The sequence below is a fragment of the Hemibagrus wyckioides genome, linkage group LG15 (assembly GCF_019097595.1).
Source record: "Hemibagrus wyckioides isolate EC202008001 linkage group LG15, SWU_Hwy_1.0, whole genome shotgun sequence".
Taxonomy (NCBI): domain Eukaryota; kingdom Metazoa; phylum Chordata; class Actinopteri; order Siluriformes; family Bagridae; genus Hemibagrus; species Hemibagrus wyckioides.
Window position 1 is genome coordinate 2,755,944 of NC_080724.1, and position 66,557 is coordinate 2,822,500.

Genomic DNA, 66,557 nt, shown 5'->3' on the forward strand with positions numbered 1-66,557 from the left:
CACAAGGGAAAGCACTAATTATTTGACTCTAGAAAGGCAGCCACTGTGTGCGCTGTAGCAGAATAACTGAACGTCATCTAAATGGTCTTGAACATATTTCAATTCAATAGGTTTAATATAATACAGTGGATAAAATCTGGATATATATATTATTTTTCTTCCCAGTAGTACACTGAGCCACAGAGTCAGTTGTCATGATCTGATGCAGTGCAGGAAATGAAAACAGAAAATCTATATTCGGTTCATGTATTTGTTCAGAAACTGAAGCAGTCTTTGACACCAGTTGCCTAGAGGAACAATCCTTTATTAACAGCTTGTTATGCATGTTTGGTCTGAGGTCACTGAGGACATATTGAGTGTCACATAGCCCTCTGAACATTATCCTAAAACATAGTTTATGCAAATGGATCTATCTGCTTGGTTTTGGTTTTGCTAATGAATTTCACACATGAAACTTCACAACATTCATTTCTAGTAGTTTACAGCACGCTGGTTAGCAACACGTGATTGCACTGCAATTATCTCAGTGTGAAAAAGAAAAAACAACAACAACATATAAACAAAAGCACAGATTTGTAAAGGAAATACAATTCTTACGGTACAAATACGACTAGCCAACGATGTCATTGGTTAAAAAAAACGCTGCATCATCTTTCATTGAATGAACTCACTTTCATAAACATTATTTTGATTTGTTCACACTTTGACAAAGTGACACACTTTCACAAGACACACATGCACACACATTTATGAACCATGCTCTCATATCCTGCTGATACTATTCCTTCGTTTTTTCCTCTAATCTAGCAGTCTGTCAATATGAGCAAGAAACAATCTTTTTAGGGAACAATATCAGCTCTCTCACAGTGTCAATCTCTTAGCTCGTGCTTTGTATCTCGTCCGTATCGCGTCTCTCAGCTTGCCTCGTTCCTTCAACACACTTCCTCTAACATAAAACACACCCGCCATAGCCCATGTGTCGACTTTTTAATAATAGCTCCCTTCTTTACCACACAGATCTCTTTTGTCCATTACTGGAAAAAATCCATATTATTTTTGTTTAATATGTTTAATGATTAGGGCCTTTCTGTGTGGAGTTTGCATGTTCTTGCATGATTAATGCCTGTGTGGATTTCTTCCGGTTTCCTCCCACAGTCCAAAAACATGTACATTAGGTTGATTGGTAATTCTAAATTGCCTGTTAGTGAGTGTGTGTGGTTGTCGGTCTATATGTGTGGCCCTGTGATGGACTGGTGACCTGTCCAGGGTGTACCCCTGCCTTTTGCCTAATGTGTGCTGGGAAAGGCTCCAGCAGACCCCCGTGACCCTAATTAGGAATAAAGAGGGTATAGACAATGAATGTTTGATAATTATGCTGCAGCCGAGTCTTCGTGTTGTTTTCCTCTGCTCTCTGCAGCATTCCCTGTGCACAGGACAGATTCAATAAAGGTGGTCAAAATTTGATGTCCACATTAAACTACCTGCCACTTACCTCAGGGACTTTAAGTATTCACTGAACCGCTGAAGAATATCTTTATTGTCCTTTTGTTTTTTGTTTTTTTGGCTGTCACAAAGCAGCAGTGGCTTTAGCCACGCACAATTGCCTGGAATTGAGTCAGCTGAAATACGGCTGCAGTAAAGTCACTAGAACTGGAGGATTTCTCTTTGCTCTCAGTCTAAACCGCACTGCTGCATTCTGATAAAAAAAGGAATTTTTAAGTCTTCTTTAAGTGTGCTTTGCTAATCGGGGGGGGGGGGGGGGGATTCCTAACAGGTCATTTTTTTATTTTCTCACAGTGACTCCACGCTCCACACAGGGGTCAGTGCAAATTTCAGTTCTCTTTTTCAAACTTCAATATAGATCATACATAAATCTTTCAGAAAATATGATATGGGAGGAAAAAAAATAAATATAAACATTTTAAACATACAGCACCAAATGATCCTCTCTACCTTTCTTATCTGTACACTGTCTTAGAATTCAGACATCGAAGTGGATTTTGCATTCAAACTGTACAGATATTTTACAGTTACACACTATACTGTACAGTGCACAGTATATACAGTATTTGCACGATTTTGTTTTTTTTAGTTTAGCAGAAAACTCACGTATTCATCTTTATCAGGTTTGTATGCTTAGTTCTGCAACAATGCTGCTAGCCAACAATCTCGGCTCTTTCTTCTAGCCGCTGAGGCTCACATGTTGAGAATCAAACCTATAGGAAGTGACCTCAATTCGTGACGGTCTGTTGCTGTTGATCAGTAGACAGTCTCTTTGATGACATTGGTAGAGAAAGTGTGGTTACTGCAGATGCTGATCGAGTGCCTGGTGAGCATGCGTGTTTGCTTCTTCCGTCGACACGGCAGGCAGAAATTGTGCAGCGTGGAGAAGAAGATCTGGCGGTAGTTGGTCGAGACCAGGTTGTACAGGACAGGGTTGATTGCAGAGCTGACGTAGAACAGGACGTTGGTGACCATGTAGAAATAGTGGTAGAAATCATAGAGGGTGCTAAGACACAAAGGATAGAAGAGACATTATTAATATGGTGGCAGGAAAAAAAGTGTGTTTTCTGTATACATTTGTCATAAAATGTTATGTGATCTTCATCTAAGTGGAGAGTATTGACAAATATAATGTGCCTAAATAATAACACACAAAAAAATTCTGACCTTTCATGTCTTTATGGAGAACATCCATGAAAACCTCATAGTGCTAGTGGAAAAAGTATGGGAATCCTTGACCCCAAAAAAGCTAATTGGTGTCGACTAGAGCTACTTTGACTGATAAAAACCACTCAAACTTTTTGAGTTCGCTCCGCAGAAGAAGAATACGCTTATGTGAGCCGTGCCTCGCCAAAAAGAGCTTTCTGGAAAGGGTTACAAAGTGATTTCAACGACTTTAGAAGTTCACCAGTCTATAGTTAGGCAAACGATTTACAAATGGAGACACTTTGGCTACTCTACCATGAAGTGGGCACCCAGTCAAATTGACCCCAAGAGCACAACGAAACAAACAATCCTGAGTGACAGCCAAAGATTTGAAGGCATCATTGAAACTGGCTAACATCTGTGTTCATGAGTCTATGGTGTGTAAAACACTGTGCCTAAGGCAGGAGACTGGAACTCTGTAGATGTTGGGTGGTGCAAAAGGACAAAGACCTGCAGCACCAGAGCATGGCCACAACAGAGCCCAATAGAGCTACGGAATGCCTTGAAGAGAGCCATACACATGAGACGTCAGAAGAATATGACAGAGCTAAAAGAGTTCTGCTAGAAAGAATGGGCTAAAATTCCTCCTGAAGATGGGAGGACCTGAACCTGTGGACCAGGTCTGATCTACAGCTACAGGAAGTGCCAGGTTGAGGTTATTGCTGCATGGTTCAAGATGAAGGGGGGATGAAGATCAGGGCAAGTTTTATGACAAAAAAACATGAAATTCCAAAAGCTTCACATACTTTTTTTTTTTGTGTCTTTGTCCATTCTATTACAGGTTTCAGTGGTGAACCTAAAACATTTGTCATAGTTGTCCAAGAACACAATTTCTAACATTTTAGAACACCATGTATTGCAGTAAAACTCCAGATATAAAGAAAAGACTGCATACAGCTACAAGACAGGACAAACACAATGTGTTTCTGGTAAAATAATTCTAGTCCTTGGGCCATGGTGAGATTCAGTCGAGGACCCAGTGCACATATAAACCATTCACTCCTACACTGTTTAGAAAGGTTTTCATTATGGGTAACATATGAGTAATCTCAAGTCCAACGATTTGCTGTATTGAGATTGAATGACTGATAAAATGACTGTGTAATCAACAAGTCCGGAAGTCTTTCTTTTCCTGGATTTTTGAAGTGCAGTTGATGCTCCAGGTTCTTTTCTTTTGCACGTGTCTTCTTATTTAACCTCGGAAATATCTTCAAAAGACTTCATCTCTTTTATGATCCATCTTCTCAATCCAAGGCTGCCTTTATGTGAAGTGAGCTCTCTCTCTCTGTCTCTCTTTGTTTCTCTCTGTCTCTCGCTTTGTTTCTATCTCTCTCTCTCTCTCTCCCTCCCTCTGTGTCTGTCTCTCAGAAAACTGCCCACAGAGAGAGAGAGAGAGACAGATGGAGAATTGTAACAGTTCACCTTCACTTTTGATTATTGATGGAAACAAAAAATATCTGACTATTAAAAGCCACTAAAACCTTAATAATGAATGTATAAATTCATTCAATGAAATATAATATACAAAGTCTATATTAAGATTCCTTCAGTTTTCACAAATTCTGATTTAAATATTCAGGCATTTGTTCAGATTTACTAGTAAAATTCAGTTCAATTGAAAGCTGAATTTGTTCAGTCTCTTGCTTGCTTCCACACCTAGCCATACTACATCAATGTTTATCTCACTATTTTCACTATTTATATTCAGTATTAATTCACTGATTTGAGTAGACAGGTTAAAACAATGTTCACTACCAAAGTGTCCAGGACAATGGAAGATAATGGGCAATGGATAGTCACTTGGACACAACTTCTCCTCATCTCAACATTTTAAAGTTTACATTAATACAGAAGAAAAATGTGTTTAGCCTAATTATTCCCTCAGTCTACAGGCAGGTTTTAATTTCATTTATGTTTTATTTCATTAACTTGAGTGCAAGTAGCTTTTTCAGTGTCCTTAGTGTCCTCAGCACTTGGACAAAGAAATAATCTTCAGGAAATAAACAAGAACCATTTATCAATAGCTGTGCATGCTACCACAAACAGACGAATATACACTGATCAGCCATAATATTATGACCACCTGCCTAATATTGTGTTGGTCCTCTCATTTTGCTGCCAAAACAGCCCTGACCCATCGAGGCATGGTAGGTGTGCAGCAGATCCTTTAAGCCCTGTAAGTTGTGAGGTGGGGCCTCCATGGATTGGACTTGTTTGTCCAGCACATCCCACAGATGCTGGATTGGATTGAGATCTGGAATTTGGGGGCCAAGTCAACACCTCAAACTCATTGTTGTGCTCATCACACCATTCTTGAACCATTTTTGCTTTGTGGCACGGCACATTATCCTGCTGAAAGAAGCCACAGCCATCAGAGAATACCGTTTCCATGAAACAATGCTTAGGTAGGTGGTACGCGTCACAGTAACATCCACATGGATGGCAGGATCCAAGGTTTCCCAGCAGAACATTGCCCAAAGCATGACACTGCCTCCGCCGGCTTGCCTTCTTCCCACAGTGCATCCTGGTGCCATGTGTTCCCCAGGTAAGAGACGCACACGCACCCGGCCATCCACGTGATTCATCAGACCAGGCCACCATCCTCCATTACTCTGTGGTCCAGTTCTGATGCTTACGTGCCCATTGTTGGTGCATTTTGGCAGTGCACAGGGGTCAGCATGGGCACCCTGACTGGTCTGAAGCTATGCAGCCCCATACACAACAAACTGTGATGCACTGTGTATTCTGACCCCTTTCTATCAGAACCAGCATTAACTTCTTCAGCAATCTGAGCAACAGTAGCTCGTCTGTTGGATCGGATCACACGGGGCAGCCTTCACTCCCCACATACATGAATGAGCCTCGGCTGTCCATGACCCTGTAACTGGTTCACCTCTGTTCCTTCCTTGGACTGCTTTTGATAGATACTGACCACTGCAGACAATTTGGCCCTTGTCAAACTCGCTCAAATCCTTATGCGTGTCCATTTTTCCTGCTTCTAACACATCAACATCAAGGACAAAATGTTGACTTGCTGCCTAATATATCCCACCCACTAACAGGTGCCATGATGAGGAGATCATCAGTCTTATTCACTTCACCTCACAGTGCTCATAATGTTATATCTGATCGGTGTATGTTCTGTTACATATGGTCTACTATGGTCTGTTCTTAATTTTTCTAATTAGCTGAACTTGCATTCAGGCACTAGTCTGTCTCTACTCTCTAGTGTCTTGTATTTCACAGCAGAGTTCTGCCCAAATGATCTACCAAATGGTATCTCTGCTGTTTTCAGTTTGATGAATGAAACAGTCAGACTCCAATTTATTCTATTCCAAACAGTGACCATTTTAAAAAAATATAAAAAGCCAAATGAGATTAAAGAACAATGATGCTCCCAAATATCTTATCTGACCTTCTCATATTGAGCATTAAAAGCTTGCACTTTAAAGCATTTCTGTTCCTTATTAAAGACATTTTAGGCATTCGAGATTCATAGCTGATCTCAAATGAAGCTCATTATGCTTTCTATATCTCTTAAAACATCTGTACCTCCGTCATCAGAAACAGCTCACTCAGCCTAATAAATCGGAGGATAATAAAAAACGGCTCACTGCAAATGTCAAAATAAATCCAAGTAGGTGCCGGCATTGATCAAAACCGGTAACCTTCCTCGGATCCACTAAATGATCCACATTAGTATGCGGTTGGCGGGAGGTGACGTGATGTATAGAGTGCTCACATGCCCAAGCTGTTGTGAGTGGAAATCTCCAGGGAAGTGGATGGGAAGAGAAGTGAAGAGAATTCAGAGATTTATATTCTAAATACTGTTAGGAAATCTGCCAAACATCTGTTAGCTACCATTCAATTCATTCCGAGCCCACACCGCCTGAATGTCAGAAAGCAGATGATTCACGGCTCTGAGGCTGTCATCTTCTGGAGTGATAGATGAGCTTCCTGTATTGTGTAGGGCCTGTAATGGTGTTGAATATGGCTTAGTGCATGTTTGATGTTGAGAGCAAAACACTGTATCTGTGTGACTATGAAAGTAAATAACATCCTTGCTTCAGAAAAGACTTTTTTCTTGGTTAGGGCCTGCTGATTACATTTGCTTTGAAGATGCCTCTGGGCACTTTCTGGCTTCACCCCAAGTCATAAAGATTCCGTTCCGCGCTGCTTAGACTGTTAGGAACAACATCCTGCCCGGGCTTTAAAAATAAACACGCTCATATCTGCTCAGTATACTCGATTGCATACAGTAGTTATGGTTTTCTCTGCTGATTCAGTCAGCAGGTAATAACTCGGCAGTCCTTCAGGATGTTTATGAGTTTCAAACCGAATGTTCAGCGCAGATCCTTAAAATACTCACTCAGTCCAATCAGTCACGTAACAGTACATCAGTCGACGGGCATGATAGGGCAGCCAGCAGACCACAAAAGCAACAACTACAGCTCCTAAAAAAGAAAAATGAACAATTAAACACAGTTATTTATTATTTAGTATAGAACTTTGCTGGTACATGTGAAACTTATTGCTGGCAAAATCATCAGGAATGGTAAATTGATTTTATAGCACTGCTCCCATCTGCCCATAGCTCATTGGCACATCGTCCCATGCTTTTTTTTTATGGAGGATGTTTTATGCAAAGCAAATACTTTTTGCTTCAACAGGCTAATGCAGACCATACTAATGACGTCCAGTTTGTTATTTTAAATACTCCAAAAACAAAGAGAGGCAACATGCTGCTTCGCCAGTTAATGTGCATCATCTGCTGAATAATCTAAATGTAAATGCAAATCTCATTGCTTTTGTGCTGCAGGCATAAGGGACTTTTACTACTGTATAGATGTCAGTAAATTTTGGACCGACGTCTTTTTTTGGTTGCGGATGGGTGAGACAGGATGTTTCTGACCTACAGGATGAATACAATATTGCATTAAAGGAGAAGTTCACTTCCGGAAGAAAAATCTACAAATAATTTACCCCTTTGTCATCCAAGATGTTCATGTCTTTCTTTCTTCAGTTTTAACCCTTAGGGGTCGACTTTTTTTCTCTTTGAAAGTGTTTTTGTAAATGAAATTATGTTGTAGCAACCCAGAAAAAAATATGTACACAAACGGTAGACGGTTGTCTTTCCAAAAAGTTTATTGCCAAATAAATGTTTGTTATTAAATTAATGTTAAAAATAAAAAAACAAAGGTATGTCAATCAAAGGTATATCTCCACACTGGCCGGAGCCCCGCCCCTGCACTTAGTGCTCCATTCACATGCAAGATTTATGTAAATGACTCTATTCAGATGGAAGTAAATGCTAATTGCTGTGTTGTTGCTGTGTTGGGGGAGTGACGTGCTGATGCATGCTCGTGTCCAATAGAATAAAAAGGTGTGTCCAATTTCAAATAACAGTAATCATCATGCTTTTTTTGCTGTTTGTGTCCAGCATCGAATAATTATTTGACCGTGAATGTCTGGAATGTGGTTGTGAATTTATGACTGAAATAAAGCTGCTCACATCGGCGTGCGCTTTCACTTTGCAAAAGGCAGCGTTTATTTAGCGAGTATATATTTGTGCTATGTTGTTTTGCTAAGCAGACGAAATGTAAAATCAATAATAGTATCACAGAAAAACAACATAGCACAAATATATACTCGCTAAATGAACGCTAAATACTGTAAAAGTGAAAGCGTGGGCCGATGTGAGCAGCTGTATTTCAGTCATCATATACTTAGATCACTCAAAAAAATAGCACGATATGAACGGCTTTATTTCAGTCATAAACAGTGGCAACTTTTGCTAAGCAGACAAAATGTAAAAAAAATATAATCGTACCCCAGAAAAACAACATAGCACAATGCACGGTGTCTGTGAATGACTGGAATGTGGTTGTGAATATGCCTTTTAGGGAATGTTCTAAAAGAATTGCATTTCAATGAAAAATTTCAGAAACCATGCTTTATTTTTTGTTTCTCTCAACAAAACCTGGCCTCAGTGTACCCTGTTTTTGCATGAGGAATGTGAATGTATAGGTGCAAACAGCTGAAACATCAGTAGGAGTCCAGGGGAAACCTGGTGTCACCTGAGCCTGGTGTCAATAGGTCTTACATTTTCATGAATAGTCATGGATTATTCAGTGAAACAGAGGCTCTGCTGACAAAAGTTAGGCACATCAGTCACTTTACCCCAAATAAAAGGTCTTTCTGAGTGATATGATTTAGCTGTTTTTCTATGGGCACACACCCAAGACTTTCATGAGCTCAGTCCTGTGTTCAAAACAATCTGCCAGGTTTGTTTATTCTCCATTTTCACTGTTTTTCTGCTAGAGTTCAAATGTCTATTTTTCTGTATGTGTACTTTGACATAAGCTTAAAAGTCGAATGAATGAATTAATGAATCTAACGTATTTACATCAGCCACATTATGGAAGTTGAAATGTATTAGCTACTACATTGGTAAAAATTTGAAATTTACACAAATTTAAGAAGAGAGTATATGGAGAAAAATTTTCCTCAAAAAACATCATTTCTATACGACTGAAAAAAGAAAGACATGAACATCTTGGATGACAAGGGGGTGAGGAAATTATTTGTAGATTTTTGTTCTGGAAGTGAACTTCTCCGTTAAAAGAGTTTAAGGAATCATGAGTTACTGGGACAGTTCCTTGCCAGACCACCAGGGGGTCCTGACAAGTGGTTTATTTATGCATCACTGCTTGTCCCATGTAAGTGGTGCCACGCCCTTTCCTAATGTGTTTTCCAACCTTCTCACCTGTCCCTTGATTTCTCTTGACGTGCTGCTCTATATGTGGTTGCCCTGCTATCTTGGTCAGTCATTATGTTTAAATCTGTTGACTTTGACAGTGTAATGTTTTGTGCCGTTAAGCTGGACGCCGTGTTATCCAGGTTTTTATAGCATGTTTTGTTGATGTTATCTAAGTTTCCATGTCATAGTTATGGTTGGTTTCTGTTACGTTTAATGTAAGTCATAAAAGCAGTGCACGCTTTGAATCCGTGTGTTTGGGTCTGATCTGCTAATGCGGGCGATCGAGCTTATGGCGGGGATCCAGGTTCGATCTGTGGCGTCCGTCCCCTTTCGTTATTGAGACCTTCCCCTAGCCTGATTGCTTAATTTAGATGCATAACATGTCACATATCCGGATCAATAGCTATGGCTATGGTGTGACATTGTCTACTGACACATTATTTTCACTTTACACATTAGATTACATATACATACTAATATACAGTGTATCATACTGTACATGTTGATTAAACATCTCATACAAAACCTTTGTTTCACACTGATTTATAGTTCATATTTATACTATACACATTCAACACCCATCCATCCATCTGTACAACCATCTATCTGTACATGGATAGATAGAGCAATTTATTTTATTCTAATGAGAGACTCAAAAAAGCAATATGCGATTGAATTAAGGGCAATTTTATCTATAATACTAAATGCATTTGCGTATTAGAGATTTATAGCCCATACTACTACTGCGGCTAAACTCTAAGCTCATTGCACTTTCTCTCTCTTTTAAAACATTTCCCATTAGTACTCGTTCGCTCAACCAAATAACTCAGAGAATAATAAAAAAAGGCACAGTGCAAATGCCAAAATAAATCCAAGCCTTTGCTGGAACTGATTATAATCCCATCTATCCATCCTCATCTATCTCACTCTATAGTGTACACACTGTCTCTAGGCATTTTATAAGACAAATAGCTTAGAAAATAATGCATGCAAAAAACAAAACACCACCAAAACAACAACAACCAGAAAGACCGTAATATCTGTCCTATTAAGAGCAGATTTATTCAGAGAGGCTAGTTTGTTATCCATAGATATGCTGACTGACCAGCGCAGCACTAAACACCAGGAAGCAGCCTTGCAAAATGCAATTCATTCTCATCTCTGTGTTTTCTCATTCAGATCAAGTCAAACACTCACTGTAACCTTTTATTTCTGCTTATTTTTTCAACAGGTACTACATTTCCAGACACATAAAGACTTTTTCCACCCCATTTCTTATCGAGTGCCTTTCTTAAGACAGAGTGTTTGACTATAGACCAAAGATAGTCTAGCTCATCTCCTTTCTCCATTTGGTAAACAATATCTTGCTAAACTAAAAAAATGTGCCTACATTTTCCTCTTTTACACATGAACATTTTGCAAATTCTGTGCCCTTGGAATCCATCATAAAAATGAGTAATGTACATTAATTCCTCACAGTTAATACCTTTCTTACCTGATCACTGGGTTCTTCTGCATGGCTGCATTAGGCTATGTTCTTGCTATTTTTTAAATAAGGGATTCAATAAGGGGGCAGCATGGTGGCTTAGTGGTTAGCACTGTTGCCTCACAGCAAGAAGATCCTGGGTTCGAACAGGCAGGGGCCTTTCTGTGTGGAGTTTGCATGTTCTCCCTGTGTCTGTGTGGGATTACTCTGGCTTCCTCCCCCACCCCAAAAACATGTACATTAGGATGATTGGTAATTCTAAATTGACGATGTGTGAGTGTGTGTGTGGTTGTCTGTCTGTATGTGTGGCCCTGGGATGGTCTGGCAACCTGTCCAGGGTGTTCCCCTGCCTTTCTCCCAATGTGTGCTAGGACAGTCTCCAGCAGATCCCTGTGACCCTAATTAGGAATAAAGTGGGTATAGAAGATGGATGGATGTATTTAATAAGGATACAGGATATTTTTAGAATTTTATAATATTCATGTGATCATGTGAAACGTCCATTTGTACATATGCAGGATTGTTTACAACCAGGTGATGAACAGTGTGAAATGTAAAAAACCCAGGATTCCGTTTAGAGGTTTTATAATGACCCAGGGTTAAGCATTTGAAGTGTGAAAATCCCTAATATGACCAATTTAGAGCAAAAAAAAAGAAAAAGATTGTGTTTAATTCTATTCTTGATGCTTTGCTGAATTTGCTTTGTTTTAGCATGCAGTCATCATATATCATGAAAGAAATCTAAATGGATCTAATGAACTCCGAATGAACGCTCCGCGTGTTATACTGCTGTATCTCAGTAGGTGTGTAACACTCAGTTATCCATCAATTGTGTTAACCATAAAGCTGGATTTCTATCCAATTTTCACTATTTTCTATGCATTTGGAGAATGCAAAGGTTTAGAAATAATGTTCTGCCTGGGTTGTAAAAATGTCATGACCAAACTGAAAAAGTAAAATAAGCAATTGAATGGAAATGAACAAGTCATAGAGATCAGACTGGTGAAAGTTAATGAACTGCTCCATGTTGGTTTCTGGAACAACCTCTGACCCAACTATTAAATAATGAAATATTTGTACATTCTCAGGGGATTATGCAAAATAAAGATGTTCTAATTCTCAGTAGTCGCTGTGTCTACATCGTCACTAATGTCAAACTGATGAGCTCAGTGTCTTCATGTTGTGTGGTTAGTGTCAATATTTAAGGAACGATTACAGTGTAGTTGAGTGTTATAACCTTTTAAATGGGTCTTGTCCATTTGTGTTCTTCTGAATCACATTAATTCTGTAAGTTCAGTAAGTTAAACAGATAAAAAATAACATGAATAATTTATAAAGCACTTAAATTAGCTCTCTGGTAAAAAGAACAAGAATATTTAAACTAAATGGATTAGAATAGTGGTTCTTTGTAGAAACTATATTAGCATGAAAAAGGGATTTAAGACGGCCTGCTCTCTCTCTCTCTCCCTCTCTCTCTCTCTCTCTCTCTCTCTCTCTCTCTCACTCTCTCTCTCTCGCTTTACTGGTGTACTTGATCCATCCCACTCTGTGCTGGAACATCTACTCTATATTGCCAAACGTTTTGGGACATGTGTCTTTACATGCACATGAATGTAATATGGAGTTGTCCCGCCCTTTGCAGCTATAACAGCTTCAACTCTTCTGGGAAGGCTTTCCACAAGGTTTAGGAGTGTGTTTATGGGAATTTTTGACCGTTCCTCTAGAAGTCCATTTGTGAGGTTAGGCACTGAAGGTCTGGCTCGCAGTCTCCACTCTTATTCATCCCAATGGTGTTCTATGGGGTTGAGGTCAGGACTCTGTGCAGGCCAGTCAAGTTCCTCCACACCAAACTCGCTCTTTATGGACCTTGCTTTGGGCACTGGTGTGCAGTCATGTTGGAACAGGAAGGGATCATCCCCAAACTGTTCTCACAAAATTGGAGGCAATGAACTTGTCCAAAATGTCTTGGTATGAAGCTGAAGCATTAAGAGTTCCTTTCACTGGAACTAAAGGGCCAAGCCCTACCCCTGAAAAACAACACCTGAATTCAGTGATTTGGTGGGGTGTCCCAAAACTTTTGGCAATACAGTGTATAAGCTATGTAACCATCTCAGGGCTGGATACGTCTTTGGACACAGCATATAACGGTTAGAAAAATATATAATTAAGGGGCTTTCACACTGTTAGTTTAGGCTGAAACAGTGCATTGTTTGCATGAAAAATTAATCTATGTGAAAGCCATCATGTGGACCTGGAAGCACAACACAGAACCAAACTTGGGACCTTCTTGCAGGAGGTGGTGTGAGTTTGGTTAAGCACTGAAACTCTGCCACGATTCCTGTTAATGTGAACTCATACTCATAAATGTGTTTTAGCTGATGATGGCACCATTAGTTTCCACAACGCGTGTGCAGTATGAGTGGCAGGGGAACGTTATGGGACACAGAAGTGGCGAGATGCCTTACTGGACGTAAAAGCACCAAAATAATAAAAAAGAAAAAAATATTGTGAGTTGCGCCGTATTCTCTAATACGTGTTTATGGTGATCATATGGTGAGATAGAATCTAGTGGGTCTTATACCAGTCCAACTATGCTATGTGGGGCTCAGTGTAAATATCACTGATGAATCAATATAGTTCAGTAATGAGTGTAATGAGTGCCTAGCCTTTATGGGTTTTGAAACAGAAGCATAATGATGCATACTATGAAGGATTTTTATAACTTAAAACTGTTTCTTTCCTTTATACATGTGTACACCAAGCTTCACTATATCTTTTTCCACAGATGTAGAGATCTTTTCATAGTATAATGGGGCAGTGGTGGCTCAAGTGATTAAAGCTCTGGGTTGTTGATCAGAAGGTTGGGGTTTAAGCCTAAGCACTGCCAAGCTCCACTGTTGGGCAACTGAGCAAGGCCCTTAACCCTCTCTGCTCCAGGGGTGCTGTATCCTGTGCTCTGACCCCAACTTCCTCATCTGGGATATGCGAAGAATAGAATTCCACTGTGCTGTAATGTATGTGTGGCGATAATAATGGCTTGTATGTAAGTGCCTACATTGGAAGCAGTTTAGCTCTACTTCTCCAGAGACCGTTTGGCTTACCCAGGCCTTTGGTGGCTTTTGCAGGGCTTTTATACAGGCTGAATTCGATTTAGGGAAAGATTGAATAGATGGTGAAGGATAAAAACATCTCCAGAAGCCTGCAAAAAGGCAAGTCTTCTCTATGGATTGCTCGTAATTACAAGCTGTCACTGCCTTTCAGATTTACAGTGCAGTGGATCAGTGCATCTGCTAGATGGCAAAGCTGGGAAATCTGTGTGGCAGTGTGATCTATGGACTCTGATGGTCAGGCAAGTGTGTTTTTGTGGAAAATTACGCAGCACTTAGCCAATGGCATTCAGTGATCCCACAGAAAGTGGAGAGGAGAATGTTGATGGAACAACAGAGGAAAAATGAATCAAATGAATGATATACACTATTGTGTTTGTGACATTTTAATCCAATTCCATGGAAAGGCGCCCCACCTACTGTCATATTTGTAACATAATATATTTATGGAAAATATTACTGCCAAATTAGAAAGCAATAGAAATTTACATTGAGAAATGAAATATCACTCATCATCAGCATGATGATGATGATCAATCATCACATGATTAGCAGCATCTGCCACATGATTATTTGGTTTATCACCTGAGGGAAAGGTAACTTGTAGCCAACTGTAGACATCTTCCTTCCCTCCCCATTGTAGATGAAGTTTGAATGCTGGATGCTTGTCTGTTTTTTTTTTTGTATGAAAAGTTACAGACGCAGCATTCCTTTTAGATAATAAAAGGCAGGAGCCTGTCTCAGAAAAGTACTTCCACAGATGAAACAGTTTGACCAGTGTAAAGAAAAACAAGCATTTTCTTTTGCCTTTAAACCCACTGTGATAGATGCTGGCAATCTTGCCAACAATTGCACCAAAACCCCACATTCCTGGTCTTTTATGATCTGGCGTATCAGCTTCGATCTTGCAGGTTCTTTATTTGTGTCCGAAGACTATAGCAGGGTGCAGAGTGTTTTCCAACAAAAAAGCCCCCAGCTATGTAAGAACCTTTCAATTAGTGTTTGAGATTCAGACACAGTTTAAGTGTCTACACATCAATACCACTCTCCATCCCCCAATGTTATTACACAGGTTTGTTGGTGGTGGAGAAGCAGGATGATTTACATCCCAGTGTGGCAACTAATGCCTTCTGATCATTTCTTTTAGTTACGCTTACAATGCATACACCTTTTAAACCACAGGAGGTTAACATCATCTAATAATTCGAATAAATCCCTTCTATCTTTCTTTTCCTTCCTCCCTCTAGCTGTACCTGTACTCCTGTTGCCTGCAATGTAATGTATGACTGATCATAACACACTTCTACTGCTTACCCTCAGAACCTGCTGGATTATTTTGATATCTCTGCATGGAGACTGATACTTCTGCACATGTGACTACCCCTGTGATGCTGTAAATGGTCTCACATGAATACATTATTAAGATTGAGATTGCACTTCCCAGAAACAATTTGTGCCAAAGTTTCACCCTTTCTTCAGTGGCTGATTTCTGCTTGATACTTTCTTGCGCATCTGCTTTAATTACAAAGACTATGATGCTCATATTGAACATCCTTTATAATACAGGTACAGCTCCTTCTCTAAAAATGTCTATTGATAAATGGAATTGAACACAATACAATTGAATTAAATTGGCCTGAATAATTAACTAAAGAAGTATAAACCTACCACCCTACCCCCCCACATCCACCGGACATCCTCAAACCAAACCTCTAACCGTCAAAGACATGTTATTGGTCTTGGTTTTCTTTCAAAATCAGCAGACTCTGAAGCTCATTTCATGTGGTTTTTGTTTACCGCCCCATAATTGGCCTGTTAATTAGTCTAATCTAATTTGTACATCTGCTCAACCCTTAATTATTTAACACTTTATATGCAATTATGTTCCTTTGTCTCATTGTGAAGCCCTCTTCATTGTAATGTGAGTTTCTGAGCTCTGGTTTCCAGAGTTCCTTGTTCTTCTGTTCCAGTTTTAGAAAGACAAATAACACACAAGTTTATATACTTATATCCTGCCTCTTCTGACCACAACTTGCACTTGATGTGGTGCACTTTCTTTTTACAATAGCTGTAGCTTTTACACTGTAAGCATCATGTACATTCTGTAGACATTTTATTGTTACTTACGCAACACCATAACTCCATGGCGCAGGGACTGGGCGCGGTTGGGCTCCACAGCAACGCTGAGCATAGTGGCATTACCACCAACAATGCAGACACGATTGTCCTGAGCTGCCTCACGAAACATGCGCAGAAGTTGACTGGCAATGATTCCATTCAGCACTGAGATCAGAACCATGGGAACCACGAATGACAGGAATGCATTAACCTGACAGGACAGAGAAGGAAACGTAATAAAAGATGCAGATTTCTTGATTTGAAAATGTCGTTTTAAAGGATAATTAGTTTACCCAGTTAGATTAGATAGAAACACTATATTGCCAAAAGTTTTGGGACACCCCTCCAAATCACTGAATTCAGGTGTTGTTTTTCAGGGGTTGGGCTCGGCCCCTTAGTTCCAGTGAAAGGAACTCTTAATGCTTCAGCTTCATACCAAGACATTTTGGACAATTTCATGTTCTCTGTGGGAACAGTTTGGGGATGACCCCTTCCTGTTCCAACATGACTGCACACCAGTGACCAAAGCAAGGTCCATAAAGACATGGATGAGTGAGTTTGGTGTGGAGGAACTTGACTGTCCTGCACAGAGTCCTGACCTCAACCCCATAGAACACCTTTGGGATGAATTAGAGTGGAGACTGTGAGCCAGACCTTCTCATCCATCATCAGTGCCTCACAAATGCACTTTTAGAGGAATGGTCAAAAATTCCCATAAACACACTCCTAAACCTTGTGGAAAGCCTTCCCAGAAGAGTTGAAGCTGTTATAGCTGCAAAGGGCGGAACAACTCCATATTACATTCATGTGCATGTAAAGGCAGACGTCCCAAAACTTTTGCCAATATAATGTAGCTTGCTTGAAATGTCCAATGTTAAGACCAATGAGACTAATTATCAACTCAAGTGAACTAGCTGGCCCAAGAAGAAGGCTTCAACAGAATTGTAAATTCTGAGTTTTTTGCACAATGTAAAAATTAGAGACTGTTGTGTGTGACAGTCCCAGGAAATCAGCAGCTTCTAAAATACTCAAACTGAAACACAACAAAACATTAACAGTTCTTGACCTGTATCTGCTTATTTTTATGCACTGCACTGATGCCACATAATTGGTTGACTGGATAATTGAATAAAATGAGCAGGTGGACGGTGAGTGTATGTGGCAGGACTTTAGATACATATTCAAGAGAAGACAGGAGTTGAAAAAAAGGTTAATGATACTTGAGCTGGAAGGCTACAAAAGGCATTTGGTATTCCATGGGATGGATGCTTATTCATTTACTTTTAAACCGGTTAATGGTTCTATATGAATTATAGATTCATATAGAAAACCTCAGAGACTCTGTTTCTTTTCAAACAACTTCAAATCATGTGTAGATGCCCTCATTTCAGCCCTCTACACTGAGAGAGAACAGTAACATATACATTATTCAGGCACACTGGACATCACATTCAAATATGACTACACTCATTCATGCAGTTAATAATTAGATTATTCGCTCTTTTGATATCTATGCCATTCCCGTGACATTTGCTCCGATGATTTTTCAAGCACTCAACATGGCAGCTAAGAATATGAAGGAAGGGTATTTACCACATCGACTGCTCCCCTGTCTCCTTCTTTCGTTAGTTATAAGAGCTTAGGCGCATGACTTCAAAAGAATCATTTCGACAGCCTCCCTAATGGCTATTGCTAACGGTCCTCTAGTCAATTATCTCACTACAGTCATGTGGATATTCATATCTGATGAAGATAAAACAATTCACACATAAAATTGAATGTATTTTCGTGACTGCAATTATAAAGTGACATGGTTTCAATGTGTCTTGAGTCTAGACAGTCATTTCGATGAAATATTTCGTTTTTGCTAATGGTAAATAAAAACCTGTAGCACATTTTCATTTTCATAATACAACTGAGGAGAGAGAGAGAGAGAGAGAGAGATGGGTAGAGTGCTTTTTATGAGCAATAATGTAAGTGTAATTTCTCTTTAACTGGTCTAACAGACTTGCTGGCAGACTTTTCAGTATGTCTTTCGTTTGATTGTTTTTTTGGATGTGGGCTTGATCTCTAGTCTCATCTAATAATTCACACTTAGATCAAGGTAAGCTAAATGACTGTGAGCATCTGTCTACACAAATCAGTAACTTTTGTATGCTGTAGCAATTTCCTTTCACTTCCTTTAAGGAGCCCAAATATGTTCCAGCATACAGTAACAGTGCCCTGGAATGAAAGAAGTCTTGTGTCCTTCACAAAGCCTTGACCTTAAACTCCAGAGAACTTCAGTATGAATTTGAATGCTGATTGCGCCCCAGGCGTCCTCGCTCAACATCAGTGCCTGTAGTATGGATTTTTCAGATCTTGAAAAACGTCAAATTCTTAAATTTGTGTCCAGATCATTTTTTCTGAAGAATATTTCCATTTTATCTTATACCCCAGGTCCAGTGTGGCTCCACATTTCACTTCCACCCAAGCAGGTTTTGCAGATCTAGGTCAATGATGGCCTACTTAGTTTGTTTTATTATGTATGTATGTATGTATGTATGTATGTATGTATATACACCGATACACCGAACATCCTGAGCACTGACCGGTGAAGTGAATAAGACTGATGATCTCCTCATCATGGCACCTGTTAGTGGGTGGGATATATTAGGCAGCAAGTCAACATTTTGTCCTCAAAGTTGATGTTAGAAGCAGGAAAAATGGACAAGAGTAAGGATTTGAGCGAATTTGACGAAGGGCCAAATTGTGATGGCTAGACCACTGGATCAGAGCATCTCCAAAACTGCAGCTCTTGTGGGGTGTTCCCGGTCTGCAGTGGTCAGTATCTATCAATAGTATTCTTTAAGTCCTGCTAATATCTTGGTGCCAGATACCACAGCACACCTTCAGGGATCTAGTGGAGTCCATGCCTCAATGGGTCAGGGCTGTTTTGGCAGCAAAAGGAGGACCAACACAATATTAAGCAGGTGGATATAATGTTATGCCTGATCAGTGTATTTATTTATGTATGTACGTTAATCTTCCTACAAATTTTGACCAATCATACCCAAGTTCTGCACATGTAATCGTCATAGTGAGCCTCACCAAACTTATCAAAATAAACAAAATCAAAATAATTTTGAATGTTCCAAAGTTTGCACATAATGGGCTCAAACCTCTTCTAGGTATACATTACTCAGGTGTAGATACTTGCACAATGTGTGTGTGTATGTGGAGGTGGGAGACTTGACCTTTCCTCCTACAATCAGAGAATTACTCCACTGTCAATGGTCAAAACATACACATCATGAGGGAAAATCATTCTTGAATCCCTCTGCCTTAATTTAATTATGGCTCGTTTTTCCTGTGAATGCTTAAACAACTGCTCTAGTGCAACTCAAGTCTGGGTGCTTGGCCCCTGAAAATACTGCTTGCAGCTTTCATCTTCTATTTTTTATTTTTTTTAATTTCTATATAAGTATTTATGTATATTCCGTTTTATATCAGCGGGCAGTCATAAAAAACAGTCCACTACATGTTATACTGTGTAAGGTTGTGTATGTATGTGACCCATAAAAATGTATTTGATTTTTATTTCCTTATGATGCACCCTGAATACAATCATAGATCTTTTTCTGAAAAAAGGTTTGAAGTATTCCAAGCAGTGACAGAATGTCAAGAAGAGGAAGGTCAAGAGTTAACTGGCCAAGAGTACTGACCGCACAATGGGAGACCATATCTCTTTTAATTAGTTCATACTTACAAGGGTACTTGTAACCACTGAAGATAAATGAGTCGCAGCTGACAATGAGAAATGAGACCACAAAAAATCCACTGTACTGAAAATTATACTGCCTTCAATCTTCAGATAAAGATTAGGTCTAGGCCAATATAAAGTAAAATAAATAAATAAATAAATAAATAAATAAAGTAAAAAAAAAAGGCATTAAAATAAATTTAGCTTTTGTATAATAATATAAATGAGGAACATGTACAGGAGAAATAATTACAAATAGAATGATTGATTTATTGAATTGTCTTCAAATACTTTAATTCCTTTTCTTACAGTTTAAACACAGATGTCATTCAGTTGGACTCACAATTGCTTTTTATTTCTTGATTTTTATTTATGTATTTTAAAACTGCTTCTTTTGTTAAAATATTGTTCTTGCTCATCTTTTTTGTTAATAAGAAACAATCTCTAGCTAATTTGTCAGAACTAAATTCAGTTCAAGACATATCTACAGTTATTATTTCACTATTCAGTTTAAAATGCACATGTATCTGCTATAAGTTTTATCTACTATTTATAGTAAGTATGTACATACCATAAATATATACATATACAATTATATTTACAATATACAAAACTACACATGGGTAATTAGCGGATAAAAAGTTATGCTGCAGGATTTTGCCAGCATGGTTCGAGTCCTCCTGTCCCCTAAGATGAGAACTGCAGCTCTTGTGGGGTGTTCCCGGTCTGCAGTGGTCAGTAAATATCAAAAGTGGTGCAAGAAAGGAACAGTAGTAAACCTTCAACAGGGTCAAGGGGGGCCGAGGCTCATTGATGCACGTGGGGAGAGAAGGCTGGACCGTGTGATCCGATCCAACAGTTAATGCAGAACCCAGAAATGGGTAAGAATACACAGTGCATGATGGGTCAGGGCTGTTCTGGCAGCAAATAACCAACACAATATCATTGTTATGCCGGATTGGTGTAGATTGTGCTTGTAAATGTTTTGTTTATAAATCTCACTTAAGTTGTTGAGTGGGGCCTCTGTGGATCGGGCTTCTTTGTCCAGCATGATAAACAATTAGATTGATATTTGGAGGAAAAGTCACTTTGAAACCTTTGTCATGCAGATCATTCCTGAATAATTTTTAAGGCGGTGCAGGGTGTTCCCCAGGTAAGTAATGCACATTCACCTTGCAATTCACATGATGAAAAGGATAACATGATTCATCAGACCTGTTGCTCAGTTCTGCGGTTCACGTGACAATGTAGAGGGACAGGGGTCAGCATGGGCACTTAGAGTGGTCTGTTAATGTGCAGCAAGCTGCACTGCACTATGTGTCCTGACACCTTTCTATTATAACCAGCGTAAACATTTTCAGCAATTTGTGCTACACTAGCTCTTCTGTGGAACTGGACCAGACATGTTAGCCTTCCCTCCCCATGCACACCAGTGAGTCTTGGGTGCCCATGACTAGCCATTACAGTTTGGTGCTTGTCAAAGTCAAGGGTTCTTGCCAACTTTGAGAACTGACTATGCCTAATTTATCCCATCAATAATCAATGTTATTCACTTCAACTGACCACAGATTTTGTGTTGTTATAATCAGTGACTTGACTCTCTCTTTTCGTGCTGCTGTCTTGTGCCAAAATGGACGCCACAGTCATCTTCAATCACTGAAACAAACACAGCTGCAAGGCTTAAAGAGATGCAGCACCTGGATTGGCTGAATCTATAAACATGGTCCCCATAATCTCCTTCAGGCTACACTGCACTTCACTGCACCTGCCAAATATGATGCCATCCAATGTCTTCTATGTCATCCCAATGGTTACCCAATCCCCAGATCTCGTGCTCAACCAAAAGAAATTTTAATATGGTCCCCCAAATGCATCTCTAGCTCCACAGTAACAGTTACAAACCTCCACTTTCACTGAATGTCCCAAACATATCCACCAAAAATGACACCAAGCTTGTAAACTAGATCAGAATCTGTTTATGACTGTTCCATTTATTTATATGATCTGATTGCATTATTTATATTACTGTACGACTTAATATGAGACACTACTCCATCTTATCATTCAGGAGAATATAAGGCCATGGCAAATTTCTGTGCTACTGAACTACTGAAAAGTGGTATTTTGACCCGTTTGTACACGTTTCTTTTTGTTATGTTATAAAAACTGTTACGACCTCAAGATGGTAGGTGTAAGGGTACCAGGAGTAACATTTAAGTGGTGACACATTTAAGTGAGGTTGGTAGCAATTGACAGCCGAATCACCGTATTGCAAGGATAAAAAGAGTTTTTTTATTGTTTACGGCAGAATCAGAACAAAAAAAACATGAATAGATAGATCTACAATAATTTATCTTCCAACCAGAAGGGAAATGAGAGGATCCACAGCGGCGCCAAATGAAAGAAAGAAATATAACAAAACAAAACTAACTCGCCACAATCCTCTAATCTATCTAGGAAAATAAAAGGGAAAAGAAAAGGTCTTCGGCGTTTCCACGCCCTATCTAAACTACTCTAACTAACCCAAACAAAACATACAGGGAGTGGCGCTTGCTCCTATACTAGTGTCTCTATACAAAATCACTTTCCTACGTGTAGCACAATCAGTTACCAGTAACTTTCTAGATCAGAGTGAAGTGAAGTGAGGTAGGCAAGGGAGAGAGCAAAGAAAAACAAGAGAGAAGAGAGTGAGCGTCCACACAGGCGTCTCTTTTAAACTGACACGGATCTCAGGGATTGGCAGCGAACGCGGTGACGTCACACAGGTTAATGATGATAGATGTCTCCGCTGACGAATGGGATTCCAAGGGGGTGGGGAACCTAAGAGGCGGTGAGAGCAGGAAGAGATAGAAAGAGAAAAGAACACCGGCACAACCTTGGGCCGTAACACCCCCACCCTTAAGAACAAACCCGTTTGGTAAATCGAGCAGAAAAGTCACACCCTAGAAAGAGCGTCAGCCAAAACATTTTCAGTACCTTTCTTATGTCGGATCTCCAGGTTATAATTCTGGACTAAAAGAGACCATCTCATCAGACGTTGGTTATGATTATACATCCGAGATAAAAACACAAGAGGGTTGTGACCGGTATATACCACAACAGGTAGATTGCTAGAACCAACATAAACCTCAAAATGTTGCAAAGCGAACAACAAAGCAAGGGTTTCCTTTTCGATTGTAGAGTAATTGAGTTGATGTTTGTTAAATTTGCGGGAAAAATAACTAATGGGATGATCAATACCACATTTATCCTCCTGAAGAAGCACGGCACCCGAACCAACTGCGCTTGCATCAATGTCAAGCTTAAAGGGTAAGGTACAATCAGGGGCTGCAAGAACAGGGGTGTTACATAAAAGTGTTTTCACACTATCAAAAGCACTCTGACATGCATCAGACCACACAAACGGCATAGACGGGCTAAGCAATGTTGTTAACGGGTTAACCACGTTAGAGAAATTTTTACAAAAACTGCGGTAGTAACCGGCTATCCCCAAGAACCTCCGTAGTTCTCGGCGGGTAGTAGGAACTGGAAACTGCGAAATAGCAGTCACTTTCGCCTCGACCGGGCGGACTTGGCCCTGTCCAACCTCCTTACCGAGGTATGTGACAGTCGCTTGGCCAAACTCACATTTTGCTAAGTTTGCTAAGTGTGAGTGATGCAGAAGAAAGTTGCTGAAACACACGCTTTAATGAAGCGACATGATCACCCCAGGTCATAGAATAAACCACCAGATCATCAAGATACGCACTGCAATTTGGTACGTCTGTTAATGCTATATTCACTAGACGTTGAAACGTTGCAGGTGCGTTTCGGAGACCAAAAGCCATGGCAGTATACTGAAGAAAAGAATCTGGAGTTACGAATGCGGAAATTTCAGAAGCTCTTGAAGTAAGCGGGACTTACCAATAACCTTTAAGCATATCTAATTTTGTTACAAAACGTGCAGAACCAACGTTATCAACACAATCCTCCATGCGTGGTAACGGATAACTGTCTGGAACAGTGACTGCGTTCACTTTGCGGTAATCAGTACAAAACCTGTACGTTCCGTCCGGTTTTGGCACTAGCAGGCATGGGGAACTCCAGGGACTAGAACTAGGCTTGGCTAAATCATTTTCTAGCAAATAGTTTACTTCCTCAAGCATAATAGATCTTTTAACCACATTTAGACGGTAAGCATGTTGTTTTATGGGCCGAGCGCCATCCACATTAATATCATGTTTTAACACATTTGTTTGTTTAGGAACATCGCTAAATAGACACTCAAATTCATATATTAATTTAGCAATATCCGTCCGTTGGTTGGCAGGCAAATGCTTGAGGTAAGAACTTAAATCTTTTAAGATCTCTGAATTGGCTAACCTCACGCACTGCTGAGGAGTATTACGAAGGACTATCTCATCCTCATCAGCCTCTGGAGTCTCGATCGAGGGCAACTCCGCGACTGCAACAGCGGCAGAACAGCAGGTTCTGAAGTTGGCACGAATGCGCTTTTCACTTTCTTTCCAGAATGGTACACTTTTAACATATTAATGTGACACTCGAGTTTGGCGTTTTCTGTCAGTTGTGTAAATCAAGTAATAGGTCTCACTCATTTTCTTTTTTATTACATAGGGACCACAGAAACGAGCAGAGAGAGACAAACTGGACACTGGTAAAAGTACGAGCACTTCATCACCGGGAGAGAAAGAGCGCGCAACAGCCTTCTGGTCGTATTTTTGCTTCATACCTTTCTGTACACCGGCCAGAGAGTTTTTAGCTAGAATACACGCAGAGTGTAAGCGATCACGAAATTTGCTAACATAATCTAATATATTCATTTTCGGACTTGATTCAACAGCCAGCATTCTCTCTTTTAAATCTTTCAATGGACCCCTTACTTGATGTCCGAATACAAGTTCGGCTGGGCTGAACCCAATAGATTCTTGTATGGTTTCTCTCGCAGCAAATAATACCAAAGGGACTCCCTCATCCCAATCCTTAGCTGTATCCAAGCAGTACTTACGAAGCATGGACTTGAACGTTTGGTGAAAACGTTCAAGCGCACCCTGACTTTCAGGATGATATGCGCTTGAAACGTGATGAGTAATGGCGAGTGAGTGTAATACCTGCTTGAAAAGCTTAGACAAAAAATTTGTCCCTTGATCACTTTGAATGATTTTAGGAAGACTGAAAGTAGAGAAGAATTTTATCAGTGCTTTAATGATAACGGGTGCTGTGATTTTCCTCAAGGGAATCGCTTCAGGAAATCTAGTGGCGACACACATGATGGTTAATAGGAATTGGTTTTTGGCAAAGGGCCCACACAATCCACAATTATGTGTTCAAATGGCTCTCCAATTACTGGTATGGGAGTCAAGGGTGCAGGTGGAATCACTTGGTTCGGCTTCCCTACCAACTGACAAGTGTGACATGCGCGACAATATCTAGCTACATCCCTCTTTAATCCTGGCCAAAAGAAATGTTTCAAAATTCTGTTGTACGTTTTTGTAATTCCTAGGTGACCAGCGAACTGATGATCATGCGCAAGACATAAGACATGATTACGATAAGGAGACGGAACAACAATTTGATAGACAACATTCCACTCAAAATCCTTATCAGCATTCGCACACCATTTCCTCATCAATAAATCATTGTCAACGAATAACGTACATTTCATGTCTTTCAACTCATCAGACGAAACAGCAGAAGTGAAAGAGCGAATAAGAGATTCGTCCTCTTTCTGCGCAATAATAAGTTTCTCTCGTGACACAGGTAACTGTAACATGTCGCTCTCAGCCACATTAACAGGGCTCTCTGTAACTACTTGCTTTTCTAAAGACATCTCATTATTAACAGGTTTCTGACCAGCAAGGAGCGGAGAGAAGAATGAATTAGACAACTCAACTACATCACCAAACTTGCGCGCCTGAGCGCGAGTAACTGCGCACGCGAAAACATTAGAGTGAGTGTCAGACAAATCCGAATGACAGTATAAATTTGGTTTATCAACAACCTCTAACACAGGCATTACCTTTCCTCCTGCCAGGTCATTTCCAAGGATGAAGTCAACGCCCTTCACAGGAAGTGTCGGACGCACAGCCACTCTCACAAATCCTGTACACAGATCACTCTGGAGATGTATGCAATGTAACGGCGCCTTGATGCAACTCATCTCAATGCCTTGTACAATTACACTAGAACCACAGAAAGTGTCATCCGACAACTGCAATTTATCTGCAACAATAAAGGACTGCATAGCACCAGTGTCTCGAAGCATCTTTACCTTTATCTGATCCTCGGGACTTCCAGATAAGGAAATTAGCCCTTCCAGAATAAAAGGTCGATAGCTGTCATCGATTCTTTTACCAGCTGTGTTAACAGTAGTTTGAGTTTTTAAAAAACCTACGCCTTTCGCTTGTGGGTGTTGTTTTCTTTTTAAAACTGAACAATCAGCAATGACATGACCCTTTTTGTGACAGTAAAAGCATTCGCGTTCCTCTCGAGCTGGTGTTGATTTGGAACGATTTGCTTGTGCATAAGGTGCAGATTGGGTTTTCTCTAAGCGTGTAGGTGTAAAGACGTTCTTGTGCGTTAACACAAATTCGTCCGCTAGAACAGCTGCGTGCAACAATGAGGATACCTTCTGTTCGTTAAGGTAAACAACAACTCGCTCTGGCAAGCAACTTTTAAAGTCCTCCAGTAACATCAGCTCCCGTAGCGAGTTAAAGTCAGTCATCTTACTAGCTGTGCACCACTTTTTGAATAAAATTCCTTTCTCCCTCGCAAATTCAACAAACGTCTGGGTAGAATTTTTCTTATGTCCTCTGAATCGCTGCCTATAAGCTTCCAGAACAAGCTCATAAGATAGGAGAATGGCAGACTTGACACTCTCATAATTCAAGCTGTCCTCTACCGACAAAGTGGAACAAACTTCCTGAGCCTTACCAAATAACTTGCATTGCAAAAGTAACGACCAAACTTCCTTGGGCCAACGGAGGGAAGTGGCTATTCGTTCAAATGCACAAAAGTAGGAATCTACTTCAGATTCTCTGAATTGAGGTACTAAGGCAATGTGCTTAGTAATGTCAAACGTGCTCTGGGATGGATCAATGGGCGGAGAAACATCAGAGGCAAGAGCTGGGCTTGGCTGCGCGGCTGAACTAGAAGTAACCCTCAATGCCTCCAGATCTAGTTGTCGCAGTTTGACCTCTTTTTCGGCCTCAATCTCGAGTTTACGTATCTCCAACCTCATATTTAATTCAGCCTGACGTGCTTGCGCTTTCTCCTGTGCCTCATATTGCAAACGGGCTAAGCGGACTTTCAGTCGCGCGTCCCCTCTGGAACTAGAGGAAATCGGAGAGAGCGGATCAAAGAGGGGCAAGCCAGCCTTCGCCTCCGCGTCAGCATTAGCCTGACCACTCAACAAATCCTCCTCAGTCCCGTGACTGGGATTCACTATAGCACCGTCCTCAGGGCCAACATTTTCAGCAGTCTCATCCCCAGCACTTGATGAAGGAAGAATATTCTTCTCATGCAAACGCAACAATATTCTGTCCTTTATTTCTGCCTTGCGACTTTGTTTATTCACTACAATCTGATAATGGTCAGCTACCATTAATAAATCCTGCTTCCTACAAAAATTCAGTTGTTCTAGTGTCGGGTTTAGAACAAAGTCCTGCAAACTGTAAGCCTCCATCACAAAGAAGAGTTAGCTAGGCACAAGATCCCTACCGCGTACACGCGCACTTTACGCACCAACGTCAATTGCCACCAACATACACAAAAATGATCACCATTCCAGGTATCACGAAATTGATGATCCCGGACGAGCCCCCATTAAATGTTACGACCTCAAGATGGTAGGTCTAAGGGTACCAGGAGTAACATTTAAGTGGTGACACATTTAAGTGAGGTTGGTAGCAATTGACAGCTGAATCACCGTATTGCAAGGATAAAAAGAGTTTTTTTATTGTTTACGGCAGAATCAGAACAAAAAAAAACATGAATAGATAGATCTACAATAATTTATCTTCCAACCAGAAGGGAAATGAGAGGATCCACAGCGGCGCCAAATGAAAGAAAGAAATATAACAAAACAAAAGTAACTCGCCACAATCCTCTAATCTATCTAGGAAAATAAAAGGGAAAGGAAAAGGTCTTCGGCGTTTCCACGCCCTATCTAAACTACTCTAACTAACCCAAACAAAACATACAGGGAGTGGCGCTTGCTCCTATACTAGTGTCTCTATACAAAATCACTTTCCTATGTGTAGCACAATCAGTTACCAGTAACTTTCTATCCTCTTTTCCCGGCGGTAGATCAGAGTGAAGTGAAGTGAGGTAGGCAAGGGAGAGAGCAAAGAAAAAACAAGAGAGTGAGCGTCCACACAGGCGTCTCTTTTAAACTGACGCGGATCTCAGGGATTGGCAGCGAACGCGGTGACGTCACACAGGTTAATGATGATAGATGTCTCCGCTGACGAATGGGATTCCAAGGGGGTGGGGAACCTAAGAGGCGGTGAGAGCAGGAAGAGATAGAAAGAGAAAAGAACACCGGCACAACCTTGTGCCGTAACAAAAACTCATTTGATATCTAAACAAAAATACAGCGGGTAAAAGAAGTGTTGAACACATCCCCATTTTTTTCAGTAAATATATTTCTAAAGGCGCTACTGAAATGAAATTTCCACCAGATGTTGGTGACAACCCATGCGATCCACACATGCCCACAAGAAATCAAACCATAGATGTTCAGAAATTAAGTTATGTGTAATAATGTGAAATGACACAGGGAAATAGTATTGAACACATGAAGAAAGGGAGGTGCAAAAAGGCTTGGAAAGCCAAGACACCAGCTTAAAATCAATCAGTAATCAGAAAGCAATTCTTTGGCACAAAGTATTAAATAAATTTCAGTTAGCGTGTTCAATACGTTTTCCCTGTGTCATTTCACATTATTACACATTTCTGGACATCTATGTGTAGCAATACTGTCACTTTATGGGTGTTTGGGGCAGGTCTTGATTGGGCTTTTGTTCCGAGAGTATAAAATTGGCATTAGAGACATCACTGGGAAAAACCCCTACCTAGCATTGCCTCATTTCCGGAGTGCCATGTGAATGCCTGTGAGGTAAACGTTGTTTGTTACATTTGTATGGCAGATTGTTTATGCAGGGTTTACTCAAGACTGCTTTATTTTTAGTGTGGACTGAGGAGCCGGATGAGATGCTCGTAATGGTCATCGCTAAAGGGCATCCTCGCGTGGGTTAAACTGACGGTTATCAGGTACGTCATTATTTTGAATAAAGGTTTGTTTTAAATCGCTTAATTAGCAACTTTTACTTCGCCGGTGTGTTTTGTAGCTACCCAGCTAACGGTTGTCTAAGCAACGTTGCAGCAGGCTTTGGGCTTGTGGGTTCGTATGACCATCTGATAGAGTTGCTTCCACATCCACTTATGTTAAGGAAGCCGGACTGTGTGACATCTGGTGAAATACATTTACTGAGAAAATGGTGACATGTTCAATACCCGCTGCAGACCTAAAATGATGGAAAACAAACTGAGGCTGTTCTGTGCTTAAATGTCTTGCTTCCTCAGTCTCACTGAGAACCTTTCAATTTCCTTCATGCATCATCTGATCTTCTCTATCAGTGATACCATGGAATCAAATATAGTAACATTTAAAATGAACTCAAATCTGTATGGCATAATTCCAAAATGTAGACTCTCTCTACACTCTCTAAACTTTAATCAAGACTTGTTTAGGTCCTACTGTTGCTTATAGGCCCGTATGTTCCTGTTTACACAACTGCAGTGTTTGACCATATAATGCAAATGATTTATAATCACACTATCCGGGGTCACCCAGCTGAGAATGGGTTCCTTTTTGAGTCCGGTTCCTCTCAAGGTTTCTTCCTTATTTCATCTCTCACCATTGCCTCTGGCTTAATTGTATACATTTAAAAATAACATCCATAAATTATATATATATATATCTGTAAAGCTGCTTTGTGACAGTGTCCATTGTTAGACATTGCTATACAAATAAAACTGAATAGATTCTGAATATCTCAAAGGCTATTGGCTGTTATGACTGATTCAAAGCTCTCAAGTCATTTCATAAGGCAAGGCTAAGCACTAATAAGGCTAATATTTGACCACACTATTTGTATTTTAATGAAGGTTATATGTGATTGTTGATCAAGAACAAAGAACTGGAGCTTATATACTGTATGTTTATGGGAACTTCAGTTTTGCGGAGGAAAATCTCTGAAGGAAAAAACAATAGATTAGCAATAGATTGCAATTCTACTCAACAGCAGCTACTTTATGCCTTATGATTACACCTAGAGTTTAGAAACAGTATCACATTAGGCGGACATGTACACTTGTTAAAAAGTGATAAAAGCATGTTATGATTCACGCTGTGTGGAAAAAATAGGGGGGAAAAGACGCATTAGACTTGGCATAGCATCACAAAATTAAACAACAGTGATTGCAAATGTTTTGTTTGTTTCTGTCTCTCTAGAAACTAGCTGACATTGTGGTTCTTTGCTCTCCATTTAGAAATGTAAATAGAACTGATCTCTGTATTATATACTTAAAGCTTATGTGAGCTTTTCAATCATTTGTAAAATGTGTTTCGTTTTGTCAGAGTGTGAGCATTTAAGGCTGACAGCTATATTTGGCATTTCCGGTATTTAGCTCATGATGTTTAATAGAGCATCTATCATTTAGTCGCTAATCCTATGACGTTTTGAAATTCAGTTCATGTGGACTTGATAAACATGATGAGAATCGGTTGCTTCATGACTCGAGATGGATTGTAAGTGTGACTATACTGGATTATGTAACTGGACTATCCAGTGGATGTTTATATGTGGGAGACTGAGGGCCACTTAAAGAGAATTGCCTGAAACTCTCACTCAGACATGGAGCTAATCCCAGTTCAGAGAGTGCTGCTCTCATTCCTGACTCTTTCTCCACAGCAGTGTGTTTCTTATGAGTTTATGTTTTCCTCCTCTGCAGCTGTGTACTGTATGCGGTTCACGAAATTTTTAAGATTTGTTACTCGCCGCTGCTACATGCCAACTTAAAAGATAGGTCAAGTGTTCCGTCCCATATTCCTCTTCAATCATTTAAAGATTAAATAAAACACATCAGTAAAAGGTTTCAGTTTTGGCATCCAAGTCAGATTAATTGCTTATTTGCAAATGTCAGAAGTGTTTTGTTTTTTTTTTAAACTGAGCACTAGACCACGTCCAGTGGTCACAAGAAAAAACATGAATTACAGGAAAGGCAAAGCCTAATCAGCTACAACAAAGCAAAATCAGTAGCTCTTCATTTCACTTAAAATATTTATTTATTTATTAAGTATATTTACTCATAACATAATTGACATAATATTCTTATTATTCCATCAGGGAGACCTCAGATTATAATGCATGGCTCAACCTCAGGTTTCAGTGCAGTGCTAGTGATAGATAATCGCCCTCTCAGCTAGTATCACAACCGTGTGTCAAGGGTAACGATTCCAGTATTAGAAACACGGTCATGACAAAAACAAGGTTATCGAAAAACAGATTAGATCACTGAACTCAGTGTCTCAGATCCAGTTCTTTGACTCCTTAACATGACGACAATCTCGGAAAAGACAAGTGTGATGTAGCGTGGGGAATTTATAGGCTGCACGTGTGAGGTCGCTGTCATGAAATGATGATTTTGCTAGGTACATCTCTTCTTAGAAAAGAATTCTATATATGTATTAGTAATATATATACACTGACGAGGCATAACATTATGACCACCTGCCTAAAATTGTGTTGGTGCTGCCAAAACAGCCCTGACCCATCATGCACTGTGTATTCTGACCCCTTTCTATCAGAACCAGCATTAATTTCTTCAGCAATTTGAGCAACAGTAGCTCGTCTGTTGGATCGGATCACACGGGCCAGTCACGTGCATCAGTGAACCTCAGCCGTCCATGACCCTGTCGCTGGTTCACCACTGTTCCTTTCTTCTGACCACTTTTGATAGATACTGACCCCTGCAGACCGGGAACACCCCACAAGAGCTGCAGTTTTGGAGATGCTCTGATCCAGTGGTCTATCCATCACAATTTGGCCCTTTTGGTCAAACTCAAAGCTCAAATCCTTACGCTTGTCCATTTTTCCTGCTTCTAACATCAACTTTGAGGACAAAATGTTGACTTGCTGTCTAATATATCCCACTCACTAACAGGTGCCATGATGAGGAGATCATCAGTCTTATTCACTTCACCGGTCAATGCTCAGAATGTTATGCCTGATCAGTGTAGATAGAGATTAATTTACAAGCACGATTTGTATTTGATTTCTCATGTCCACATTTATAAAGAGCTTTTTTTTAAACTGTTTTCAGACTGCAATGACTTCTGGGCGAACATACAATATATCACATGTTATGCCTGATCGGTGTACAGTACATATAACATGAAGCATGGAGTATTCATGTGGGTTTAAATGTAAAGGCATATTATGATTTGATTCCTTTTCATTTTATTTTTCAATGAAGTTATTATTTCAAAACTATTCATTATTTTTAAGGCATCACTGCTTTACTGTAATACCCTGCACAAAATATACAAACAAACAAACAAAACCCAGCAGTGGCTTTGTGGTGCATGGATAATATATTGCGCAGGCATTGTTTAAGTCCTTTTGTGCCTCAGCAATAAGGGTTGCTACAAATCAGTGCTAAGTTATTATGACAAACACACTTATCCTCATTTCTATGATGATTGGAGTGATCTCCTCCACAGTGACAAGTGACAATGACATTGTTTGTGTAAGTATATATATATATATATATATATATATATATATATATATTATATATATATGTGTGTGTGTGTGTGTGTGTGTGTACTGTATATAGACAATTGTAGACAATATAGATTTATTGAAAAAACTGTTAAAGACAAAACAAATGTTATGCTTATTTTGCTAAACTAGTCCACCTTATGCATATATGATGTATAAATGTGGCACAGATTGCCTCTGTGGTTATTGTTTGGTGTTTTAGCCAATCAGCAGCACTTTCCATAGCGTATAAGCGTATAAAGAAAACGGAAGCATGTGTCTTTGTTTTGGCCAGGCCTGGGGTACTTGGGGTAGAGGACTGCCCCTTCTTTGGTGGTGGTGTCTTCCTCAACATGTGTTGTCCTCTTCACCTTCACATCTCTGTGTGTGTGCGCGCGTGTGTGTGTGCGCATGTGCAAGGAAGGTATGTTTGCAGAGAGGTTATCCTGACCCTCTGCCTCTGTTTGTTGGCTCCAGTTCCCTCCTTCAACTCTGTTTTTGACCCTTTGTGGTCTACTGAGAAGGAACAAATGTATCCTTATTTATTTAAACACTGCTTTTATTAGTCTATAAATAATTAATTTTTGTATGGTGACCAATGTTTCTGACCATTATTGGTGATTTGAACCTGAGCATGTGAAATTCCTAGGATAGCGTAGTCGGTTAGTGCAAAGGCTCTTTTTCCTGATCAATTTTTCAGTGTAATTTGCGAGAACAGCTTTCCTAAACCCTGTCCATAACCCTTGTTCCTGCCATATAAACAATGGGAAAAAATTCTTAACCATATGCAAATTTCTTCCTACCTCGTGATTTTTGTTTTAAGCTCAGGCTATTCCATTGGAGAATGCTAATTTGGCTTATAGGGCAAGAAAATAACTGCTGATAAGTTTTCCAATTTGCTGATGGCCCAGTATACCTGAAATCACACTTTGACCAAAAAAGTTTAAAATGTCTATGAACTAAAAAGAGATATATGAACAAATAAAAGACAATAGACGTAAATGTGTTTACGTTTGAGTCAATAGATGAATGAATAAATCAGTGAATGAAGCATTAACCAGCTTAACTCACCTGAAGAACTGTTTTGGCCGTGACCGAGGTCACGATGGTTGTGCATATGGATTCACTCTCCACGATCGTTTGACCCATGGTAAAGAGCATCGGTGTGGCCAGCAAAAAGGAAGCAGCCCACATGGCACTGATCAGCTTCTTGGTGCGGCTGCGCGACATCACGCTCTTCGCCTTAAACGGGTGGCAGATGGCCATGTAGCGCTCGGCGCTCAGACTCGCCACGTTGAAAGCCGTGGCATACGAGCACCCATCACGCAGGAAGTAGTAGCCTTTGCACGCGGCCGCGCCAAAAGCCCACGGATGGTGCACCCAGATGAAGTTATAGAGCTCCACGGGCATGCTGAACAGGAGGATGAGCAGATCAGACACGGCCAAGCTCGCCAGGTGATAGTGCACGGTGCTCTGTAGGTTCTGAAGAGACTTCTTGGTCAGCAGGGTGTACAGCGTTATAGAGTTCCCGAGGCAGCCGATAGCGAACAGAAAGACGTAAATCACGGTGACAAGCAATTTAGAGTAAATATCTGTGTTCACGTCCAGGTCCTCCTGAGCTGTGGTCTTGTTATGGCTAAGCAGCGTGGAATTGTTCTCGCGCGCCACAAGTTGCTCCGTCAAGAAGCGCAGTTTTAGGGAGTCGAGCTCTGTTAGTGTTGCGTTTAGATCCATTACTGTCCTGATTTTGGAATTACTCCATACCAGACGTGTCCAGAGAAAACGTAGTTGTTATGCTTTGTAAGGTTTCTGGACTGGAGATGGAGCCGGTCACTGCGCTCCTGTGCGTGCGCGCGCTGAAGTCGCTGCGCGTTTATATCGCGCGCGCGCGTGGAGGCGGGTGGCTCTCCGCACGGGGAGTGGTGACGCATTTACATTGATTGACGTGGATTTATTTTATTTTTTTTCTTCTTCTTCTAAATTTTAATACCATTTTGTTCCCATTTTCCTGTCGAGCTATACATTCTATAATCTTGTCAACTCACACATTTTAACTGGAATAATATAAATGCACTCAAAAACATAGTAATTTTACTGTTATTACAATAAAAGTATAGTTTCAGGAAATTTTCTAAAGGCTTATTTAAAGACACACATTTGTTTAAGCATTTTATTTGTATATATGTTCATGTATTTAGCATAGAAGTGGGTGTGCTGGGAAATGGTCTCAAATGTACATTACACTGGATTATTTCAGTTCATTTAGACTAATTGATAGTTAGACTATTCAGTTCATTAAAACCAAAGCTTCAAAGAACGCTTTATTCCAAAAAGGTTCTCTAGTGACAACATGGAGTTCTTTGGACTAAATTTTGTTTTGATGAATGTATTTGCATTATTCTGCTATAACTGTCTTTTACGTGTAAAATAATTTTTGCATTCATTGTACTCCATTCTATATTTTTGCACGATTATCAGTACTATTATTATTACAGAAACCAACCAACAAAGCAGTTATGCTGTCATAGCTAGTCTTGCCAGAGTCCCTGCCTGCACTTTACACATTGTCTTTAAACATCACATGATCACAAGCATACCTAATATCTTTCTCTTTCTCTCTATCTTTCTCTGTCAAGCTATTCATCCCACTCCAGAGCTCCCAGGCTTCCGAGTTCACAGTGTGACCACTTCTTCTTTCCGGACCTGCTTGATCCATCCAGATGCTCTACCCCTGGTTAACTGCTGTTGTGGAAAGGGGATTAGTTACATTTGCATTATTTACTGTCCAGTGTCACCCAAATGAGGATGAGGTTCCCTTCTGAGCTTGGTTCGTCTCAAGGCTTCTTCCTCATATCATCTCAGAGCGTTTTTCCTCATAACATAAAATAGTTGCTTAACTTTAAACTTTAGAACTTTTTTTTCTCTATGTTTCTATACTTCTGTAAAGCTGCTTTGAGACAATGTCCATTGTTAAAAGCGCTATACAAATAAATTGAATTGTATTGAATTGAAACCAGAATAGGTTTTACATGGGCTATACTTCTTCCTGTCTCACATGACCTCTTTTTACATCACAGTATTGAGAAGAAGAAAAAATCCTTTTTATCTGATAGAAAGATGTACAGGCCAAGCTAAATAAAATATAAATGAATACAAATTTATAATCTATAATTTATATAGAAATGTACTTCCATTAAACTAAAGAATGAGCATTAATTCACAGGTTTATGAAATTTATTTATTATTATTTCTTAGCAAACATAACAATAAAGATATAATAATACATTTTTTGATATAACAGTTGACAACTTGAATGAATAACCATTTCACAGGCTACAAGGAACCTTCAAAACCTTAAGAAGAGTTCTTAAGAGAACCTTTTCTTCTAAGAGTGTAAATTAATCTGTATCATCATGGCACCTGTTAGTGGGTGGGATATATTAGGCAGAAAGTCAACATTTTGTCCTCAAAGTTGATGTTAGAAGCTGGAAAAATGGACAAGTCTAAGGATTTGAACGAGTTTGACCAAAAGGGCCAAATTGTGATGGCTAGACCACTGGATCAGAGCATCTCCAAAACTGCAGCTCTTGTGGGGTGTTCTCAGTCTGCAGTGGTCAGTATCTATCAAAAGTATCCTTTAAGTCTTGTAAGTTGCGAGGTGGGGACCTGTGGCTAACATCTTGGTGCCAGATACCACAGCACACCTTCAGAGATCTAGTGGAGTCCATGCCTTGATGGGTCAGGGCTGTTTTTGGCAGCAAAAGGGGGACCAACACAATATTAGGCAGGTGGTCATAAGGTTTTGCCTGATCAATATATTTTGCAATTTCAAAATCAAGACACTTCAGTATCTTAGACTGGACCCTACAGCTGTGCAGTGATGTTAATATTCTCAATGTTTAATATACTGATGGATTTGTGTTACTTGGACCAGCACTAATGAATGGAAATGGAAAGATGGTATTGGTATTCGGCAGACAGCTACATCTCCTCACAATGCCTCATGTCTAATTAAATCAGTTTGCCTGGGCCAGAATGACCACACTCTCTGGTCTGACTTGAGTTAAACCACACCTAATGTACATAGCATCAATTCTGATGTAACAGAAACAGATGATAGACTTGTATCTTGTGCAAAGCGCATCTGTTATCTGCAGTTCCACCTCGCTCTCGAATACGGTTTGTGCTACAGCGTCTACATTTCATTTAAAGGCATTTTATCCAAGGGTGAAATTAAATTAGAGATGTTTTTTGAGATACATTTTCTAAACTCTGCGGTACTGAGGACAAACGTCACATTCAGTGAATAGTCCTTGAATCTTTTCTGACAAGAGGGGACAGACTGCAACCTTGAGCAAAAAAATAAATAAATAAATACCTGAACTGTCTACCGATTACATAAAATATGTGTTATGTGCAGTAACGATGAATAGGCCAACCTGAAGATAAAATGGGCATGTATTATGTGTCATGGGAGCAAGAGCGAGAGAAAGAATTTAATGTTTGAATACACTGCTTACAGTAGATGGAAAAAAATGTTCAGACATCTATCTGCTGAAGAGACTCATCCTTTAACCAGCGATTAGAATGAAATGTGTGCTTTCAGGGTACTTTTTAAAGGAAAAAATCCACCAAGAACAACTTTTCCATTAATCTTGAGTCACATCAAAGATTTATTTTGTAAAAAATTTTTTGGATGGTCTATTTTCTAGGTTAAGGGTCTTCCCCAGTGTCATTTGAACAACTGCCAATCACCAGCTTGCTTTATCTCTACCTCAGCAGTGCTGTGGTCCTGTGTTCTGTCCAGCTGTCTCACCTCCTCATCTCTACTCAAACAGATAAGATTCCAACGCTTCGACTTTCATGCTTCTACTGCCATCAACTCTGTCATGTCTTTCATCTCATAGATTGCTCTCTGGCCATGCCAGAACTATAGTTATTACAGTTTGACGCACACCGTGTCTATTGCAGCCTGTAACTTTGAACCCAACCTTTGCTACTGCTCCTGCGTTGGATTTCTGAGATAATTTTTCCCTCCCTCCTGTTAAACAGGACTGTGATTTCAGTGCAGCACACAACAAATGATCACCAGAGTCACTAAGCACTTCAGAAATATTTCAATATAAACATGCTTAATGGATTACAAGGAGGATAAATAAACCCCAAAAAATGGTTATTAAATTCCCTTCACGTTTTGCAGAGGATAAATGAACCCGGTATCAGTCATTTGTTTAAACTTGGCATATAAAACTAATCCAAGCGTTTAGAATGAAATATTTAACCAATATTTTCTCACATTATAACACAGAAAGGCGGCTAATGATCCTCAACTCCACAACAAAGCACTTAATGAAAAAAAAGCACATCACAGCCAAAAGAAATCCAACACCCTGAGGCTTGGATCCATCCAGTTGTGAGTTCAGTGGAGAAGCCTCTAATGTGTCTTGTTCTACAATAACATTTAATTCTCTACTCATGTGCCAGCCTTTAGTCTTTCTTTCCAATATGTGGAGGGGCATATCAAATAGATACGATATCACATGTGGTCTCATTTTATCTCCCGGGCTGCTTTTTTTGTGCATATAAGATAAAAAAGAAAGGCACAGAAGATGGGTGAGTTGATTAATAGAAACGACATCCCTCTTATGAATATTCCTCTTAATGAAAGTCTGCTCTGCTTTCCCCTTTTGCTCAAATGCTTGATGGATACGATTTTTTATGATTTGTTTTTGCATAAATGGAGGAGAGCCCCAAGAGTGCCTTCATTGTTAAAGAAGGTAAGCCTCGGCTAGGGCGATGTTTTCTTAAACAACAGTTCATCCGGTCTTACAATGCCATACAACAGTTTACTCTACAGCACCAATATACAGAGAGTCATATATACCATCATGTGCAGTAGATTGACATTTTTGAGCGGGTTACATCAAGTAGACTATAGAGATAGACAAGACATTTGCACTTTATATATTTTTTATTTAATCATTAGTCATTTTCAGTAATCGCTTTCTCATGTTTATGGCTGTTGCAAATATATTGTCGGGTTAAGAGAGAGAGGAATACATCCTGGATGAGACCTCGGTCCAATGTGTTTTATTTTATTTTACATTTACATTGAAGGCGGACACACTTATCCAGGAGGTCCTCATAAAATGCTTTTGAAGTCTTTATTTATCAGTGAATACATCAATACTGGTTCATTAGTTCACAGGCCATCAGTCTCAAACTCTGTTGGAATGTAATACAGCAAAAGAGCACACGAAATAAAACAAGTGCCAGTTTAAGTATTCCAGGGTTCGGTAGGTCTTCACACGTCGTTTAAAGACAGCCGATGTCTCGACATCTTAAGAGACGTGCATTTCACCACATAGGCGTCTAAGCAGAGAACGCGTACACTGAAGCGTGTAATTCACATAATAGGTCTAATTTTCACAGAATCGCTATTATTGAATTCTCTAGATAAAGACTTCATTTAATACCAAGTATGCAATTGATTGGCACGGATAAAAAAAAAAAGAACAGCAATTTATCTGTTAGACATGTTAGATTGGACTAAATGCGGCCTATACAATGTGCGGTCCTAATATAGTGTTGAACCACTGTTATTATGGGCTTAGATAGAGATGACTTGATATTGGGTATAAGGCCAAGAACCTTGCTCTTGGACTTGTTAATGTACATCTTCACCATCAAACAGGCAAATATTGACAACACTGCCACATCCGCCATCAGTGGGGAGCCTCATTATGGTGTATTAACTGGAGCACAGTATTTTTCAGCAAATACCATGTCATAAAAGGTTATAAAGAACTGTGCTCTTGCTCTATTTTCCTCTGATTGTGAAAGCTAACTCTCCCTCCCAGACACGTAAACAGCAAGCTGCCTCTGCACTTTGCATCTCTTTGTCTTGTTTGCCTTCAAAATGGCATGATATTTCCTCGCCCCTCAAAAGCTGCATGAATAATTAAGCAAAGATACTTCATGCTGTCGAGAGCCAGTTCCTTTTGCTGTGGCGACAAGTTGAACTGGTCAATTCTTAGTGTCGTGTCACTATTATGGCCACATTGTAAACTTGTGAATATAAAGAATATTTTTAAACAAGCAACACCAAAGATACTTATCAAGATAAATCACTAGTTATATATCTAACTATCTTAACTAGATTAATGAGATCATATCCTCTAAAACACTGATCAGGCATAACATTATGACCACCTGCCTAATATTATGATGGTCCCCCTTTTGCTGCCAAAACTAGATCTCTGAAGGTGTGTTGTGGCACCAAGATGTTAGCAGCAGATCCTTTAGGACTTAAACGATACTTACAGGACCTAAAGGATACATTTGATAAATACTGACCACTGCAGACCGGGAACACCCCAGAAGAGCTGCAGTTTTGGAGATGCTCTGATCCAGTGGTCTAGCCATCACAATTTGGTCCTTCGTCAAACTCAAAGCTCAAATCCTTACACTTGTCCATTTTTCCTGCTTCTAACACATCAACTTTGAGGACAAAATGTTGACTTGCTGTCTAATATATCCCACCCACTAACAGGTGCCATGATGAGGAGATCATCAGTGTTATTCCCTTCACCGGTCAATGCTCAGAATGTTATGCCTGATCAGTGTAGATAGAGATTAATTTACAAGCACGATTTGTATTTGATTTCTCATGTCCACATTTATAAAGAGCTTTTTTTTTAAACTGTTTTCAGACTGCAATGACTTCTGGGCGAACATACAATATATCACAACACCAGTTACGTAGAGTTACATAGCCAGGAAGAGGGAATGAGTGGAATAGAAGAAGGTCAGAGTAAAATAATACCTTCAAGGACTGTGTATAAAAATAAAATGCTATTACAATCAAGGTATGATTCATGAAACATGATATTAGGATGATTATTTGCACTAGGACTTTTAATCACTGCATCTTACATCGGTTTACAATCACGTTTCACAATCAAGTGTTTATTTTCGTTGCTGTAGGATACAGCTCCCCCAGCTCAGAGACAGATCACCTGAAAAAATGCCAATCATGGGGAAAAGAAGCTGGCATCTGGTTCCCCTTAAACATTTATAGAAACCTGATTCTATAAGCAAGTAAACTTAACTGTGCCTAGTGCAGACAGCATTTGATGAACTTATCTATATAACACTTGTGAAGTAAATCCATGCAACATTTCTGAGCCAGAGGTGATATTGCCTTCCTGAGCCTAGGTTCCAGAGGCTGTATTCTTTCTGTTATTTCTTGTTTGCTTTTATTTTGGCATTTGGAATAAACATAGCCAGTCACACAGCAGGGGTCAGATCTGTGAAAAACATGTACTGAAAACAATAATGTGGAAAAAATAAAATGCAAAATAACTTTCATTTATTGAAAGACAGACCTTCCTGATGGTCCAGCATATTATCCTTTCTATCTCTAATATTTTACCACATTACATCATTATTAAAAAAAAAATGTCTTGAGTGAGATGGCACAACATTTCAACAATGATTCTAATTCTACCCATTCATCCATTTATGCATTCTCTACACCGCTTATCCTACTGGGTCAAAGGAAACCCGGGAGACTCGGGACACAAGGCAGGGCACTCTGTGGACAGGATGCCAGGGTCTGGCACAGACACTCACACACTACAGACAATTTTAAGATGCCAATCAGCCTATGTCTTTGTACTAGGAAAGGAAACCAGAGTACCAAGAGAAAACTCCAGGAGCACAGGGAGAACATGCAAGCTCCACACACATACAATATATTGCCAAAAGTTTTGGGACGTCTGCCTTTACATGCAAATGAATGTAATATGGAGTTGGCACACTCTTCGCAGCTATAACAGCTTCAACTCTTCTGGGAAGGCTTCCCACAAGGATTAGGAGTGTGTTTATGGGAATTTTTTCTGATGTTGGACGGAGAAGGTCTGGCTCGCAGTCTTCGCTCTAATTCATCCCACCGGTGTTCTTCTAAGCTGTTCATACCAAACTCACTCATCCATGTCTTTATGGACCTTGCTTTGTTCACTGGTGTGCAGTCATGTTGGAACAGGAAGGGGTCATCCCCAAACTGTTCCCACAAAGAGCATGAAATTGTCCACAATGTCTTGGTATGAAGCTGAAGCATTAAGAGTTCCTTTCACTGGAACTAAGGGGCCGAGCCCAACCCCTGAAAAACAACATGTAAATTGAATGATTTGGATGGTTGTCCCAAAACGTTTGGCAATATAGTGTATATGCTGAAGGCAGGAATCAATCTTCAACCCTGGGGGTGTGAGGCAAACATGCTAACCATCAAGCCACCATGCCAGCCTTCATGGTATGACTTCATGTATACAAATGTGGTCTAGTTACCTCCCTGAATTGCACATCATATAACTGTATTTCCTATAATTGCAGTTCCTTCTGCCCTGTTTTGTTTCTATGGTTATATCCTCTGTCTCATACATTGTGTTCATCCATCCATTTTCCTTTTTCATCCATATTCAATTACTACACCATAATGGCTACCACCCCACCCTATTAATCAGTGGTAAACAGTACTGCCTAGAATTCATTTACTGCTCTGCTTCTTAAGCATTTCTCTGCCTCTCGAACCCCCCCCCCTTCTTTCTCATAATTTGTGCCTCTTAATAATTTGTTTGTGGGCCTCATCTTTCAAAACCCTGTCTCACCTCCCCACAAGCTACCCCCCCCTTTAACCACCTGCTGAATGGGAAACAGAGGAGTGAGAAGAGTGTGCAAGAGGAAAAATTGAAATTGAACGAAAAACAGATGAATGCAAACAAAAAGATGAGCAGTGGCGGATTGCTCAGGCAGGCACATATTTGCACAGATGTGACAAAATAATTAAGCAGTTGTTACCATACAATGGCAGTGAAGAACTGTGGAATTTGGAGCACAAAAGAAGTGATTTGGTGATGCCTATTGTTCATCTCATAGTTGATGTGTGATGTCGTTCATTTTGCCATCCCATTTTATCTATTTTGTCAAATCCCAGGGGAGGATGAAGGCTAACATGTGCTTCCTCTTTAGCATTTTAAAGCCTGGTTACCTTTAAAAGTGATAAAACTGCAAATAAACAATTTAAATAATTAAAGATTTCATTCACATTCAATTAAAACTCGTATGATCTACTTACAGTATGGCACAGGGTGTACAAACTTATCAGCAAATGGCCGGTGTGGGTGTAGGCTTTCTGGAAAAACAGACCAGATCATTTTTTTCCCCTAATCTTTTCAGTTTCTGTGAGCTTGTGCACATGTTCTTGGCTGACAGGAGTGGACCCTAATGTGGTCTGCTGTTGTAGCCCATCCACCTGAAGGTTCAATGTTTTGTGCAGGCTATGGTGCTTTTTTTGCTCACCATGGTTTTAAAGATTATATGAGTTACTATTTCCTTCCTGGCAGCTCAATCCACTTTCCTCAATTTATCTCTCTCATCAACATTTCCATCAACGATCTGTGTAAAGTCTAAAGTTTGTGAAAGTTTCATGTCACGACCCAGGTCAGATTGCACAATACAGGTAAAAAGAAAAAAAGTGCTGGACCACTTTTGATAGATAGATAGATAGATAGATAGATAGATAGATAGATAGATAGATAGATAGATAGATAGATAGATAGATAGATAGATAGATAGATAGATAGATAGATAGTGACCACTGCGGACCGGGAACATCCCACAAGAGCTGGATATACACAGAAAACTACACGCAAGCCACAATTGAAACACAGAATAGGCAGAGACTCTGGAGCGGTAGGCTGACGAAGTTATAAAGGGGAGGGCAGAGAATGGTGTATAAATCGGGAATCGTCCGATAATAGCTGTGAGCGGGAACGTGACGTAGCCGGGGTAGGCCTGGGAAAAATCAGACACAAAAGACACCCAACCCACCACCGACATAGACATAGCACACATGGCATAACTCTAAGGACGAGGACGTAACACCCAGGAGATCAGAAACACTCAATCCAGCCCAAACAACCATACCACATTTTCCCAATTCTGATGTGTAATGAGAATGTTAACTAAACCTATTGAGCTGTATCTCCATGTTTATGTGAATTCTGCTGTTACACATGATTGGCTGATTAGATAACTGCACAAATGAACAGGTGTACAGGTGTTCCTATTAAAGTGGCTGTAAAGGCCTACTGTTTCATATTCATGGGTTTCAGTATCTGTTCTTCCAGTTACATCTTAAAATCCATGATAATACTCTGCATTAATTATTTCTACATAAGGGATTATGCTAATTTTGGTCATCACACACACACACACACATTCATATTCATGAAGAGGAAAAAAGGCTTGTGAGATACACTCCTTTTACATACGCTTGGTGATGGGTCAGAGTGTTGGATCACTGAGGAGATGCGCAGGAGAAGCTGAAGAGAGCAGCTGTGTATAATCAATAATGATCACAGTGTCTCAGTGACAGTGGCAGACAGCATGAGAAGGGCTCTTGTACACTGAAGTGGAGACACAGAGTTGATTATGAGAGCCCATACCTGCATCCTTTCTGTGACTCACCTCTCCTACACAATTTCTCAAAATCTACTTTTTTTCCCCTCCACCCTCTTTTGCTGCACTTCATCGAGATTTAAGGGATGTAAATGAAAATGCAAATGAAGTACCGAGTACAGGACAATTGCTCCTTTTGATTCTTTTGTTCGGGTGTTAAGCGCGCTGAGATAATGTTAGTGGACATGCTGGAGTTGCAGAGGACATTTATCAAAACTTGTGTCTGAAACAGGGATTTGTGGAGGATTATAAGAATAGTGATGAACTCCTTTGGGAACAGGATATCAATCAACACTGTAAGTCTCAACCAATATGTATACATGTACACTTCCCTACCAGTGTGTGTGTGTGTGTGTGACACCTTTAGTGCTAGCATTTTTGAGCAAAGACGGCTGAGAATGCCTGCTGAGACCTTTGACAAAGACACAGTGTGTGATTCATAATTGGATATAAATACCGCTCTCATACTGCCATATTTCCGTTCATTCGCTCTTCTCCTTGCACCTTAGTGGCTGTCTGCTTGGTTGAGTGAATCTCCCTGCCATATCACACTCTTTACCACTGAGATTGTAATGTTGAAAAGATTTGGATTCCTCTCTATAGCGCCACGGGCCACTGTTCAGCTTATTACATTCCAGACTGCACTGGACCCTTTATACCGCCGATCAATCTTCCCCACACTTTGACATCTAGCTGACAAATACTCGTCAGGTCGCACAGGTAATCGCTGTGAAGCTTGATTCTTTTAGAATGCTATAGACACCCTGTCACTGCAGTAACATCTCCAGTGGTGGTTTAAATAGTTAAGGGTTGTTGATCAGAGGATTCAAGCCCCAGCACCATCATGCTCCACTGTTGGGCAACTGAGCAAGGGCTTTAACCCTCTCTGCTGCCCCTGTGCTGTGACCCCAACTTCCTCAGCTGGGATATGCGAAGAAAATTATTCCACTGTGCTGTAATGTATATGTGGCGATAATAAAAGCTTCTTGCTTCAAATGAAGATGCTTCTGCTTGAATTAAGGTGTTAGGTCCCAATGCATGATTCCTTTAATTTAGTACTATGCAATAATTTGTGTTATAGATGATGGTATATGTGGTAAATATACAAGTGGGTTTATTTTTCATACTGCAGTTCTCTCTCTCGCTCTCTCTCTCTCTCTCTTTCCCCACTACTGAGTTTAATGGACACCAGCTGACTCTGCTTGCCATCAACTGCAGGACTGCTCTGATTGGCCGCTAAAGGTGGAGCTGGAGAAGTGTTTGCTGAGAGCAGTAGGGAGGTGGAGGCCATTTTTGTTCCTGTTTGGTGTCTCCTGATTTTGGTTAAAAATGGAATAGGTATGAAATGTGTTGTTAATTTCTGGTAAAATCTCCAAAAATGTCCTCGAAAAACTAAAAAAAGTTTGGTGTTTTGGCCTGCTCCTCTCCTGAAGTCTATTTTAAAGTTTTCTTTTGTCTTAAAAGATCAGCTAAATGGTGTTTATTTGATGCTTTTTGTTAACTGGTACTATTTCCCAACCCCTAGCCTGGGGGACTCAGTCAACATAAGGACATCTCCAAAGATTGGTTCTCAGTCTGTGATTAAAAACCACAGTCAGAAAAGCATGCTTGTCTCACTGACAGGGACATGGGCTCTGACTCATTCTGAACAGGACTTTTTTATTGAAAGTTGTAATCCTCGGAGCAGTACCCCATCAGAGAGAAACGACCTGGAGGGCAGCATGGTGCTATAAAAACACAGATGTCATTTCCTTTACAATAGCAAAAGCATTCTGACATTTTTATCCACACAGGTTGCTCAGATGCTTGTTCAGTTTCTTGTCATTTCAAGGCTGGACTACTAGGCAAATAGGTGTACCTCTGAACACAATTCAGCCTCTGAAAATGATCCAAAATTCAGCTGCATGACTTTTCAATCGTCTCAAGTTCTCCCACACCACCCCTTTACCACGTTCCCTCACTGGATTCCTGTAGCTGCCTGCCTCAGATTTAAAGCGTTGTTTGCCTACAAAGCCAAAAATGGTTTATCACACCATGCACTGCACCACATCCTCGGATCCTCCAGCTCTGCCTGGCTGCTCCTACAATCTCAAAGGATGTTCTTGCACCTAGATGGTGGAATGAACAGCCTGTGACCTAGTGAACCAGCATCAGGATGAATTTATTGCTCCGAGACGGATAAGCACTTCTGCAAGTGCTGGATAAGGGCCTCTGCCAAGTGCCATAAATGTTGGGTCGTTGGGCAGCTTCAGCAAGATGAACGCTTGTTCATCACTTTGCACCTTCTCAGGGATCTTCAAAGTTAGAGACTACCGTCTCAGTGGTATTTTCATTACTGTACTATTACTCTTAACCAGAATGCTGGTGTCTTACTGACACCACCAACTCACAATCAAATAAAAAATTCACTTGCAAAAAGATTTTACTTGCATAGTTGCTTCCTTTTTGTTGTCCTGTCTTTTTCACATTTTGCCCAGTCGTTTATTACCTCATTTACCTTGAGGGTTTTTTTCTTCTTCTTTGGATATTGGTTTTTACTTGGCATTTTGCAGGGGTTTTTGTAAATATGAATTAAATGAATTGGACCAGATTGAAAATAAACTAAAAGAGACTTGGCATTTGCTGTGCACTCGAATCATTATTATTATAGGAATGGCCGACCCTTCCTGTTTTGAGTAACGGTCTAAATCATCAGACAGACTTTCTTTTCATCAGAAAGACAGTCGTTCCTTGCTGTATTTCTTGTAAATGTTTTTCATTTCGCATTACATATGAGGTTCCTCTATATCTAAAAGCTATTTGAGTTCACAGACATGGAAATATTTGTGCTCAATATTTGTTTCTTTAATTCATTTTCACTTTTAGGTGGTAGTAACTTCTTCTTATCGCTCTCTTTTGCCATGTACTACACAAGCGGAACTGATTACTTTCTCCATAACACCATGTAAATGTATTAGTTAAATACTGAACTGTGAACTAAACAGTAAATCCTGGTCAGTTTAATGAGAACCATTTGCTTATTTGTGAACTGAAAGGAAGCGCTTAGAAAAGACGTTCAGTTTTAGAATAATAAAGGGTTCTTTACTTGGAAGGCTCAATGATGAACCCTACAATAGTGTGACTGGAAAAGTCTTTGTTTGAATCCATTAAGGAACCTAAAAAACCTGCATGAAGAACCCCATAAACAGCCCTCTTTCTAGGAACCAGCTGTTTTTTACTTTCCAGTAATAGTTTGCAAATGCAGAATTTCATTATTGAAACAAAAACAATAATAGTAGAATTTGGGGACAGGGGAATGGAGGAATGGCATGGAATGGAGGAAATACACTATATTGCCAAAAGTTTTGGGACGTCTGCCTTTACATGCACATGAATGTAATATGGAGTTGTCCCGCCCTTTGCAGCTATAACAGCTTCACCTCTTCTGGGAAGGCTTTCTACAAGGTTTAGGAGGTTTGTGAGGTCAGGCACTGATGTTGGACGAGAAGGCGTGGCTCACACTCTCCACTCTAATTCATCCCAAAGGTGTTCTATGGGGTTGAGGTCAGGACTCTATGTCTTTATGGACCTTGCTTTGTGCACTGGTGTGCAGTCATGTTGGAACAGGAAGGGGTCATCCCCAAACTGTTCCCACAAAGTTGGGAGCATAAAATTGTCTAAAATGTTTTGGTATGCTGAAGCATTAAGAGTTTATTTCACTGGAACTAAGGGGCCAAACACAACCCCTGAAAAACAACATGTGAATTCAGAGGGGTGTCCCAAAACTTTTGGCAATATAGTGTAGATAAACCACCGGAAAAACAAAACCCCAAAAACCCTCTCTCTCACACTCAGCCCTGCTCACTGAAACAGAAAAAAGAACAACATGTTAAATAAGCATCTACAAATAAGAGGCAGGAGTGCCACTTTAATTTCCTCACTCTCCCACACTACCGCTGCCGACTGCCTGAATTTCTTGGGCTAGTTTCAGGTTTCTGAATGCTTTATGGCTGTATCCTGTCTGCTCTAAACTTCCTATTACAGGGGTACACAGTAAAGTATATTTTTTTAAATAAAGTTGCATTAATCGATTGGTTCTGATTGCACAAGTAATATAAAGCACAGGTTTCCAACGCTGGTCTTGGCATACCATCAGTGTGTTAATGAGGTAATTGGTTGAATCAGGTGTGTGTTGGGAGAAGATGAATGCTATGATGTGCAGTACTCCAGGACCAGGTTTGGGAACCTGTGATGTTATGCACACAAGTCCAGATGATTATAGATGAATTATGTATGACTAAGCATAAACAGACATTGTGGATAGGCAGCTTTGACTGTTTGTGTCACTCTGAAGTTATTGTAAAATTAATTGCAATGGTCTTAGTCTGTTTTTTCTCTTGCTCTGTTGATGGTAATGGCATACACCACTGATAAGAGAATAAACAGGGCCTGTAATATGATAATCTAATATAATGAACTGAAAAAATAGTGTGTATGGTGGAAAATCATATGGAGGATGTGAAGACGTTATAATGAATATGAATTAATCCGATGAAGTGTGAACTTTACAGAGTAACTCATGGATTTATTTTTTTATTCATTCAGTTCCAGGTCTTTTCAAATGCCTCCAGGATTATTTTTTATTTATGCTTATTTTATTTTATTTTATTTTATTTTATTTTATTTTATTTTATTTTATTTTATTTTATTTTATTTTATTTTATTTTATTTTATTTGTATCGACGGTGTGCTGCCACTTGAAATCCTGAAACTGCACTAACCCTACACAGATAAGAGACTGCAGAGCAAGATGACTGGACACTACACTGCTCAGCCATAACATTATGACCACCTGCCTAATATTGTGTTGATCCACCATTTGCTGCCAAAACAGACCTGACCTTTTGAGGCATGAACTCCACTAGATCCCTGAAGGTGTGCTGTGGTATCTGGAATCAAGATGTTAGCAGAAGATCCTTAAAGTCCTATAAGTTGTGAGGTGAGGCCTCCATGGATCTAACTTGTTTGTCTAGCAAATCCCACAGATGCTGGATTGGATTGAGATCTGGGGAATTTAGAGGCTAAGTCAACACCTCAAACTGGTTGTTGTTCTCATCAAACCATTCCTGAACCATTTCTGCTTTGTGGCACGGTGCATTATCCTGCTGAAAGAGGCCACAGCCATCAGGGAATATCGTTTCCATGAAAGGGTGTAGATGGTCTGCAACAATGCTTAGGTAGGTGGTACGTGTCAAAGTAACATCCACATGGATGGCAGGACCCAAGGTTTCCCAGCAGAACATTGCCCAAAGCATGACACTGCCTCCGCTGGCTCACCTTCTTCCCATAGTGCATCCTGGTGCCAGGTGTTCCCCAGGTAAGAGACGCACACGCACCCGGCCATCCACGTGATGTAAAAGAAAACGATTCATCAGACCAGGCCACCTTCTTCCATTGCTCCGTGGTCCAGTTGTAATGTTCACATTGTTAGTGCTTTTCGGCGGTGCACAGGGGTCAGCATGGACACCCTTACTGGTCTGCGGCTATGCGGCCCCATACACAACAAACTGTGATGCACTGTGACACTATTCTCTTTCTATTAGAACCAGCATTAATGTCTTCAGCAATTTGAGCAACAGTAGATCGTCTGTTGGATCGGATCACACGGGCCAGCCTTCACTCCCCACGTGCATCAATCAGCCTTGGCCGCCCATGACCCTGTCACTGGTTCACCACTGTTCCTTCCTTGGACCACTTTTGATAGATACTGACCACTGCAGACCGGGAACATCCCACAAGAGCTGCAGTTTTGGAGATGCTCTGATCCAGTGGTCTAGTCATCATAATTTGGCCCTTCGTCAAACTCAAAGCTCAAATCCTTACGCTTGTCCATTTTTCCTGCTTCTAACACATCAACTAAGTGCTCAGAATGTTATGCCTGATCGGTGTGTATTGGTGTTAATATAACTACAGAACCCTAAAGAAGATGAGGTCTCAAAAAAAAAAAAAACAACAACATTTTAGAATTTTGAAAAATCAGTATCAGTAAATCAGTATGTTTAAATGTGCCGGTTCTTGTCAATCCGGGAAAATTTAATCCAGTTGCCAGTACTGTTTATATGTACTCTGTGCACTGCAATCCAGTTCACATATTCTTTTACACGTGTTACATATATTCAGAAGAAAACTTTTGTACAATTGCAGAGCGTCTGTCATCACATTCACACCAATGCACACTGTGCAAGGTATTTTTAATCCAATTGAGAAAATAGTCAGATTCAAGCGTTGCTAATTACCCGGACTTATTTCAGATCTAAACCATCTTTTTCAACCTGATCAAAATTTCATTCGGATCAAGGTCAAATGGGTCGAATGTGGATGTTTACATAAAGGCTTTTCATTTGATTTGAGCCATCAATCAAATTCATAACAGATTAGTTAGCTACATGCAAACATCTTTGTGCATCACTACGTAAAAATTTAAGCAAACCTGTACAAAGGTAAGATTTTCTTTGAGTCTTATCCCTTCCACTGAAGCATGATTTGAGATGACACAGCAATGGATTTGCTCTAACATGAATCATCATGTATAAGACAATCACCATGGCAACTTGAGTGCACACTGTCATTAAAGCAAAATGAGGAAAATCATGTAAATACTTCCACAAATCTACTTTTCACTTAAGTTGTGATTGTTAGTTGCAGTGTAATTAACCTTTAGGTTAATTGCTAAACTGAAACATTCACACTAATGGTATATGACTTACTGTACCTTGCACATACACTGCAATGTGCTAACAAAGGTCTCTATAAAACGCATGTGAGTGGACATGGTGTGAGATAGAAACAAAAGTTATAATTGATACGAAACTGATAATTAGATAATATATAAAGAAGTGTTTGTGGTTTCCATTATGAGCTTGGACATGTCATCTGCCTGATGCCCATATCCAGAGCAACTTACATCTCGTACTTTATACAACTGAGCATTTGAGGTTTAAGGACCTTGGACAGGGGCCCAGCAGTGGTCCTGGAGTTTGAACTCACAGCCTTCTGAACAATAGTCTAATGGCTTAACCACTAAGCTACTACTTCCCTTCACCCATATGAACCTTAACAACCTAAACAATATCTCAACAGTAGTGGTTCTGCCACACTGAACAACAATAGTGAATACGCTAAGTAATAACATTTACTACCGAACTACTATTGACCTCCTCATGCTTCAACCTCATAAACCTCTGCAATCACATTTGAGTAAGTAAATCTTAAGTAAATCAGATACTGTGGGTTGGGACTCATTTGGTGCAGGGCACATTTCAGATGAAGTCATAAAATAGTTAATAGCTTGTAACAGTAGAAGTACATTCTGTTTTAATGCTGAAAATATGGAAATAACAATCATTCTAGGAACATATTATTTTAGTTGAAGCTGATCTCTTTATGTTTCGGATTATGAGACTTATTATGAGAATTATTGACTTTCAGGTTAGAGAATAAAAGTTGCCAGGTTTGTGTATCAAAATCTGTAAGGATGATGAAAACCATCCCAAATTGTACTACCATCATGCAGTTAATCAAAATGTTTAATTCATCAGTGCAATGTCATAAATAGACTGTAAACATATCTATAGATACAAGTAAACCAATTCACTGTCACACACAGGACTGCTGGACAGTTCATTGGCAGAACACCAGAGGGCGGTCTGGCAGTGATTCTGTGTTTGCTCCGCCCGATCCTTTTACCTGTTCCTTATGTCTCACTAATTACCTCCCCTATATATACCTGTGGTCTTGTGCTTGTGTTTTGCTGAGTCCTTGTCATTTGCCTCCTGGTTCCTGCTGTTTGCTTTCTGTTTCGCGTTTATTATTATGTTTTTCAGTTGCCTAGTTTTCCCTAGTGTCTGTAGTTTTGTACTTTTATTAATAAAATAAAATCCCTAGTTTCTCATTTTATCCCCACATTTGGGTCTGGATTTTGTACGTATGGAGGCACCCATTCCTGACAGATATATTCACTTAGTAAGACAATCACTTTCTATTTTCAGCAATCTATACAATTTATTTACTATTGTTATAACACCTCTATTATTTTTTCTGATATACAATTCCACCTGTCAGTTTATTAGATTGTAATCATAACCACAGTCTACATTATAATAAATAACATAACCTACATAATAGAATACACTGATCAGGCATAACATTATGACCACCTGCCTAATATTGTGTTGGTTCCCTCTTTTGCTGCCAAAACAGCCCTGACCCCTCAAGGCATGGACTCCACTAGATCCCTGATGGTGTGCTGTGGTATCTGGCACCAAGATGTTAGCAGCAGATCCTTTAAGTCCTGTAAGTTCTGAGGTGGAGCCTCTAGGTGGGGTCAGTGCTCATAATGTTATCACTGATTGGTGTATGTGATCTCTGTATACATAGAAAAAAACGTTACATAATACTGATATCAATGTCCAACATCTTACATGTTTCAGCATAACAACAGGATTTAAATCTATGGACTTGGCAACACTTGGCAGAATGTAGGACTGATGACTGATATAATTGAACTTGAATTATGTCTTAAAAATGCACAACCACAAGGGAAAGGAAACTTAACCTGTTTTATTAACTCTAAAATGTAAATGTCTGTAAGAGTTATTATACTTCTCCTCAGCAGAGCAAATATTGTCCATTAACATATATGTATTTTTTCTAATTATTTATTTATTTTTGAATATTAAAACACTTTACTAATTAGTAAAAGTTATCATTATCTATGGAAGAAAAACATTTTAGTAATAGATAGATAGATTAAATAGATTTAATAATCAAATAATAAAATACTAACACCTTTTTTATTTTTATTTGATAATAAATTATCATAGAACTAAAATGAAAGAGAGAGACAGAGAGAGAAGCCATAAAAAGCAAAACCTGACTATCGACTACCTGGCAATCGATCAATCACACGGTACCTGTGGTGCTATGAGGTGACAAGAGACAGGATCCAAGTAAATAACATGACTTGCATCCAGCTGTTTATTAAGAGAAATCCCTAACTGATCATTAAAGTCCGTGGCTCAGGCAAGCAACAACAAATCAAAGTAATCTATGTCAGAGATTCAAACACAGGCAAGGGTCAAAACCAGGAAGTATCTCAGAGAATGGAAAACCAAATTTAAACAACAAGAAGATGGAGACAAATACACAGGAGGGCTTCAACAGAAAAACTCATCAGAGCTTAATTGAAAACTGGTGAGAATGAATAGGGAACATAGTAATTACAATACAGGGCCATAAAGAAAACACAAAGCGAAATGCACATGACAGTGTAAATATTGTTCTTTCGGCTACTTCCTGTTCAGGGTCGCCACAGCGGATCATTTGGTCTGCATGTTTTGATTTGGCACAGGTTTTACACCAGATGCCCTTCCTGACACAACCCTCCCATTTTATCCAGGATCAGGACCAGCACTGAGGATTAACTCTTCAGTGGCTAGGTTAGCTCCCTGCCCAGGAACTGAACCCAGGCCACAGTAATGAGAGCAGGGGATCCTGCCACTGGACCACCACATGGCAATGTAAATAATTCAGCAAATGGAGAATAGAATCATAGCACGAAAAGAGAATAGGAAATCATGACAAGCCGTTCACACCTAGGGGTATTTTAGAACAGGACCACCTAATGGAACGTTTTTGGATTCAGGGAGAAAACCAGAAGAAACCTAGAAAGAATGTCTGAAACTTTTGCAAAAACAGTAATTTAAGCTCAGGATCAAAAACAGGAACCCTGGAACTGTGGGGCAGCAATGTTACCCGCTATGCTGCAGTGCTGCCTGATCTGTTATTTATGGAATATAAATCTCTCATGTGCCTTCGCCTTGCATAGTTCAAAATCTGTGGAACTCCACAGGGGTCGTAGCATTTTAACATAACACTGAATAGAATATATCGCTTACACTGATGGCTCTAGTCTTCAGAGTGTTTCATGCATTATTCAGTCTTTAGTGCATCACTTTATACTTTAAATGTGTATTTTTTTGTATGATTCCTAGCTCCCCAGATCCCGTTTCAACCGTTTAGGACAAAACATTCAGCTTACCTTAAACTGTGAAGGTTTTCAGAGGTACTTCAAATGAGTGCAATAATTTAGTTGTCAAATCTTATTTGGGATGAGTACTCGTTTATCAGCCTGTCTCCAGCTTGCTTGCTGTTGCCCATCCAGATAACCCGGTCCCCCCCGAGATCTCAGCGATGATTGTTTTCTGTCTCTAGTGATGAAGCCATTTGGGCTGAGATTTAATAACTGAAAGCTGATTCTTGACTGTGAATTTCATAACTTTAGCCTCAAATCCATTACCTGTGATCTTTTCCTCACCTCCTTTTCAACATGCCAACATATCGATAGCTCATTAGTGTTCACGCGTTTATATTCCTCTTACATTTCTGTTCGTTTTTTAAATTTTTTTTTCTTGCAAAATAAAGCCGTTGACCTCGTTTCAGCATGACAGAACTGTCAAATTCTGCAGCACAAGCACAGACTTCCAAAGTAGCTAGTCAAAGCTGGTCGCATCACCTCCTTTTCCTGCACCCGTCTCACACGTTTATCTCAATGCTGTCGGTTGAGCTGCTTGTGACTGAAGCAATGAGACTCCAGAAGTGTTCTGTCGAGCTGATAAGCAGTGAGACATTATGGTACAATCTGATAAACAGGTGGTTATAATGGGAAGAGAGATCTGATGAAAGGCATTTTCATAATTAATATTCATAGATGTGCATTTAGACTGGAAATAAGTTCTCAGTAATGTGGTGAATTGGCTCGGACTGTTTTGTCTCTAATGAACAGATGAAGCTAACATTTCTGACCTTTAATGCCTAGACCCATAATGGAGCCTAACTTGCTCTGCATAACAATAACTGACACGTCCTGCTTGCTATTACTCATATTCATTCATTTATTTTCAGTCACCAGGTGGGCAAATTTACCATGGATGGGTCAATCTCCAGGCACCATACACACTAAGATGTCTTTGGACATCGTTACTGGATCCTTACTTTAGCTAACAGTATCACGTCTGGTTTCGGCTTTAAACTCCAATTCCCAGAATTCAATGCTGAAAGGCAATGGCTGAAATGTTCGCCAACTCTTTTTGTGATGGAAAAGGACATACTTTTGAGTGTGAAAGTACTAGTACATACTAAAAAAAAAAAAAGAGTAGGGTACCTGGTACCTTTGGGACATTCATTTCAACATACTACAATTTGGAACACACAAATTCTAATTTAGGACTGAAATTAGGCGAATTTGGGATGCAGCACAACTTCCCTATTACAACTTCTCATCATGTCCAAGAACTAACCCTGCTGGCATTTAACATCCGTTGCAGCAAATTAAAGTGAAATATAAAAATGTAATTCAGAGAAATGGACCATATTTGGTTCATCTGATTTTGGATTGGTCATAAAGATTGGGCCATCATTCAGTCTGGTCAATGAGCTGGATGTCAGATAGCAAAAGGACCAGCTAAAAAAGGCATTGCAGGGAATAAGTCATCAGAGTTATGTTGAGTTAACTTACCAAACATAAGTATGGTAAATTATTATTTGTAACCATTTGTAAATCCTTACTTGGGCTTTGATTAACATCTTGATCGTCGTCATTGTCCAAGACATTCTTTCCAAGATTTGCAGGTTCTTCTGAAGCTTTTGTGGAAGTTCTTCCATCTTCCTCCTCTAAAAAAAGAGCATCATTTTATCCCTTTGGTTTCTTTGCCATTTATCTGAAATCCATTTTCATTGAAAGGGAAATCCAAGTATCCATTTATTCTTTGTCACATGTATCTGAAAGATCCATACAACATTTAAATGAAAAATCAGATAAACGTTTGAGAAAATGTGAAAGAAAAAAAGTATTAAAGCACTGCTTGAAAGCAGCCTTAATTGCTTCCCTTTATGTAAATCACAAACCGACATGTTTTCCAATTCTTTTCATCAGGACATGATTTTTCTTTTCCATCATTAGGGCTTATAAACAGAAATTCTTGAAGTAAACAGAAAAGTGAATTGGGAGATATTCAACCAAACTTGGATTCAAACTACCCAGATAGAAAAATAGGTCTGGCCCAGATCTGGCCCACTCAATGCACTTACACTCGGCCTACATATCACAAAGAATGACAGCCCTTTGGTGGCCCATATCTGGTTTGCCAGAGGTGGACCAAACATAGGCCAGCACAAGGCCGGCACTGGGCCACACCACATAAACCAAACCATAACCGGGCCACATCTGGCATGCCATCATATAAACAGTACCATTGCTGCCAGACCTGGTCCGCATCTGGTTGACATACCGCTTTCCATGCCAGAACTCAGCCAGCAGTGCTGGCTTAATGCCAGATCTGGCCCAGACCCGTCTGCTATGTGGGTATAAGAGCCCCAAAGAAATAACTTGTGCCTCTATGTTAAGCAGTACATTGTATGAAAACCTAAAATGTTTTTAAAGACTAATTAAACATAGCATTTGGTTGTTTGCTTTTTAAACACTGCAGGCATCAGTCATGACTCTAAATATCCTGCAATTTTCATTGTATAATGTTTCAGCTGGAGTGAAAATTATTTTGTGAAGTCTTTTGTTTGCCAGAAGATAACACTGAATATTACACCGTTCTTCTGTATAAATACTCCCTGTTAATCTCTGAAAATTTCAAAGAGTTCTGGCTCACAGTCTCCACTCTAATTCACCCCAGAGGTGTTCTGTGGGGTTGAGGTCAGGACTCCACACCAAACTCACTCATCCATGTCTTTATGGACCTTGCTTTGTTCACTGGTGTGCAGTCATGTTGGAACAGGGAGGGGTCATCACCAAATGGAGCATGAAATTGTCCAAAATGTCTTGGTATGAAGCTGAAGCATTAAGAGTTCCTTTCACTGGAACTAAGGGGCCGAGTCCAACCCCTGAAAAACAACACCTGAATTCAATGATTTGGAGGGGTGTCCCAAAACTTTTGCCACTATAGTGTATTAAGATTAGCTGTCCTGGGTGCAATGATTCTAATTAAATAAAGATCAGCCGTTTCAGTAGAATTTCCTTCACATCACCTTGAAAGGTATCGATCATTTGATGTACCATGGAACACTGTGAAGGCCGCCATCAACAAGTGAGGGAAATAGGGCACCACAAGTGACATTACCAAGAACGAAGCGTCCTTCCAATCAGACAAGTTGAAAACTTATCAGGGAAGCTGCCAAGAGACCTGTGGAAGAAATATCTGGCATCTAACAACAACAATCTCTTCTCAGGTCTGGGATATGGGGTAGAGTGGCTAAATAAAAGCTTTTTCTCAAGGAAAAAAACCCCAAACATTTAAATTATTGCTAAACCATAGTACCATAGTTTTTTTATATAATAATTCTAAATAATTCTAAAACATTTTTCTGGCAAAAAAACAAGAAAAGAAGACAGTCTGCTTTTCCAGCTGCCAATCAATTTTGGCACAAAATCCTGCAAACCTCTGTTTGACAGATGAAGATGAAGAAAAGTTTAACCATCCAGCACAATAATGACCCAAAGCACAAATCCAAGTCAAGAGATGAATAGCTTCAGTGTTTGAGAAGGGTCCAGTCAGATGGCAAATATAAATCCTATCAAAAACCTGTGGAATGACGTGAAAAGGGCACATCAGATCCCCTAAGAGGTTGATAGCTCTGGAGCATTTTTGCAAGGATGAATGAAATCAAATAGCCAAATCAAGATGTGTGAAATTGGTATGAAATTGGTAGACTCTTTAATAAATTCATGAGTGCTGTATTACAAACAAAAGGTGCTTGCAAAATCTATTTGATTTTCACTAAAAAATAGAAAAGATCTGACATGAATTAGCATGGTTTTTCCATTTTTAACATCATGACAGCATTTTTTCATCTACTGTCCATGCACTTATAGTTCTTATTTATCACTATAACTTATAGTTTTTAAGCCAGTTTGTCTAAAACATTAATCCAAACCTTAATAACTACAAAACAGGTGGTCTGTAAATGGAAATTTCAAGAATAACAAAAAATCCATCACTGTAATTAACACCCAAAATATTAAAATAAAGCATACTTTTCTACAGATTCTGTACTGTGGACTTGAAGGTTGGAGAACTGCTTACAGTTGCACATTATAAAACATGACCATAAAATGAAGTCAGTAGAGCACACTGAAGCGGTAGTATGAGAACTATAATATCCCACAAGCCATCATATTGAGGGCACCTTCAGAACCCCTGAAGGCTTTTCTATTGTCACCAGCAATTTCAACCACATAATCCTAAATAAATAAATAAATAAATAAATTTTGAGGTGATATATATATATATATATATATCTGGATTGACCCTTTTTATGACCTCTTCCTGTGTTGTTTATAAATATAGATTTGTATTTGATTTCTCACTTGGCCTGTTTTGACACCTGCTATGGATCGTAACTTCAGTGCATACAAAAGCTCTAATAAAGAAACAATTGGCTTACTGCATGCCCAGATGCCACTGACCCCAGCACAAGAATATGCATCTTAATACACACTTAAGCAAAGTTAACTATAAAATTCAGTCAATCTAATTATTTTTTACTAAACGTGACCAGGTCCTTAACATCTTATTTCAACACATATAATTACTGTAATTCATGACTTCATGACAGATTCTTGTAAGATGGCACTGCTTAATATTTGGGAAATCTGGTCATTTCTGCACAAATGAGATGACAGATGTTGGCTAGTGACCCAGAGTATCCTGTGTGTGTATCTGGCCAGAAGGAATTAAGGGTATTGTTAATGATCTTTACCCTTAATCACATGTGTTTTCTCTCAGACCTGACCTTTAGAGCCAGCTTCACAACTACCATAGAGCTAACAAAGAACCTGGCGTTCACTCCTGTGTGTGAGAAGTGTGTGTGCGTGTGTATGCATGTACAGTATGTGTGGGTGTGTGTGGCCATATTTTTATCCCTTCACAGGGAACAGAATGTCTGCTAGATGATAGGAGTTTTAAGGAGGTTTGACCTTTCAGGGACATTTTACAAAAATGTTATTTGCTGAGGTTAGGAGTACAGTTATTTGTGTGTATGTAAGCCTTGTACACAGAGCTCCTATACGGTGCTTTCCAGAGCTGGGATTCATTAATTACTATACATTCATTTTAACTAATGAAATAAAAAAAACTGCAGTCAAGATGATAAATAAGTTGATTATTGTAATGTATTATAATGTTGTAGAAGATATAAATAAGTGTGTAAACACTATTAATATAGATATAAATAAGTTATTGCACAGTATACCGATCAGGCATAACATTATGACCACTGAGAGGTGCCGTGAATAACACTGATGATCTCCTCATCATGGCCCCTGTTAGTGGGTGGGATATATTAGGCAGCAAGTCAGCATTTTGTCCTCAAAGTTGATGTTAGAAGCAGGAAAAATGTACAAGTGTAAGGATTTGAGCTTTGAGTTTGACGAAGGGCCAAATAGTGATGGCTAGACCACTGGATCAGAGCATCTCCAAAACTGCAGCTCTTGTGGGGTGTAGTGGTCATTATCTATCAAAAGTATCCTTAAAGTGCTGTAAGTCCTGTGAGTTGGACCCATGCAGGCCCCACCTCACAACTTACAGGACTTAAAGGATCTGCTGCTAACATCTTGCTACTAGATACCACTGCACACCTTCAGGGATCTAGTGGAGTCCATGCCTCCATGGGTCAGGGCTGTTTTGGCAGCAAAAGGGCGACCAACATAATATTAGGCAGGTGGTCAAAATGTTATGCCTGAACGGTGTATCATCTCGGCAATCCTAAATATCTGTTCATGTAATCACTGAATAAATGTAATCACTTGAGTAAACACTGAATAAATCATTTATGTTTTTGTGTATTTAATTTATTCATTAATTCTCAGAAACTATAGACACTTCATCCAGTAAAGTGATTTTTGCCATCTTTGAATAATACTTTATATGCTGAAGTATATATTCTTATTGTCTAATCTTAAATACTCTCCAATATATTATGGTGAGAACTGTAAACAAAGACACATGGCACAGGATATAAATAAACCCCTGCTGGAACGCCCCCTGGTGTCCATGAGAGCAAGTAAAGCATTGCAGGTAGGTATTAGAAAAAACAGGCTACATTTAACCAACTTGTGTAAATAAAAATGTCTTTTTATAATAATGATAATGATAATATGATAATGTAAAGGAACATTATCACTTTCCTATGATGTTTATGATGGTCTAAGTATAAAGCTATGCCCTGGACTTTTTAACCCCTATGCCAACCTGTCCCCTAAATCCTGCCAAATTACCTGCCCCTTAATACTGCCTTAAACCTAGCCATTCTCTGTTGACATTTCTCATCATCTTTATTGCATTTTTCTGAATAATCTTTAGAGACTGTTGTGTGTGAAAGTCCCAGGAGATCAGCAGTTACTGAAATGCTCAAACCAACAAACCTTTTGGCACCAGCAATCACACCACAGTCAAAATCACTGCGATCACAGCTGCTGGCCCGTATCTACATGAATTTATTCATTGCACTGCTGACACACGATTGGTCATCAAGTTGGAAAAGGAAATAAAGTATGCACATGAAATACCTGTTCAGGTTCTACTACATTTCAGAGAGTAATTTGAAACAAAGTGGCTATTTCAAAACCATCGCTGAGCAGAATTGCGCAATCAGAATTGAATGTCATACAATCTCTTGTCTGCTCCAAGTGCTTTATACCAGTGTTCATCAGACACCTGTGCAACTGGACTTTTATGTAATTGCTGGTTTTCTTCATTTTAGTGCAACAGAAAATGGACTGGGTTATATTAGTTCCAAGGGTTGTCATTCAGCGAACACGTAGCTGACTTGTGACATATACTATATTGCCAAAGGTTTTGGGACGTCTACCTTTACATGCACATGAATGTAATATGGCGTTGTCCCGCCCTTTGCAGCTATAACAGCTTCAACTCTTCTGGGAAGGCTTTCCACAAGGTTTAGGAGTGTGTTTATGGGAATTTTTGACCATTCCTCTAGAAGTGCATTTGTGAGGTCAGGTCTCCGCTCTAGTTCATCCCAAAGGTGTTCTATGGGGTTGAGGTCAGGACTCTGTGCAGGCCAGTCAAGTTCCTCGAGCTTGCTTTGTGCACTGGTGTGCAGTCATGTTGGAACAGGAAGGGGTCATCCCCAAACTGTTTCCACAAAGCATGAAATTGTCCAAAATGTCTTGGTATGAAGCTGAAGCATTAAGAGTTCCTTTCACTGGAACTATGGGGCCGAGACCAACCCCTGAAAAACGACTCCTGAATTCAGTGATTTGGAGGGGTGTCCCAAAAATGTGTTGATGTGAAAAGTGTGTTGATGTTTAATATTACAGATTTTCAGTTACAACAACTGGGATCCACTTGATCTCCATCATCACCTTCTCAGCACAGCATAAGTCTTCTCTTGTAACACTTTTTCATTTGTTTCACACATTTTTCACACCCTTTTTTCCAAACATTCATCATACCACAGATTTCACTGAAAGTGAAACTCTACTGGATTAATTGTGTTGAACAAAAGGAAAACATCTATTCAGAGCTAATAAAAAGAACTTGCATAATTATGAATATCTAATGCACCTGTGTGAAACTCGTTAAATCTTCAATCAGCAGTCAGTCCTCTTCCAGCTATAAGAGATGCCACCTCTGTGCTGCTTTTTGCAAGCATGGATCAAAGAGGTCATGGAAGGAGAGTAAGAGGTCATGGAAGAGTAGCCAGAGGAAGAGGTGTTTGCCTGTGTAGTGGAGTAGCTGCAGAAAGAGGACAAAATAGAGCTCAAGTTTCCAATTTTGACTGTCGTTTAGAGAGGCTGGAAAAAGGGTCCAGCTCATTCTGGGTCAGAGCGCTATGGCATCTATTGTCAGGCTTTTTCAGAATGAGAACAGGTAAGTCACAATGTTCCTGCATACCACTGTGTATTTCGGCTTTACTGCATTGTTAGCACAACAAACTGTAATGCTCCATGCTAATGCAGATGTTTCACCAATCCCATTTATGTGACTGTCATAGAGTCAATTTGTGCTTCTACTTTACAGAATCCACACACTACCACACACTGGGGGCAGAGGAAAGATCTCTAGTGTGGAATAGGAGGCTGCCATTGTAGATATGGTTGTGGCTAACAACACTATCAGACTGTGAAGTCCAGGCAACAGTGATTGCAGATCAGGGAGCAGGGATACACCATGCAAGGAGACATCTAATGCGATGCTGATGAGAACCTGTGGCATGATCGTCAGGAATGAATGGACTAAATGTTTTCTGAGTATTTCAACTCTATTTTGTAGAATTTAAAAATTTATTTTGAAAAGATATTTCCATCCATAAGTTTCCTTTGGGGTGAGTTTTATTTAAACTATATTCAACACTTCTGAGTTTGAACAGTGTAATTTCATATTGATGGCTGTAATGTGGCTAGCAAAAGTATTAATATTAAGTGTGATGTTATATATTCAAGCAAAAACAGAAACTTTGGAGGTGTTGGAAAGTGTTTCAAAACAATTCACATTCCTGTGTGTACCTCCCCTTCTTCAAGGAGACAATGGTGGAACTATCTTCTGGATCTCACCAAGAAGGCTTTACCCTAATTTACATTCTCTTACCCGTCAGGTTCTGGTCTCAAGGAATACTGAAAAAATGATATACTTACAATATGATGTGATTGCTGTTTAGTCATTCTAAAGGTCATGGTGTGATTGGTGAACAGGTCTAATTTCCAAATCAGTGTACTAAAGTTTACACATGTATGTACTCCTGTTGGAGATATGTCCTTATGACCTGATTCAACCCCCTCTCAGGTCACGAGATAACAATCTGAGCTCTGGTCATACTGTGTCGTTTACAACCCTTATTTAGTGTTGCCTCTGGGTCCCAAATCTTAAACATGGATCACAAGCAATCTCCAATCCAGGTGTGTCTTTACGACCCATTCAAAACCAGGTCTTTTGTGGACCCATAGATTTTACGACCATCTGTCTCTCTTGGGTATATAAGGTGCATTGGCAAAAGACTCAAGGAAGCATCTGCATTCAGAACTTCCCACACAATTATAATGTGTCTCTATTGCCAGGTATGACTTTGACTCTGTAACTTGTGTTTTTTCATTTTTTCTGTAACTTGTGTTCTGATCATTTTAATTGTTATTGTGTTTTGTATTTTTCTAATTGAATAGACTGATTTAAGTGTAATCTGCCTGGCAAAATAAAGTAGTTAATTTTGACTTATTCTGAGCCTATGGAAAATCATTATTACACACCTCTTTAATCTTAGGTTGAGAACTTGACTTGGAATGGAGAAGCCTCGACTTAAACTTGAATGGAGAATGCCTTGGTTTAAAGTTAAATTAGAACAAACTTGTAAGGAGAAACCTAGGTTCAAGTTTATATTCAGTTATATTCAATCATTTCACTTTTCTATGTACTTAAGTTAGTCGAATAGTCAACCATCTAAATTGTGCTCAGCATCAGATTATACTTTTATTAATTATTAATTGGAGTCAGATTATCATTATACACAGAGTTCAAAGAACAAAGCCAAATTCTAATAAATTAGGCAAATTCTTCTAGAAGTGCAAAAATCTGGCCATGGGGGTCACAGTCCGGTGACTTCTGCACCAGTCCCAAGCCTGGATAAATAGAGAAGGTTGCGTCAGGAAAGGCATCCGGCGTAAAACACTGAAATTTAATCATGCGGATCATCAGTACTCATACCGTGAATTTCATACCGGATCGGTCGAGGCCCGAGTTAACCACGACCACCATCGCCGCCATTGACCTACGGTGCCGGTGGAAACTGGGCTACTGTTGGTTGAAGAAGTAGAGGGAGATGATTCGCTGTGGCGACCCCTGAAGGGAAAAGCCGAAAGAAGAACACGACTTCTAGAAGTGCAAAGGAAAGGTAGGACACGAGATCCCTTCACCCACTGGGATTCCGTCGTTGGGCCAGAGGGTGGTCCTTACAGCTGTATTTCGTCAAAAGTGTAATTGAATAAATATATTGATTTGACCACAAGTTGTAGCACCTGGAAATATTTACTTTTGTTGCATATGGGTAAAATATGGGTAAGTGTTGGAGCATTTTGCAAACAAAATATAGTTATTTTGGCCGGTAAGCTTCAGTTTCAGACTGTGTGTTGATTGAACTGTTTTGAAAATGTGATGTCTGAGTGGAAAAAATCCCCTTATAGTTTACACCAGGGGTGTCCAATCTTATCCACAAAGGGCCGGTGTGGGTGCAGGTTTTCATTCAAGCCAAGCACAAGCTACACCTGATTCCAACTGGCTAATCAACTGATCTTGGCTTTCAGTAGACTCAGGTGTGGCTTCTGCTCGGTTGGAATGAAAACCTGCACCCACACCGGCCCTTTGCGGATAAGACTGGACACCCCTGGTTTACACCATTGAACAAAACATGTCACAGCAAGATACAGAGTCAGTGTAAATATCATGTCTGGATTAATGGTGGCACAGAGGGTTGCACTGCTGCCTCCCAGCTCCAGGGTGCCAGGTTTGATCCTGCATGAGATTGGGAATGAGAATGTAAATATGTGTGCACATGGTGCCCTGTGATGGACTGGCATCCCATTTATCACGTATTCTCATCTCACGCCCAGTGTTCCTTGGATAGGCTCTGAATCCGCCATGATCCTGATCAGAATAGCAGTTACTGAAAGTCAGCAACAATGAGTAGCTTATTAAAGAGTGAGCTTGCGTTTCGTCAGACCAAGATCAGATTAACTTTAATCGCATTTTTCTTATTTTTCTATTTTTTAAATCTATTATTTAGATTTTATTACGCGAACACAAAAAAAGCCCAGTTGTGGCTTGTCGGTAAGTAATGTGTGATATAAAATTGTGTTAATTAGATAAAAATACAGCTTATCGACCTTGTTACAGTGCTAGATTCTAAGGCTAATGCTAGAAATCTCTGCTCATTTGCCAAATTTCTTTCACAGTTTAAAGAAATACAAGGTAAACTACTTGTCAGTATCCCGAATAAACAACAACACAAAATTAGTACAAATAAAATACTGAATATTTGCCATTTATGTGATTGGTAATTTCTGACTGGTAATTTGTTACCATTGGCATCACATGATTTTATCATTTACAGTTTGGGCAAAAACAAAACATAGTCCTTTTACAGTAAGCAGTAAATTCACCCGAGAAGCTGTTAACAGTAAGAAGCTAATTGTGCAAATGAGCTTACAGAGGCTTTAAGACCCCGAAACTGCTCAATTAACACTTAATCAGATCTCTCAGCCAGTGTATAATCAAGCTAATTACTGGTGAAGTATTTCCTTGAGTAGGTTTGCTACTGTGGCAGCGTGCACCCCCCTCTCTTTCGCCAGTCTTCCTCTGCTAGCTCGGAAAATGTATAATGTTAATGAGCCTAGATCATCTTTACCTTTACGCCCTGGAATCTGCTTCAAAGTTTTCTTTGCATGTCCCTTTATTCACTACTTGTATGGGAACCAATACTGAAGACCTAAAACCATATGGCCAAAAGTATGTGGACACTCGATAATCACACCATACAATCTCATGCAATTTCAGCCCGGGATTAATAAAGTTTGAATCTTGAGTCTACAATATGTGGGCCTTCCTCGAATTGTTGCCTCAGAGCTGGAAGCACACAAGAGTATAGAATATCTTTGTTTGCTGAAGCTTTACAGTTTTCCTTTACAAGAGTTTGAGGCTGATTCTGATCCAGCATGACAGTGTTCGTGTGCACAAAGCAAGGTTCATGATTACATGGTTTGGAAAGGTTAGTTTAGTAGAGATCTAACCTGAAACCAGTGCCTGTCCTCACTAATAAATGAACACAAATCCACTCCAAAAATTAATGGAAAGACTTTGTAGAAGGAGCAAAAGGAGAGGAATATTAAAAAATCACATGATGGTCATGTGTTCACAAACCCCTGGCTAATTGTAGATGTTCCATTTTTGTTTTGCATGAGGCCTAATAAAATGTAAATAGTAGTAAAGTAAGACATCTGGACAGATGGATTGTTTTAGTACAGTGCAAAGGTGTGTATAAAAATGCACGAGAAGCATGGATTCAAAACAAAGAAATGAAAAGTTGCAAAAGAGTTAGTTCCAACAACAGATCTCAACTGTAAAGTGTTGGTTTTATTACGTTTTTCAGCACAGTTCACCAGATCTGAATGATTCCACAACCTGCAGGTTGCTAAGTAAGAGCAATGGTCAAGTTAACCTTAATCAGTAATGAATAAAACTCT

General features: G+C 39.6%; 1 protein-coding gene across 1 annotated transcript; it reads right to left on the bottom strand.

The window, feature by feature from the left end:
• Positions 1-295: 295 nt before the first annotated feature.
• Positions 296-34,604, bottom strand: ntsr1 (neurotensin receptor 1 (high affinity)). The gene is made up of 4 exons (XM_058409064.1): positions 33,818-34,604; positions 16,190-16,391; positions 7,079-7,163; positions 296-2,509 (listed from the first exon to the last, which is right to left on the bottom strand). The coding sequence occupies exons 1-4, from the start codon at positions 34,478-34,480 to the stop codon at positions 2,260-2,262; spliced, it is 1,200 nt and encodes a 399-aa protein (XP_058265047.1). The 5' UTR covers positions 34,481-34,604; the 3' UTR covers positions 296-2,259.
• Between the last annotated feature and the right edge of the window lie 31,953 nt (positions 34,605-66,557).

Coding starts and splice junctions, on each gene's coding strand:
- ntsr1 (XM_058409064.1), bottom strand. CDS start 34,480: ATGGATCTAAACGCAACACTAACAGAGCTCGACTCCCTAAAACTGCGC. Junction 16,392..33,817: donor CGGCCAAAACAGTTCTTCAG/GTGAGTTAAGCT, acceptor CTGTCCTGTCAG/GTTAATGCATTCCTGTCATT. Junction 2,510..7,078: donor TACGTGACTGATTGGACTGA/GTGAGTATTTTA, acceptor TTTGTGTCTTAG/CACCCTCTATGATTTCTACC.